This window comes from Bidens hawaiensis, unplaced genomic scaffold, assembly GCF_021521415.1.
Source record: "Bidens hawaiensis isolate Kalapana, Puna unplaced genomic scaffold, B.hawaiensis_p1.1 tig00014775_1, whole genome shotgun sequence".
NCBI lineage: Eukaryota > Viridiplantae > Streptophyta > Magnoliopsida > Asterales > Asteraceae > Bidens > Bidens hawaiensis.
This window is the reverse complement of record NW_027492302.1, coordinates 7,957-77,362: the sequence shown is the minus strand read 5'-3', so window position 1 is coordinate 77,362 and position 69,406 is coordinate 7,957. Positions and strand designations below refer to the sequence as shown.

At 36.2% G+C, this 69,406-nt stretch overlaps 3 protein-coding genes and 2 pseudogenes across 4 annotated transcripts; 2 read left to right on the top strand and 3 right to left on the bottom strand.

Annotated features, from left to right (window-relative positions):
• The first annotated feature begins 21,920 nt into the window (after positions 1–21,920).
• LOC143547665 (uncharacterized) lies at positions 21,921–23,259 on the top strand. The gene has a single exon (XM_077039037.1). The coding sequence runs from the start codon at positions 21,930–21,932 to the stop codon at positions 22,896–22,898; it is 969 nt and encodes a 322-aa protein (XP_076895152.1). The 5' UTR covers positions 21,921–21,929; the 3' UTR covers positions 22,899–23,259.
• Positions 23,260–28,962: 5,703 nt separating this feature from the next.
• On the bottom strand, positions 28,963–32,542 carry LOC143547666 (lysine histidine transporter 2-like). The gene is made up of 7 exons (XM_077039038.1): positions 32,389–32,542; positions 31,231–31,617; positions 30,330–30,723; positions 30,089–30,194; positions 29,916–30,007; positions 29,723–29,791; positions 28,963–29,421 (listed from the first exon to the last, which is right to left on the bottom strand). Exons 1-7 carry the CDS (start codon positions 32,535–32,537, stop codon positions 29,323–29,325), a joined length of 1,296 nt encoding a protein of 431 aa, XP_076895153.1. The 5' UTR covers positions 32,538–32,542; the 3' UTR covers positions 28,963–29,322.
• A 5,807-nt stretch (positions 32,543–38,349) lies between these two features.
• LOC143547690 (glyceraldehyde-3-phosphate dehydrogenase, cytosolic-like) lies at positions 38,350–41,352 on the bottom strand. Its single transcript, XM_077039051.1, has 11 exons — positions 41,192–41,352; positions 41,087–41,110; positions 40,901–41,001; positions 40,675–40,787; positions 40,491–40,590; positions 40,253–40,399; positions 40,100–40,160; positions 39,236–39,333; positions 39,020–39,162; positions 38,861–38,944; positions 38,350–38,714 (listed from the first exon to the last, which is right to left on the bottom strand). Exons 1-11 carry the CDS (start codon positions 41,193–41,195, stop codon positions 38,579–38,581), a joined length of 1,011 nt encoding a protein of 336 aa, XP_076895166.1. The 5' UTR covers positions 41,196–41,352; the 3' UTR covers positions 38,350–38,578.
• A 1,725-nt stretch (positions 41,353–43,077) lies between these two features.
• On the bottom strand, positions 43,078–46,392 carry LOC143547683 (glyceraldehyde-3-phosphate dehydrogenase, cytosolic-like; annotated as a pseudogene). The gene is made up of 10 exons (XR_013137816.1): positions 46,341–46,392; positions 46,161–46,261; positions 45,676–45,791; positions 45,492–45,591; positions 45,265–45,411; positions 44,600–44,660; positions 44,404–44,498; positions 44,211–44,356; positions 44,032–44,115; positions 43,078–43,351 (listed from the first exon to the last, which is right to left on the bottom strand). The product of XR_013137816.1 is annotated as a glyceraldehyde-3-phosphate dehydrogenase, cytosolic-like (transcript).
• A 22,768-nt stretch (positions 46,393–69,160) lies between these two features.
• The window catches only part of LOC143547664 (GRAS family protein RAD1 pseudogene), a 2,045-nt pseudogene continuing 1,799 nt past the window's right edge, over positions 69,161–69,406 (top strand).

The following is a 69,406-nucleotide window of genomic DNA, read 5'->3' as shown; positions in this document are numbered from 1 at the left end:
ATTTTTGTTAGGGGCAATACATTAAATAATATAAAATTTTTAGATAACATGAATAAATGTTCAAAAAACTCTCGTGAACAATATATACAAACGAACTTGAATGAACGTTCATGAGCACCATTATCGAACGTACGAAGTATTTATAGCCGGTGGAGGTGGAGAAAGATTGGTCGAGTTGTCACCATCAGTATAACCTTCTATTCTTGTGGGGGAGCACGTACGAGGTTTGTGATTAGAGGTGACAGCTGATTATGGGAGGAGTTGTTGGCATGAGGTATGGTGTTGGCGTTTTGTTGTTGATCCATCATGCATCTGTGATTGATTGTCCTTTGTCCTTGGGGAATCTTGGACTGTGATTGATTATTGAACCTACTCCTATATACTGTTGTCTCCTTCGCAGATTGGTAGGTCTCTTGCCCGTGGGTGATATCCACCGGCTTCTTGTGAATTGATGTGGACGAATCCGTGGAGAGTTAAGGGCTTTCTTGCTGACGTTGAGGGTTGCAAGAGATATCCAAGAAAATCTCATGGTGCCTTTGAATCCATATGTGGGTTCAAGACCCTATCTCTTCACACATTTAGGTCATAGTGCCTACATACAGATGGTATAAAATTAAAAAAAAATAATAATTAATTTGATTTTTTTTTTGTGTTACCTGATGTACGTGTACCGGTGTATGTTAGTAGTACAAAATTTAAAACATATCAACCATGGATATAAAAAACCCTTAAATGAACATATTTAGGCATAGAGACATTAGTAATTTTCTTGTAAACACTCAAGTATAAGCATCATGGAAAACCTTAAACTAAATTTAATTCAAAGTTTTTATCTTCAAGTCAAATCCAAAACTTTGTTTCTGTTACATAATCATATTTACTTGGAACAAACCCTCCCAATATTGATCTCAAAGCTATTAGATTTGGTATTCATCCTTAACCAAAACTTGTGAAAATTGAAGTTTGTATCTTCCATTATTAAGACATCCTCCTAACCCCTCTCAAGTGGGGAGACGCCCATGACTTTATTTCTTTTAAAAACCAAAGCATAATACTTGATTGGTTAATAACAAATATCAAGTGTTTGTATCTACTTTCTTTCTATGAACAATTGAACATGTTTTATATTTTGTGGACACGATATTTCATCTCATGAGGCCCACTTTATAAAACTAGATATCCTCACACTTAGAATTCCACTTTCCGCAATTTTATTGAATATATTATGGTAACATTAATATTACATTATTTACGTTTATCAAAGTTTCGTGATAGCGTTTTGTTTACTATCGTTTGAGTAGGGCAACATAAACACACAAACTAACGGATCTCTCCACCCTCCCCTCCTCACTCTACCCGTGTGAATGCTCTAAGATTTACTAGAAAATCTTGTAATAAATTTTCATAGCATAAAAAGTGACATGACTTGGAATATATGTCATGGAATTGGTTTGATTTAATTTGATACGAATAAAGGGACAAACATAAGGTAAGGAGATAAATAATATTCCTTGGATTCAATTTAAAGGAAAGATTGTGGTAGCTTCAAAAGTAGAAAATGACTTCCATCAACAAAAGTTGGTGGAATAAATCAAAAAGTACTCAAAACGGCCGAACGACATTAATGGTAAGTATTCCTACAGGCACGATAATGGAAAAAGAAATAGCGGATAGGACACGGGAACCACTCACCATCCTAAACAGGATGAGTTTGAATTTAGAATCTTTTGGTTGCAGCGTAACTTGTTGCCGTTCCATGAAAATTATGCATACTAATCCATTAAGTGTGTCTTTAAATAAGATGAGGCTTGATTTAGAATCTTTTGGTTGCATCGCAACTTGTTGCTGTTTACTTGCCAATCTATTGTAATTGTTTGGGGTTAATGAAAATTTTTCATTTTGATAAAAGAAAAATATAAAACTAAAATTAAACATGTTATAAGTAAAGTTAAGTGTTGGACGTATTCGTCATTTTTAGCATAATGTCATAAAGGTTGCACACGAAACCATAACTTAACTTTGCCCAAGAATTTTTTTTAATTATTTTTCATGCGACACATTCTGAATTCTAACAAAATGGTTCTCTTGCCATACTTGATTGGGTTTTGTTGTGTCAACTCGAACAGTTGTTTGACTTGAAATGTTCACGCTTCTAACAGTGACGGATTCAGAAATTTTAGTCAGTGGGTGCAAAAAAAAGTTCAATCAAGAACTCGTATATTCAAACTAAAACAAGTCAAACAAAAATGGGTCGGGTCAAACCGAAACAGGTCGAGTAAAAAATTTACATTAAACAAACTACCTATAAAAATGTAAACAACAAATTTCATTAAAGATAAACAAAATACATATTATAATTGACCTCTACGTGATTTCATCTTTTAAAAATGGTCAATTACAACTTTATTTGTAACACTTAAAAGTGCTTCTTTTTCAACATTACAAATTAAACAACCATTCAAAAAATCTTCACCAATTCGATAACGTAATTTTTTCTTTATGATTTTCACTGCTGAAAAACATCTCTCAACCGTTGCGGTTGCAATAGGCAAAACTAATGTTAGCTTTAATAATCGATAAACCAAATGAAAAGAGATATGTTTCCTTGTTTCCATATCAAGATATGCAATATTTTTCATATTAGCAAATCTTTCATCTTTTCGCATACTATCAATGTACAAGCCAAGTTGAGATGTAAGAGCAATTTTTTCCCCATTATCAAAGTCATATGGATAAAATTCACACCATCTCATTAACTTTGATGCATCAAACTTAGAAAATTAATCATACGGATTGAAAGGCAACATGTTTTGAAGTAAATCCATGTTAATCTCATTAAAGCGATCACCAAATTCTTGAATTTGCATATCGACAACACAAGTGAAACAATCAAAATTATAATAATGTTGATTGGTGATTGTGTACCTTTGTCTTTTGGGTCTATAATCAGTGTCATTGACATAGTTTTTGTAACAACTCGGGTTTCTGATTTATTTATTTATGTCGAATACCCGACCCATTTTAGTTTCCGGGTAATTAATCAACAAAACATTCGTTTATCGAGTAATTATTACTTTTATGATTAATGGTTTATTTTATTTATTTAATATATATATATTAACTTTAAAAATATTCAAGCTTAACCCTCACACTAAACTTTAACCCTTTAATGCCTCCACCTCCATTCTCCAAGGGCTTGGTTGTTAATCCTGCATGTTATCTTTATTATAACCCTTTAACCCATGGCTATATCCATACCCTTTGACCAGTATAGACTATCCGGATACCCGTTTATGTTTCTTGAAGCGCAATGTTCGTCTCAATTTTGGAATCAAATCGTTAATCATATTATACCCTCCATTTACGGCTTAACCGACGTTGTAATTAAAGTAATAATCAAAAGAATCAATCTCGTATACAATATATTCAACCCGGCTATATTCAAATCGTATACATACCATTAACAGTTGTAATAATCCAATTAACTTCTACTGCACGATCCTCATAACTCGCGAATCAAACCCTCCAAGTTAATTTTTGTGTAACAGCCTGCGGGTGTCCGATCTGTTAAGTTTCTAGCCGGCATCGTGATGATCAAATAAACAGCAAATACATCACGTTTACAGGTAATTGAATCTTGAAAATAGTTCGCGCTAACATGCTACACGAAAGCCCTAAACAAATTTTAGCAATCGTTAAACAGATTAATCGATTTGGGTTTTTAGGGTTCTTATCATTTGGGGTTAATTGAGGCTATTATAGTTAAATTACTTTCTTATTCCTTAATCATCAGATTTCTTGGTTCAACTGGTTTGTTTGCTGTGCGTTAATCACCTGTAAGCCGGCTAGGCGCGGGTTTGATCCCTGTCTACCGCGTTTTGCCTTTTTAATTTTGTTTTTAATTTTTTTAGGGTTAAAAGCTTATATAATTATTTATAACTAAAACTAAATATAAAATAAATGATGTTTTCACCAAACCGACCTCACTAAGTCACATTTATTCTGCATAAACCTCGTTATAAGTTTTTCGTTTATATATATATATATATATCGTTCTTTAAACAAAAATATAATGAAAGTATTAAACATGTTAAACGCATTAATTATATGTTTTACCATTGGGTGGCATTAAAGATTATAAATATAGACTTTATTTATAATTAATTATTTAAACGCTTATTATATAGTATATCGTAACTCATATTTATTTAAATTAATTATTCATAACTTAGATTATATAATAAACAAATAATTCTTTTAATTTAAATAATGATTAATAATATTATTTTCATAATAACAATTATCGATGGATCAATCGTTCAATTCTTAACCATTCTAACCACGGACATAACTCAAATCAAATTGAGACTTAATTCATTAAAGTATGTTATATCATTTGTAATTAATTCATATAAATATTATTTAACTAGGAATCCTTGACGATGTATCCTGAAGGGTTACTTTTCTCATCATTCTCACATCATCATCCTTATATTTCGTTCATCCGATCAGGTGAGTACCACATTCCCCTATTTTACTCGTTTTTGCCACGTTTTGGGGACACTTGCGTTCCATTTATCAAATTATTTATCTTATTATTTCTCAAACGCAAACTGTGATCTTTGTGTTGTGTATCAATTGAATGGGTGTTTGTTACTTGCTATTTGCTTACTTGCTTACTTGAATCGCATTCGGAGAGGTCCAATATAATCTCATTATAGTATGATCATACGATCGTCGTAGTGGCCGGAGCCCGATAGCATTGGCAATGGTTTCACCGACACTCATTACTTGCTTAACACTTTCATTTTTTATACTCACAGATAACAGTTTTGCTTATTTTTACTCAATTATTTATATCATTATATATTATCATTTTGTTCGTGTCAAAGCTGGTGAATCTACTCACTCAACATGTGTTGTTGACAAATATATATATTTTGTACGCATTTGCAGGTTATAGATTGGATTGCTTATTGAACTGAAGCTCACGTAGAGATAACCTTAGGATGTTAAACATAAACAAGAATAGTAGGTTTTGTATTGTAATTTTCTCTATTTTTGTTGTACTTAAATGTTCGTTGACAATTAATAAATTAATTAGATATTGTCGCTTTACAATTGCATGATAGTACCTTGTGAGCTATGGCAATCAGCTCACGCCCCGACATTTCCGCCGTAGGTTGGGGTGTGACAGTTTTCTGCCATGTTCAAAATTTTAATTCCATGTTTTCCACAAAATGAATGTACTTTCTCTAAAAGTTGATCAAATTCATTTTCTCTATATTCTTCCAACTGTCTGTTAGTCGTTTCCACCAATGAAACAACTTCCAATATATCTTGTTCTCTTCTTAACTTCTTTGTAGAGCTCGTGATAATATATCTGTGAGCCTTAAAATGTGTAACATCAATTGCAAATAAAGAACAAATTCAAATGAGTTTAAATAGGCTAACATCTTGATTGCTTGATTTTGAGAAGAAGAATTACTACATTCATCTCTAACATATATAAGCACTCTAAATTTTGGCTTAATACTTAAAAAGTGAAGTTTGGGGCACTAAAATGTCACACCCCCATTCTGTAAGGCCCCGTTGCCGGTAGCCCTACTTTCGTGTTGGATTTACTCATAAACGCAGTTCTAAATATCAGAGTTAATTAAAACATTCGCAACCATTACATTCCAAAACCATAATTCTTGTCTTATCAAACATTCATAGTCATTTAAAAACAAAACATAGTCTTTTAAAATAAAACATCATAGCAAAATCTTCAGATGCCAGCTTCGTCCAACTCTGCCATGTGTCCTCCTCAAGCTACCTGCCTCATTCAACTCACATGCGTGCATACTAAAAGTCAGCTAAGCTGAGTGAGTTCTAGTTAATCACATAATCATACAATACCTTCTTACATTTCATACTTAACCTCTTAACTTTCTTTCATACATACATAAGTGCATATACTTTCATTCTTACCTTCATACTTTCTTTACATACATAATCATACTTTTTAAAGAGCCTTTCGTCCTACAACCTCACGGATATTATAAGGGTCTGGTCCATAACATCACAGATATTATAAGGGTCTGGTCCCTAACATCACAGATATTATAAGGGTCTGGTCCCTCTTCGTTACCATACAACCATACCTTTCCTTCGTTTGTTAGCTTTATCGCATTCATACATATAAGCATATACTTTATACTTACCTTATACATAACACTACAACCCGACAGTACGTGCAATATCCGAAGATCGTTCACGTACTATCAAGCAATCCTTCATACATTTCACATCATCCACATAAGGCATACACTTATCACTTAGGATAAGTGTATTAACAAACATATCGAGTATGCACACAGCCCCGAAAACATAACACAGAAGTGGGGCTAGAAACTCACTTGAATCCTGTTACGCTCTCCGTTAATCGTTATTCCTTTCTTGAGCTGTGCACGGCTAACTGTATAATATTTACATGTATCAATTAACTACTACTACTCATGTTGTATTTCTATCTTTATATAACCCACAACTAACGGGGTCCAGGGGCAGCGCCCCTGGCAGCGGGGTCTAGGGGCGGCAGCCCCTAGCAGGGTCCAAGGGGCAGAGCCCCTGGCTAGGGTCGAGCTGTCTTAACACATTTTCCATTAGGTTTTTAATTTATTTTCTAAGCGAACTTAACTTTATGCGAAGTTAACTTGGCGAAGTTAAACCTTAAGCGAACTTAGCTTTGGGCGAAGTTATATAGCAGCGTACTTATATAACCAGCGAACTTATGTATCCAGCAAAGTTAACTAGGAAGCGGACATATAGGGCGAACTTAGCTGATGGCGAACTTTAAGCCAGGCGAAGTTAGGCTTGGCAAACTTGGCCTTAGGCGAAGTTAACCTTGACAGCGAACTTGGCCTTAGGCGAAGTTATCCAGCTGCGGCCTACTGTTCGTCCCCAAACCCCATAATCATCATCGTTTCATCACGAAATCCTTGAATGCGAGTTTAACCAAACCCGTAAACATTCTTATGTTCATTTTCGGATAAAACTTAACACGTAACAGCACAAAGCATGAATCTTTAAGGCTTAAACGTTTACTACTAGATCTAGGGTTCATTTTACACGAGCCGCACATGTTTGCAGGTCGAACGAGTTCGTTTTAGCATCAAGTTCGCAACTTTACGTTTCATTTGTATCCGATCTATACCCGTTCTAAGTTTCAAGGTTAAACGTTACTAAAAATGTAAACTTTAAAGTAAAACGGCTTACCTTTCGGTCTCGGTTAGCTTGCTTATGGACTCTAGATCTTTGTGTATGGCTCGTATAGCAAAGATCTACCACAAACGGATGTTCGCTCGATCTCGTTTTCCCTCTTTCCCTCTCGGCCGTAAGGTTTATGGTGGTGTAGGGTGTGTGTGTGTTTTGAGTGTGTAGAGAATAAGATGGAAATGAATGAGGGTTTAGGGTTTTAGGTTGGTTTAGGGGATATTTATATCCCTTAAAGCCCATGGACCTAAGGCCCATTCCCATTTAACCCACCTTAATTAATCTAAGTCCATGATCCGTTCTTTACTCGATATTACTTAATTAATAACGCGAAATCACTAAACGTAACTTTCTTTATTTATCATTATAATATTTAGGATGTTACACATTCTAGGCCTAGGGGTATGATCCATAGTTGGTACCATGTTTGTAAATAAATCAAAGTTGCGAGTTAATGCGGAACACTTTATAAAAACATAAGGATTATATTTATAAATATTTACAATACAAAAGACGAGATGATAGTCTCGATTAGTTTTACTTGTTTATAAGTTTACAAAACCACCATATTTTAATATTTACACAAAATTATCAGAGCCATCGGATTCTTGAGCTTCTTCTTCTTTCAAGCTCTATTCCTGGTTACCTACAAAATGTTATAAAAATACATCAGCAACGAATGCTGGTGAATATGCTGACGCTAAAAATATTTTCTTTACTTAATTACCCCTCGAGACCACGTAAGCCTAGGCCCATCTTGGCTTAGGAATAATCAAGTTAAACAATCATTATAAACTCGAGTCTATACACCAGGTCACCTCAGCAGAACACCGCAGCGTTCTGACGTACTTAGGTACCATAAATATACACAAGGTCATTCTCACTCGAACATACTTTGGTTCGGCCCATCGTGGCTGGAGGTCGTAACCAGGCGTGGTGCGATGTGCCCACCGCATACCACACATGTAAGGATCCAGACAAACGTATACCACAGCCTGAGGGCTAGGTTTATACTCTTATTTACAATGTTTTTAGAGACACGAAGTCTCATGTAAAGTTTTACACATGACACGTTTGTTTGTTTGAAAACAAGTTCATAAAAGTGGGGCGCATTCACCTTTCAAATGGGATCGGCTTCCAACGTCCGTTGAGTCTTTCTCGCTATCTCGCACCTATAGTACGAGTATAACTTTCATTATTGGATACACGATCCGGCTTAAGACCTTTAGTCTTATTTATCTCGATGAACCTTTAGTTCAATATTTCTTTTTACTTAAAAACCTTTAGTTTATTTATAAAAACCCAACGTTTCTTCTTCATTAAGAAACGTATTTCTTTCTTTATTATTTAATTATACTCATTACACTTAAATAATATATTTTATAACAAAGAATATTTATATATATATATACTCATATATATATATTTATTTTATTTCTCTTTCTTTATTTTTTTTATTTTCATTTCTTTGTTTATCGAGAATAACTTCGACTTGAGTATTAAGCCTTTATAATATTTTATTATTATTTTGGTCGGGCATTATGCCTACTTTGCTTGGGTTAGAAATACCCTTCTAACTCGAGCAGCACTTCGACTCTATCTCTCTTATCCACAAACGCTTGATTAATCCTTTGACACGCTTATCGAGACACCAGCACGTAGTTCAAGATAGCTATCGGGACGTCGGGCAACACCTCCTCTTTACTCGGAACGTCGTCAGAAAGTGGCATGTTTATCGAGGTGTAGGGCACAGAAAACGAGGTAACAAAGCACCTAATGTAACATCACGAAAATTTCGGGCCAAAAATGTCAAGTTTTCAAAGTATAGGGACCAATTCTGCCATTTTCCAAACTCCAGGGACTAAAAGTGAAAAATCTGTTTTCTTGACCTATCGTGCTACGCGACAGGTCAAGATATACCCCCCATCGCGTACCGCGATAGGGTGTTTGACAGATAATGACACGTGTGCCACGTAGCACACTTTTTCAACACCTGCCGCCACGTGGCAACATGTCCGCCACGTGTCTCGGCGCCTGCCACGTGTTGCCACGTGGCAGGTCTACACCCTGACTCAGCAGGCCTATATCGCGGTACGCGATAAGCCTGCCAAGTGACCCATCGCGTATCACGATCGGGTCCAAAAATGGCTATAAATAGGAGGGTTGCGGATTCATTCCATCTCATCCCAAAAACACACACATTACTCTCTCACTACTCTCTCTCTAAACCTCGTAAAGCGTGCCCTCGATCTATCTCGAAATCGGTACCCCCCGTTACCTCGTTTTCCGTGCCCTACACCTCAATAAACGTGCCACTTTCCGACGACGTCCCGAGTAAAGAGAAGGCGCTGTCCGACATCCCGAAACGAAACGAAAGTGTTGATTGAAATGAGTGTTGAAAAGCAAGCGGCGTCGAAGTGCTGCCCAAGTGTCTAGGGTATTTCTAAGTCGAGCAAGGTAGGCATAATGCCCGACCAAAATAATAATAAAATATTACAGCGGCTTAATACCCAAGTCGATGTTATTCTCGATAAACAAAGAAATGAATAACAAAGAAAATAAAGAAAGAGAAATAATATATATATATGTGTATAAATATTCTTTGTTATAAAATATATTATTTAAGTATACTAAAGAAAAGAATACGTTTCTTAAAGAAGAAGAAACGTCGGGTTTTTATGAATAAACTAAAGGTTTATAAATTACTATTAAAACTAAGGGTTTTAAAGTAAAATGAGATAATGAACTAAAGGTTCATCGAGATAATTAAGACTAGAGGTCTTAAAGCCGGATCGTGTATCCGACTAATGAATGTTATACTCGTACTATAGGTGCGAGATAGCAAGAAGAGATCTACGGACGGTGTTGGAAGCCGATCCTATTGAAATGGTGAATACGCCCCACTTTTACAAACTTGTTTTCAAACAAACAAACGTGTTATGTGTAAAACTTTACATGAGGCTACGTGTCTCTAAAAACATTATAAATAAGAGTATAAGCCAGCCCTCAGGCTATGGTATACGTTTGTCTGGATCCTTACATATGTGGAATGCGGTGGGCACATCGCACCACGCTTGGTCACGACCTCCAGCCACGATGGGCCGGACCTAAGTTACGTCCGAGTGGGGAATGGCCAAGTGTATATTTATGGTACCTAAGTTATGTCATAAACGTTGCGGTGTTTCGCTGAGGTGACCTACTGCAGAGACTCAAGTTTATGATGATTGTTTTAACTTGATTATTCCTAAGCCAAGACGGGCTGAGACTTACGTGGTCTCGAGGGGTAATTAAGTAAAGAAAATATTTTAGCGTCAAGATATTCACCAACATTCGTTGCTGACGTATTTTAATAACATTTTGCAGGTAACCAAGGTTAGAGCTTGCAAGACGAAGAAGCTCAAGAATCCGATGGCTCGGATAATTTTGTGTAATTAAAAAATGGTGGTTTTGTAAACTATAAACAAGTAAATACTAAACGAGACTTTTATTTCGTCTTTTGTAATGTAAATATTTTATATTATCGATCCTTTGTTTTTCATAAAGTCTTCCGCGAAAACGTGTAACTCTAATTTATTTACAAACATTGTACCAACTATGGATCATACCCCTAGGCCTAGAATGGGGGTGTGACACGTAAATCGAGGTGGATCGATGGCACGTAATTCGAGGTCTAGAGAGAGAGAGAGAGTAGTGAGAGAGTAAGTGTGTGAAATGAGGTGTGTTTGGCTTGAACCCGTAGCTGCTATTTATAGGGCTGACTTTGGACCCCATCGCGGTACGCGATGGGTCACTTGGCAAGCCCATCGCGTACCGCGATGTAGGCTTGCTGAGTCAGTGCCTAGACCTGCCACGTGGCAACACATGGCAGGCGCCGAGCCACGTGGCGGACGTGTTGCCACGTGGCGGCAGGCGTTGCCACAGTGTGACACGTGTGCCGTGCCAGATACCCCATCACGGTACGCGATGGGGTGCTCCTCTGATCCATCGCGTAGCGCGATGGGTCATAAATTTCAGAATTTACAATTTAGTCCCTGGGTTTGGATTTTGACAAATTTGGTCCTTTGACTTTTAGAACTTAACATTTTTTGCCCGAAATTTACGTGATGTTACAAAAAAAACTATGAATGGGTCACTAAATTTTTTTTGGATGGGTCACTTGGGTCTTTAGACCTAATATATTACAAATTTATAAAGGATACTATGGACTTGAGTGGGTGCAGACGCTCCCCCTAGCTGAGCACTGTATCCGCCCCTGACCTCTAAGTTTGTTAAATGAAATTGTTAATCATAAGATTTTGAAGAACTATATAAAACATGTGACATATTTTTTTTTGTAAGGGTGTCCTTATACGATAAGAGTGTTCTTATACGAAGGGTGGGCGACCGGGCCACCCAACTCGCCATGCTTATTAGTTATTACTATGAGAGTAGCCCTGCCACGGGCCCTGGTTCATTGTGTATTGAAAGCAAGCAAAGACAAGGTAGTGGAGCTCATATGGTAACTTGATTTATGACGGTTGTTGCCCACTTACTCACCTCTATATTATATTGGATCATTTTTATTTAGGGTGTGTTTGGGATTGCCTATTTAAGTGAAAATGACTTTTTGTTAAAAGGACTTATAAACTTAAGAATTTTTTAAAAGAAGTTTTCAAAAAAATGTTTGGATTTGCTTATGTGGTGGGGAAAACCAAAATGACCAAAATAGACACTCTTTATTAAAAGGAGTGGAATGAGTTTTGAGGGTTAAAGGGTGTAATAGGTAATTCAAATCTATTAAGTTAATAAGTTAGAGATTCCTAACTTTTCAAAACCCATTTATTTTGCCTTCACAATAAGTTAAAATCTAAAAGGCCTTATGGTTTGCCAAACACATTATACACCTTATTAACTTTTCAAAAAAATTATAATTAAGTTATAAGTTTATGAAAATAAGAAATCCCAAACACCCCCCTAATATATGAAGAGTTCTAATTTTATTTAAAAAATAAAATAAAAAAAATTATGGATAAAGAAGATACCAAAAAGGGCAAGCAAGTGAGTTGGGGCTAACATACCACCTCTACAATTTTTGAGTACTTTTGGGTTGAAATGGTTAAATTGGATGTGTAAATGGGTCGTAGACAAGGGCGAAGGTTACTAAGGGTCATGAGATCCCCAACCGCCCCCTATTTATCCAAATTATATGCACACTAAGTATGTCTCTAATCGTATTTTCGTCCAAAATTCATCATTGATGGTAGAAGTATTTTAAGTGGTTGCCCCTCCCCCCACCTATTGTGTTATCCATAAATCAGTGAATGCCATACGGGCCATTAATTATGGCCATATAGGTTTTACGATAGGGTGAACTGTGAAGTGTGGTAACACAAGTTTGTTTTAATAGTCATATGGGTGAGTGAAAAAATGTTATACGGGTCATACGAGATTCAAATCATGCGACTCGTTAGACTTTAACCAATAAAAATAATAGTGATGTGACCACCAGTAAGGGCATATGAGTCGTATGGCCTTTTCCTTTTTCTTGTAATACGGGTTGTGATGTTGCTATAGAACCCGCATGACATGACTTGAGCTATGTATGCTATTATACAATTTTTAAGGTGGTGTATCGCTGGACAGATATATATATGACGTGGAATTTCTGGAAAAGTCTTTGTAAAGCCGTTGTGGGAGAATCTAAGACGAAAGCGTATTAAGATATTACTTAGATTATGTATGACTTGCTACTTTAGGCCAAGAAAATTATTGGTTCAACCAACACGTCATGTACTCGGTTGTAGATTCATCAAAATTTGAGGGTAAATTGGTAACCATAAATCTTATATGCTTATTATATGTAGTCTTTTTCACTTTCTTCGACCACCGAAGCAAACCAACCTTTGAAAGTTGGTACCAGTTCTTTGCTTTTTATACCTATTAATTTATATGTTTTTACATTCATTATATTATTTTAAAAATATTTGAAATAAATAATCTTGTACATTGTTATATAAAAAACCACAAACGAACTGATTCCATATATTACTGATCATATTTTTGTGAAAAATCAATTGCATAAATACACAGTATGATGGTTTTATTTACTACAAATTGTATTATATAGAATTGAAACTTTTAAGAAAGTAGTAAATACCACGTGGACCAATGTTTGGTAATTATTATTTACGCATTTGCTAAACATTAATCTCATTATATATACAAATATTTTTTTTTCATTTATACTACTAAACGGCCACAAATGCTCTTTATAACAAAAAAAAATTGAGTCGTTAAAGTGCATCTGATATTGTGTAACGAAGAGATAACAACTAACAAATTAGGTATGATAATTTGAATGGATACGCTATTTTGATGTGATTGATTAATATATGATTGGGAGAAAATGGATTGTGAAAAGAAAGGATAAGGATGCGGAACATAATAAATCAAGAGAGTTAAGTCTTCATAATGGTTAGGAATTAAATGTTTAACAGATCATCAGTACATATGCTTTCTTGGTCGAATATGGAGGATAAGCAAATGGTATGAGCTGGTATCAATATCAAGTTTTATGAAAATACCAGGATTGGAAAATTTGGGGATTAGTGCCAATCGGTATGGTAAGAAGCTCATCCCTAGTCGGTTGATTTGAGAATTTTCAGACCATACTTAATGATTTGGTTTACCGTTTATACCAGAACTGGCAAAAGAAAGCCGAACAACACGATAGGAGTTTGGGTTATACAACTTTTTAAAATTTTGTTAGTCTATTTGAAGTTGACTATACAAATGATTAGGATTTGCATAGCAAGACATGAAGTTGGTATTTTAAGTTTAAAATGTTCAAACATATTTATATCTTTATTTTGATCATATTTTATGCCTTTTTTTTCATGTAAATAGACCATAAAGCCTAAACCACGAGTGACTTGATTGGTTATATTTTGGTTCATAATGGTCAAACCGTTACTAACGAGTTAACTTAAACTGGAAACCATTGTTAAAGAGAAGATTGAGAAAATATTTTATGGGATCAGCAAGATTGATGGTCAATGACATCATATCCCTTTAATTTAGAAGAGCAAATATCGAGTTTCCATTCTTCCATTTGACAGCCATCAATAGTTGTTTTTCCATATTTAGTTCATTGTAACTTTATATAGATAATGGTTGTCATCCTCATTGTAATCATCCACGACATATAATAAAATACCTCAAACCAATTTCCTTTTTGTATCATGGTATCAGAGCAGGCTTACCTTTTAATTTTCTTCTCAATCGATCCAACCCGATAAATCTAAACCGAGCTGCCATGTCCGGAGATGGTAACTCAGATTCTGATTTATCATCACAACTTGCAAATTTATTAAAACATCACCTTAATTCCCAACCTCAAAACCCAAAGCTATCCGATAATCTCCAAATCAATCTCAAACTCAACAATCAAAACTACGCGCTATGGACCCGAATAATCCGAGTCGCCATAGGCGGAAAATCCAAGACCCTGTTGTCACACCTTACCTCGGATCCTCCGGATCAAAACAGTGAAGAATATGAGCAATGGGAACAAGAAGATCTAATTGTTTTTTCATGGCTCATTCAAAATATCGAACCTGCACTCGCAGGCAACCTAACCGAGTATCCCACTACGAAAACATTGTGGGATGCTCTGGCAGTCACTTACAGCAGCGGGATAGATAAATTACAGACATTCAACCTTCATGTCAAGGCTAACGACATCAAACAAAATGACAGTTCTCTTGAGGTTTTTTGGATCACGCTACAGGGAATATGGGGAGAGATCGATAGGATTGATCCAAATCCCATGAAATGACATCAAGACATACTCAAAAATCAGGTCAGAACAAAAACTTTTTCAATTTCTAAATGCCCTAGACCGGAGATATGAACCCATTAAAAGGGAAATACTCCGGTTGGAACCTCTCCCTTCTGCAGAGGCAGCATACGCCGCTGTTCGTAAAGAAGCCACTCACCAAAGTATTCTGGGAGCAACTATCAATGACACACAGGGCATAGCGGCGGGTTTAATTGCCACCGAAACAGAAGGATCAGGGTTCGTAACGAAGGGGCACCGTCAGTTTGAAGGAAAAAAAATTGGGTCGTCAGGCAAAGAGGATAAAACACATCTGAAATGTGATCATTGCGGTATGACAAAACATACCAAAGAGCAGTGTTTCCGGCTCGTCGGTTACCCCGATTGGTGGGCCGATGGCCACAAGAAGGGCACCAAGAATCTCGGACCGGAAAGAGGCAAAGCCTCCTCTTCTGCGAGCAACAAAGAAAATGCCGAAACCAGTGTTGATCGGAAAAATCCCACCGGATTTAGCGGAATAGCGGCGGCGGCACATAATGAAAATGAAGATGATGGATGTTTTTCAATGAGCACAGGTACAGGGGGTGAGAGAGATGATGTCTCGAAACCCCCATATTGTTTTTCACATATTTACAAACCAACCCTGAAGAATCTGAAATATTAAAAAACACAACTTTTGTTTATTTTATAAAAGAAAGTTTTCAAAATTGCAAAAGGGGTTCTATTATTAGTGGTTTGGCAAATATGGCTCAAAATTATAATATGAGATGGGAACAGTCATGGATATTTGATTGTGGAGCCACAGATACCATGACTTATGATTTATCAGATTTTGCCACATCAACTAAACCGACAAAATCACATATACGCACGACAAATGGAGAGAAAATGAATGTAAAAAATGGGGGGACTATTAAAATTTCACCGACACTTAAGCTCTCTAATTGTCTTTATGTTCCCGCCTTATCGCATAAACTTCTATCGATAAGTCATGTAACAAAGGATATCAGGACGGGAGCGATAATTGGGCGTGGCACTGAAAGACAAGGGTTGTACTATGTGGACGAGGTGACTCAAAGTGGTACTGTAATACTTTCTCATGGAACAACAGAACAAGAAGCATGGCTATGGCGTAGGAGATTGGGGCATCCATCCACTTATTATTTGCATCTTTTATTTCCTAAGTTATTTTCTTCCAATTGTAAGTCACATTGTGAAACTTGCGTGTTAGCCAAGAGTCACCGAAAAACATTCAAACCAAATAACACAAGGGTCGACTTACCTTTTTCATTGATTAACTCGGATGTGTGGGGTCACGCTCCAATCATTGGCGGACAAAACTTTCGTTTTTTTGTTATATTTGTGGATGATTGCACACGTATGACCTGGGTGTATTTATTAAAAAATAAATCTGAAGTTTTTGATAAATTTATCATCTTTTACACCATGATCCAAACCCAATTTCAGAAAAACGTTCAGGTTTTTAGATTTGACAATGGAGGCGAATTTGTTAATTATGATATGAAACTCTTTTTCCAAACTAAAGGAATAATTCATCAAACTACCTGCCCTCATACTCCAGAACAAAATGGTGTCGCGGAACGAAAAAACCGCATCCTGTTAGAGATAACTCGGGCTCTCCTAATAGAATCACAAGTTCCAAAGACTTTTTGGCTAGAAGCTCTTGTTACGGCCGCATATCTTATTAACTGACTTCCCACTCAAATTCTAAAATCAAAAACCCCTTTGCAAGTTCTTACAGAATATACCAAACCTCCATCTGTTCTTACTCTTGAACCACGAATTTTTGGGTGCACTGTTTTCGTTCACATACCAAAATCAAGTAGAACTAAAATCGACCCGTGTGCTGAGAAATGTGTCTTTGTTGGGTACGGAATAACTCAAAAAGGATACCGATGCTATAATCCAAAAACCAAACACATGTTCACTACTATGAACTGTGATTTTCTTGAAACTGAGTACTATTATGCCTCCAAAAAACAGTGGTGGTCAGGGGGAGAGCGAATGTCTTGACACACTGAGTTGGTTGAGATACGTTACATACGAAGAAGGAAGGAACAGCGGTACCCAAAATGAGTCTCCTTTCTCCATGCAACCTGAAGACCCTAGCGTCAGTGTCACCCAAGAAACCGCTCCCAACCTGATGCCTGAGGTAAGTAATGTTCATTCTTGTCCTATACCCGATCCCATTGAAACTGCTAATAACACGCCAGGGCAAGGTGAGAGTATGCAGGAACAAGAAAGCTTTCCCACACAAGAAGACACATCGGAAAGATATGTATTGCTACCAAGAGCAAATCGGGGAGTTCCACCTAAAAGATATTCCCTAGAAAAGGAGTCTAGGGGATCTAGATATCCAATGGCTAACATAGCCAGAGGGAATCTATCTACGGAAGCCAAGGCTTTTGCCTTATCTATGTATTCTATGGATATTCCTGCTAATGTAGAACAAGCCTTAAAATCAAAACATTGGAAAGATGCAATGGAAGAAGAAATGAAAGCTCTTACAAAAAACAACACATGGGAGAAATGTGTCTTGCCACAAAGGAAGAAAGTTGTCGGGTGTCAGTGGGTTTTTACAATTAAATACAAACCCGATGGAACTATTGAAAGATACAAAGCTAGATTAGTAGCTAAAGGTTATACACAGACATACGAAATTGATTACTCTGAAACGTTTTCTCCAGTTGCAAAAATTAATACAATCAGAGTTCTTTTTTCCGTAGCGGCAAATAAAGGATGGCCCTTACTTCAGTTTGATGTGAAGAATGCTTTCTTACACGGAGAACTAAAGGAGGAAGTTTATATGGAAGCTCCACATGGATTCACAGACAATTTTGGAGAAAGAGAAGTGTGTCGTCTAAAGAAATCCCTCGATGGATTGAAACAGTCCCCTAGAGCATGGTTTGGGAGGTTTACTTTAGCCATGAAAAACTATGGGTTCAAACAAAGTAACTCAAATCATACATTGTTTCTCAAACGTAGAGGTAATCTCATAACCTGCCTAATAATTTATGTTGATGATATGATTATTACAGGAGATGACAAAGAAGAAATAACCAAACTAAAGAAGAACTTGTTTACAGAATTTGAAATGAAAGACCTGGGGAGACTCAAATATTTCCTTGGGATTGAAGTTCTAAGATCAAAACATGGGATCTTCATGCACCAGAAGAAATATGTTCTCGATTTACTAGCAGAAGCCGGCATGATTGATTGCAAACTAGCAGACACTCCTATGATTTTAAATCAAAAACTTTATATGGAGGAAAAAGCAGATATGGCTGACAAAGGAAGATACCAACGAATGGTAGGAAAGCTGATATATCTCTCACATACCCGACCCGATATATCATATGTTGTGGGAGTTGTAAGTCAGTTTATGCATCAACCCCAAACTGCTCATATGGAAGCGGTGTTAAGAATTATAAGATATCTTAATGGGACGACTGGACATGGAGTCTTGTTCAAACCAAATGGGAATCTAGAAACTCAATTGTACACCGATGCAGATTGGGCTGGAGATAAAGGCAACCGAAGATCCACATCAGGTTACTTTACCTTGGTAGGTGGAAATCTCGTTACATGGAGAAGCAAGAAACAAAAGGTGGTGGCCCTTTCAAGCGCAGAAGCTGAATTTCGTGGGATTGCAAGGGGGTTAACTGAAGTGCTATGGGTACGAAGGCTCCTAACTGAGATAGGATATCCACCACAAGAAAGTAGCAAAATTATGAGTGATAATAAAGCCGCCATTCAAATTTCAGAAAATCCTGTACAACATGATCGGACGAAACATATAGAAGTTGATCGAAACTTCATCAAAGAAAAGTTGGAAACAAAGGTCATCATACTTCCGTTTGTCCGGTCAGAAGACCAACTTGCTGATATTTTAACAAAAGCTGTTAATGAAAAAACCTTACACGAGTGTCTAAACAAGTTGAATTTTGAAAATCCCACTATTCAACTTGAGGGGGAGTGTTAAAGAGAAGATTGAGAAAATATTTTATGGGATCAGCAAGATTGATGGTCAATGACATCATATCCCTTTAATTTAGAAGAGCAAATATCGAGTTTACATTCTTCCATTTGACAGCCATCAATAGTTGTTTTTCCATATTTAGTTCATTGTAACTTTATATAAATAATGGTTGTCATCCTCATTGTAATCATTCACGACATATAATAAAATACCTCAAAGCAATTTCCTTTTTGTATCAACCATACCATGAAGACTCCTAAATTGATTAACTTGGTTATTGCCACGTTAGTTAACATATAAATTTCCTATAAGCGATTATCATGAGTGACATAACCTATAAAATTGAGTCAAGACGTGACTTTGAATACATATCCTCCCTGGGTTTTTTGTGGTATAACGTTGAATATCAACGTCCTTCTCTTAGTTTATATCATTTACATGATATATTGTAATTATATTTGTATGTTTATCTTTAAAAGAGAATCTCTATTTGTATTGTACCATCTAGATACAGGGTCATACTTTAGTATTAGGGTTACCATAAGCACTTTTACAATTTTATGGTATGAGTCTTAACTCTAAACCACTCTAAGTCGCCACCTCATCCACAATTGAAGAGCCAGTGCCAATTTTGCTCGTCTGCAATTTGTCCGACCTTTTTCAAAATTTCCACCAATTAATTATGAACACTTATGCAATTTGTGGAACATCCTAAGAGCATCTACAACGGGGATAGTTGCCCGAGGTCCGAATACAGGTGGCAGGCGGCGGACGAAGATCTGGCAGACTTTGCCGTTGTGTCGCCCAAGTCTGGTTCTGCAAACGTGAGACAAACGAGTAGATGTGGGCCCTTTAGATCTACTAAATAAAAAACACTCTTGATTTCTTACAATCAATCGACGGAAACCTCACCATAATCTTTCAACCGCCATGGTTTCAGATCTAATCGATATGAAGTTTCAGAGCATTCATCTTCGATTGCTTGCGGTAATTAAACAGTCTGCACTACGTTTTGATTTATGGGGAGATCAATATTCGCCGGCGACTGTTTGCTTCCATCAATTTGAATCTCCGGCGAGAAGTGGCATATTGTGTTAGAAGAAGTGGTTCAGATCTAAAATATATATTAAAATAAAAAGAAAGTGGTGCACGTACAGGTGGGTTTTGGCCTTTGGGTATGATATATAGATATAAGATTAATATTAATTGATTAACTATAAAAATTAATATGTTGTAAAAAGTATTTTAAATTGATTAAATATGAGGTAGTAGGTGATGATGTGTTAGTTTGTAGAGGTTTGTTGTTGTGTAATAAAATGAAGATTTTGAGAAAAAGTTTGGAATATGATGTGGCGATTATGTGGCGGTTTTGATGAGTTTGTTGTTGTGGATGCTCTAAGTAACATGCTCTTCGCCAGTATTAACTCTTTAAGCTACACACGTGGATGTTGGGTGCTTGATCACATTGATGACGTCAACCCTCCCATTCAAACCGATCCGGCTTATGAACTCTACCAAAATTGACTTGATTAGTGTATAATGGAATAAAATCACCTATTACACAAAGAATATATTTCATTCCTTTTAAACGTGACAAATCAATTCATCCGCACCCCATACCTTTTATCATTCAATTTCCTCTTTCAATATACTTTCTCGACACCACCACCTGACCACCACCATGCCTGAATGCCACCACCACGCCGAACGCCGCCATCACCGCCACCACGACCTAACCAACATCAACACCTAGCCACTATCGCCACCCCTGCTACCACCTAACCACCAACATCACCACAAATGCCACAACCACCAGTACCACCAACACCAACACCATTGCCACCCCCGTGACAACCACCGCCATCGTCACCACAACCACCATCGTCACCTTTTTTATTTTGGTAAATTTTCTTTATTTTGAGGTAGTGGTCTTGTCATTTGTATTTCATTGTTTCATCTTTTCTTAGCTATCAAACAACACAAAGTAATTATTAATTACGTTCACATCATTTAACCTAACATCAACGATTAAATAGTAATGGTCCATTTCATTTATCGTCAATTCCATTCTCATGTCCATATTACCTCATACCAAACATACCTTAAGTAATAGAACATTGCAGTTCACAGGCCATGTTTGCTACATCTCCCAGCTAAGACTGGAAGCGAACCAACGTCCAACGGACGTTCGGTCATCCGTTCGATGTATCGTTTCTGTTCGACTGTTTAATAAACGAATGGGACATGAACAAAAAAATTTCACCCGGTAAGCCTAACGGACGGACACGAACAAAGGTCGCGTTCGTTCAATTGTATTCATGAATGTTCGGTAATCCATCCGAAATATAAACAAATGGTAAAAACTTGGCATTTCATTTTTTATAAAACGTGATTAAAGAAATAAAAAACAATTTATGGAGCCAGAAAAAAAGGTTAAAGGAGAGCCGTAGATTAGCATGATCAAAATCGGCGAAGAACCCTAGATTTGAAATTTAAAATATGATGCCTTGCCCGTTTGTTTATTGCACCACGTGTCTCTTTTCTAGAACTTGTTTTAACCCTCCAAGTTGCTTTATCAGGTAAACCCAAACCACGAGGTAACAATACCCTACGTGTCCTTCATACACTTCTCCTCTTGTCATTGGCTCGCTTCAACTCACTGGTCCTTCGTTAGAAGACGGGATATATCACGTGGGACCCGCACGCCACGTTTTCCTCTCCTCCAATCACCTCTCTCCCCTGTTACACCGTTTGTCGTCACACGTGGCCCATCTTCCTCTTCTTTATATACCAACCCTATCCTCCAATATTCGTTACAAACAAATTTTTATCATATACAGAAAACACTCGGTGGTGATGGTGGTGGTTGGTTACGACATGAGTGGGAGAGCTGGTGGTTATTGTATAGCAAGGTACGATGGTGGTGGTGGTGGTTGTGGGATGTACGGCCAGTACGGCATGTCTAAGGTTGAAACTATAATGCTTAAGTTTCGCCCGATCGCCCCGAAACCCGTTGCGGCCGGTTCGGGTGGTTCCGCAACGGGTAGCGAGGAGTACGTTAAATGCGGAAGGAGTAAAAGAAAGTACGTTAGGGTTAACAACAACAAACAGAAAAAAAATAATAATATTAAGAAGGTGAAAGCGTCATCGTCACCGGATGTGACTACACAGCAGTCACAGCCGGTGGTGACGCTTCCTTTACTACCGGAGACACCAGATCGGAAGGAAAACAAACCGGTTACTTGTTTTCCTTCCGATCTGGTGTCTCATGTTGAGACAACTGTGTCAACTCTAAAAACGCCAGTGTGGTTGAGTTTTAACAAGCTCAACCACCTGAACCAGAAGCAAATTAGAGTTGACACGGTTGGGACGAAACATGTTCGGCAGCCACAAGTGGTGTCGAACGTGACGGTGGAATGCGTGACGGACACGTGGGTGGATTCGGAAGGGTTAGGGAGTACGGACGAGGAGAGAGTGAAGAGCATGGAGAAGGACACGTGTCCAGGGTTCATTTCGGACGGTGAAGATAGGGTGGTGTGGACGAACAAGGCGTATAGACAGATGGCGGGAGTGAGAGGACACGTGGTCGATGGAGATGATATGACTGTGGTGTTAGTTCGGAAGGATAAACTGACGCCGTTACCGGTAACGTATCCAGGTTTCACGTGTAAAGTTAAGGTTACCTCTGCTGCTAACAGTCAAGAACAACAAACTCCGTCACCGTTATCTCCGACGTTAACTTTGCCGTGTGACGTTTGGAGGATGGAACGTGGTGCCTGCGCATGGCGGTTGGACGTTAAAGCGGCGTTAAGTTTGGGTCGGTAAAACTACATCATCACCTTTAATTGTAAATATTTTTATTTTATTTTGGTGATGATATTATCAAGTATGATGATGATGATGATGATGATGATCTAGTTTTCGTGTATAGTTTTGAGCTAATGACTTGTGAATTATGGGTTTGAATGAATGAAACAAATTAAAGAACAAGATCTCAATATTCTTAATTAATATTGGAATAAATATGAGAAAAATTAACATTCTTATAGTCTAGTAGATAGTCATGAGTACATGAAAGATAATTTTATTGTTATAGTGATCTTCAATTGATTATGGGTTAATTTGCTAATTTATCTTTTATATGAAAGACATAAAATCATATAATGATAACAAGGTTTTGGTATACTTTTTTTCAATAAAATTAGTAAGCAACAATTTCAAATCTTACTCTGGGTGCTATGATTTTTTTTATCATTATTTCAACCAAATAATCATGTTATAATTTGATGATTTTTTTCGCTTTATACTAGTTCTAGTATTTCATGCTGAAATTTGAAAATTTAAAAGTCTAATAACTAAATTAAAACTGATTTAAGTTTTATGTTTTTTTGGATGATTGTCTTATGCTTATTATATAATAAGAAAAGAATATTGAAACTATGGTATTTTTTAGTGATTTTTTGGTTACTATTAAACATGTTCGGTTTTTAAATTATATAGAGGGTGATGTGATGTGATGATTTATTTATGGATAAATAAAGAAGTGTTTCCGTAAAACCGATGATATCTTTTAATGGCGAAAAATGTTGGGATATATGTGTTTTATCGTTTTAGGACAGGTGTACGAATGGAGACGTGTTAGTGTTGGCATTGTAACATCACATTCAATTCCTCTCAACTCACTCACTATCTTTCTCATCCTATTTATTATTTTTTTTATTAAAAACATCTCCATCTTACTTTTATCATTTTATAATACATAAATATATTTACATCTTGATAATAACAAAGAACAAATAAAAGTATCAAATTAATTTGGGCATTTGTATAACGGTACGTATTTAGAGCCTTCTCAACCTACTTCATAAAATATTTAATAAAATATGTGAGGGAAATCTGTAAATTATATGATATAATATAATGAGGGAAATTTGTAAATTATAGGGGTGTCAATCTTGACCTATGGGTTGAATGAGTTGTATCAAAATGTATAAGATGAGTCAGAATGGGTCAAACTAAAAAAGGAAGTTGATTGAAACGGGTGAAAACGGGGTGACATTTCTCGGGGATTTTTTTATGGAACGATAAAAACGGAGGAAACATTTTGGTATTTTTACTTTTTAAGTTTTTGATTTATATTTCGAGTTATAATTTTTTAATTATTTTTGAATTTTTTGGTGAGGGGTTTTGAAATGGGTTTTGAAATCTCAACCCATTTTAACCCATTTGAAAACCCATCACCAAAAAATGCAAAAAAAATAATTAAAAAATTATAACTCGAAATATAAATCAAAAACTTAAAAAGTAAAAATACCAAAATGTTTCCTCCGTTTGTCTCGTTCCACAAAAAAAAATAAAAGAAACCCAAGAAATGTCAACCATTTTTGACCCGTTTCAATCATTTTCTATTTTTAGTTTGACCAATTCTGACTCATTTTATACATTTTGATACAACCCGTCCAACTCATGGGTTAAGACTGCCACCCCTAGTATAATATAGCTATAAGTGGTTGTGAGTAAAATATAGAGAAATGTTATATACGATAAAGTTAAATTTGAGGTTTTATTTTTCATACATAATATTTTAATATTTTTTGAAAATGTTTGTGAGTGAAAGTGAGAGAAATATAAATAATAAAAGTATACAATTGTGTTATTTAATTGAAAAGGAAAAAGAAAATACAGTGACTTTTAGTGTAATTATGTGATATATGGATATATGATAAGAAAATCAATGTGAATGCTCTAATGTGTTGAAAAAAGCTTTGCATTTAATATTCAAGCTCTATTGTTGCTAAACACTGGCATGGTTGCTAATAGTGGTGAACCCATAAATTTTTTAAGGAGGGTTAAAACGAGAAAGAACCTTACCAGGAGCTAGATTTTTGAGGTTTCATGGTTTGTCGATAAGTAGTAGGTCGGGTCTGTTTTATATGAGGTAATGGGATGAATGATTAAATAAATAAAATAGATTATTATCATTTTGTTGTCTGGTTTGGTTAACATATAATATTAAATGAATCACTACTTTGTGTTGTATGTTAGACAGGAAAGACGAGCGTGGCGGCAACGGTGGTCATGTGATGTGATGGTGTCGAGAAAGCATAGTGAAAAGGGGATGTAATGAAAAAAAACCCGCGGATGCTAATGAATAGTTTTAATATGTTTAGAAGAAATAAGAATCAATGATTTATAGATGATTTTGTTCGATCAATCAAACACCATCCATTTTTTTATTATGTCATAATGAATAACTATTTTTTGTCTGACTTTCATGCAGGGCCGGCCCAAGGTGTGGCAGAGTAGTCGACGGCCACAGGCTCAACACTCCGCTAGGCTCGATTTTTTTTTAAATTGTATGTACTTTTATGAAAAAAAATGTATAATTAATGTTTCAACACAATTACATAAACACTAGCTTGGTCTAGTGGCAAATAGGTGTGACATTAACCAAGAGGTTGTGAGTTCTAGTATTATTTGAGACAATTTTAAGTTTATTTATATACAAAAGTTTTTTACATAACTCAAATCATAACCAAATAAACCCATTTAAAATTAAATTGTTTAAACTCAACAAAATGTTTAAACTCAACAAAATGTTTAAACCCAACAAAATATTCCTTTTACTTATGGCCCAGAAAAATTTTCGCCTTTAACCCAAATTTTTTTCATATTTTCAGAGCCGGCCTTGCGTTCATGTATTCCAAACGCTATATTAATTTTTTCGTTTGGGCCGGATCGACTCACATAACAAAGCCAAAAAACCAAATTCTCATACCATCTTTTATTTAGGAGAAATCATTTCATCACATTCATATTTACTTAATTATACATAACATAAGTTTCAAAAAGATGGTGCCTCAAGTGACCTAATTGGTCTACTTGGTGGCACATGGTTGAGTGTTTTTGCTACAGAGAGATTTTTATCTGTTTTACTTTTTTTAAATTAAAACAATTTTCATGGTTAAAACATTTTGTTTTGATTTAGTGTAAACATAGTTGTTTACGACCAAAGTCGTGTTTTTTGGTCGAAGCAATGTGCATGTTTGTTCCCCGTGTTTTTTTGTTTTGTTTTGTGTTGTTTTTTTTATAAATATGTCATTTTTTATATTTGTGTGTTAAAGAATTTATTTGTTGGTTTACTTTCGAAGCCGTAAGTTGATACAGAAAGAATTCACATCAGTTCACCACCGCAACGCGTGAATTTTTAATATTTAGTTTCGACACCGTCGATTCTAGGAAAGTTTACCATGATTCGCTTTGCAACACATTGTTTTTTTTATTACATGTTAATTTGTCGTATTTGATTGTTGAAAAATTATTTTTTTTGTTAATTATCGGTGTCGTAGGCCGATACCGAAAGAATTCACACTGGTTCGCTACCACAACGTTTTTTTTAACTTCATTTTTTTTGCATTTGTTCGCTAACGAATATAGTTTTTTGAGTTTTGTTACGAAGATGTAACCCAATTCCAGTCAAATTCATGTCGACTTGTAGCCGCACCTGTTTGTTTGCCAACTGACTAGATGAGTTTTAAACATGTTTTGTTATCATAAGCTATACGATACTAATACCATTAGTCCGATGCAACACACTGGGTACACAACCTAGTTTACAAATTAAACTCAAATCAATTAATAGGCGTAAAAAATAACTGGTCAAGAGTCTCGGCACAATCAGTTTTTTTGTTACAAAATGAATTTCAAAAACCAAATCTGTTAATATTTATTTTGAGCCTAAACCCACCCATGAACACCCTTACAACCAACCGGAGGCTGTAGACATCTAGACAAAATCATCAATGAGTTTTTAGCTCAAAAAGTTAATTTGATGGTGGGGCGGTAATAAAAAATGCCACATTAATTTTCATTCTTCTTATTAGGCTAATTTTTTATTTGTAAAAATTGAATGGGTTAGATGGTGTTTAGGCATGATTGTTTAAATTGTTATTGGTTACTTGATTTAATGGTAAATAAGTCTACTTTAGAATGTTTATTTGTACAATTGTACGAATCAAGGTGAAAGATGTTACAATTGTCATAGTATATTTAGACGATCTTATAATAAAGGAAAGACTAGTTGAAGAAATAAAGCAACCAAATTAAAATCTTTGTGTGAGGTTTCACTTGAAGGATCTTGGTAATCTAGGACACTTTCTTAATCTTGAGATTATGAACCTAACGGGTTGATCCAACATCAAAGTAAGTATTGTATTGTAGGAAGTACGTTACATTTATCTCACGTTAACGGGGCTTGACATCGCATATGCTATAGGTGTTTTAAGTCATTTATGCAAAAACCAAGAAAATCACACCTTGATGTTATACGAAGGGCGCTGAGGTATATAAAGACTACTACAAGTTACGGTGTTAGGTATGAGAGGAAGTCAAACTATCAAGCTAACGGGGTAATGTGATGCTGACTACACTCAAGATAATAATACCCTGTCAATCGCTATTGAATACGTGTTCTTAGTTGGATCCAAAGCTGTCTCATGGTGTAGCAAACGCCAACCTACCATGTCTTTATCAACCACGAAAGCTGAGTTTCGAGCTGCTACTAGTACTATGGCAGCACAAGAGTGTACATGGTTAAGTCAATTGTTGAAAGAGATGGATCAAGATGTTTGGTGATAATACTTCATCTATTCGGTTGGTCGAGAACACAACCATTCATGCTTGAACTAAGCATATATGCTAACAAAGGGGTTGTCGGGTACGAAGTTGACCAAGTTTTGTGCATGTATGGGAATGGTGAAAGCAAGTGTTGAGAGGGAGTGTAAAACGTAAACGACACTTCACTATAGGTTGGTTCGGTTAAAATTTCATGGAGTCGCACTATCTTTTAGATTTGTTTTGTTTAAATTTGAATTAGTTTGTCTTTCAAATTAGTAGTTTGTATTGGAGTAGGATTCATTTCATTGCATGGGGGCTACATCCACTTGTATAAGTTTAACAATAATTATCAAACAATTCTGGAATCACAGTCACTTAGCATGCATACCAGAAGTTGGGATACTCAACAAATCGAATTTTGAATATTCTAATTGAATTATTCGAATTTTAAAATTTTGAAGCTGGATTCGAATTCGAATTAGACTCCACAAATTCGAAATTCGATTGCCATATCAAATTCGAATGATCGAAAACCGAATTCGAACCTTCAAATTCAAATTCAAATTGAATTTCGAGTTCCTCGATTATACTAACAAAAGAAAAAAAATCTCTCCAAATGAAAGCAACTTCATTAACATAAAAAGTAATCTACTACACAATAATAATATAATTATAATAATTGATGTGAATGGACACTTTATTTTTAACACAGTAATATAAAAGAAAATAGAGTAATTTTGCTCTAAAAAGTAGGTGTACAATAAAAAACCAGTTTGGGACCCATTTTAGGTAAACCGAACCGGTTTGGGTTTAAAACCAGTTTCACCTAAATCGGTTCTCAAACCGTCAGTTTTAAGAAATGTTCCTCTTAAGATATACCAAACGGATTTGAGAAAAACCGGTTTATAAACCGGACCGAACCGACGTGACCATGCCCGCCTACCTTGTTTCTAAACCGGTTTATAAACCGAACCGGTTTGAGTCAAACCAGTTTTGACCATCTGTTGACCAAACCGGTTGGGTTGGGTTTCAAACTAGTTTTGTACACCTCTACTAAAAAGTGTGTTTACAAAATATCGAATCACAGCCCAAAGAGTTATCGGAAACAAATAGACTTCAAGCCCAAGTCCGGATCTGTAATGCTAAGTGTGATATGTTTTGTATGACTTTGTATTTGTTGTAACTCAAGTCCAATAGGCGATTAAAAGGGTTAGATGGTATTAGACTATTAGATATGGATGCCACTCATCACCGCCGCTGCTCTATTTACCACCGCTCTTCTTCTCTTTGGGCCTTCACCCACTCCGCTTAGCCTTTGGTAGGGCGGATGTTACACCCAATTGTGTCTAGCCCTTCATGGTAGTTGTGGTCGGGAGTTGGACTATAATTGGGGAAATGTCCCGAGATGGTTTAAATTCCCTTCTATTTTATAAGTATTCATTTTAAATTTATAAATGTTTGTTGGGTTACTGTCCCCTTTACCGAAAAATAAAAAAATAAAATAAAAAGATTAACAAATTTAGTGGCGTATTAAAAGATAACTTTGCTAGAAATAAATATCCAATCAAGAAATCGAAAAGTAAATCTTAGATACAAATACCAACAAATGAACATAAATACGATATCCACAAGATCACGAGTAGAATTTGTAGTGCTTCGCTTGCAATATGATCTGTCGAAGTGCACCAATAGGAGCTAAACACATCAGCAACACTCCAAGAACTATGCATATCTGCATCAACAAATCAAAAACCAATTAATTAATATACAACTTCGATCAAATGTGAGTCTTTAAAACGAATAATAGTGAGTCTAAACATCCTCCTACATAGATGTAAGAAGCTGAAACCAATTACTAGGGGCGGAGCTATGTACTCAACACCGATATGACACTAATTAATATAGTATATGATATTTGTTTCTCTGCGTCATATCTATATCCGATACTTAAGTGACACCATTTTAACATTTTTGAATATTCGAAACTATACCTAGACAAACAATTATGAATAAAGAGTGTAATTACAACATACCCAATTTACAAACCATGAGAAACCAAACTTCTTGGGCTTCTTGATGGCTAGCCACATGATACAAGGAAGCTGTCAATAATATAAAAATTTAGCATATATATTATACCACCACATAAAAACATATTATGATCACTAACAACCTACATTATATATTTTTTAAATCATGAAACAATCCAAATATCAAGTGACTTACAAAGTATGTGGTTGGAGCAAATGCAAACCCTCCAAAGAAGCCCAAAAGCCCTCCAAAAAAGGGGAATGTTACACCAAGGAACATAGTCAATGCTGCCCAATATGAACACTAATCAGTCAGTAAACTTAACTAGCTTAGTTATATTAAAACTTGCAAAATATGATTAATCTTACCAACATAACAAGTTCTTGTCACAAATCGCAGGCATCTACTAGGCTTAAATTTCATCTTAAGTACCATAAAGGTCTCCACCATATCAAAAACCGGCATAGCAAAGACCTAGAACATTAATATCATGATATTATATTATCATCATTAGTAATGTTATATTAGGAGTAAATGATAATCAACTTATATTCAAATAGTCGAATAATGGCCGCTAAACTAGCAACAAGGATTAGAGGGCACGCGTACCTGATAGCTTCCGATAACATGAATAACAACAAGCAAATTTGCAATAGCGACAAGAACAGGAGGACGTTGGAGTGAGATAAGAATGTTATCATCAACGCTATTACCAAAAATCCAGTACCCTATTATTGCAACAGGAAAATAACACAATGCTACCACAATATAGGCAAAGATAACCCCTTTCCACATGGGCTTCTTAGAAGGGTTTTCAGGTGTTGAAGGGATTGTTGCTTGAATCTCCAAGACGACATTATGTCCCGCAAATGCAAAGGCTACATCGCCTAATGCACTCAAGAACCCATATGTCTGTTCTGACGTTTTTGGAGACTTTGGTGCGTAACTAACATCGGGTTGGATTCCTTTGTGTAACGAAGCCGTCCAAGCAATAGTAGAATAACTGCAAACAGAGTTATGTTAATCAATCAAATTATAATATAAGGCATAATCATCAAAATATGTAATTTAACTTAGGAAACTTACAATATCCATCAAAAGAATTAAAAGTGTAAAATAATTACCACAAAATAGTATAAAATCATTGGGTCCACAAGACAGTCAATAAGATAAATACAAGTGTATCAGACTATCAGTATAACATGCCTACTAGATCTTAGCCACCACAGAAAACGAGGTGGCTAAATCTTAGGCTCTTAGCTAGTGGATATAACTTGGCCCATTTAGCTGTCGACAACGATACAACTGGCTCTTTTAGTCGTCAGCTAAGATTTAGTCCCTTTTTCCCGTGCTGGTTAATTTCAACCTTTTTGGCCAACTATGCTTATTTGTCTTTTTGGTTGATTTTGGAAACTATATATATATTTTTTCTTTTTACATATCAAATTGCCAATTTTAATGATTTTCCCATAATATAATAGATCCTAAAGTCAAGAACTAACTTAATTACCTGAGTGACATGATGGCAGCAATGACCGAGACGCCGGTGATCGAGTTGAAGTTGGGGAGATTTGACAAGAAGAACTGGATGGCTGCAAACATCATAATGTAATAGGTGGATTTGATGGGCGGGTCGCCATGAGGGGATAAGGTGTCGACGGCTTTCTTGAGGGACTTTCCGCCAGTGACCATGTAGACAATGTTAACACCAACTTCAACCATGAGTTGTTGGGGCACCACCACCCAAAGACCAAGCCTCTCGCCAAAGGCTTCTTGGCCTAGCTCGTGGTAGCGGTCAAACCGCTTGCCGGGCACACATTCATGCATCTCCACCATTTGCCATAAGGTGTAGAGAGTAATCACCCATGATAAAACCATTATTGTAATCCCAGGACCCCTGCACATTTTTAAATTATACCATTTTTAGTTTTCATGGTGTGTGAAATCATTGTAGAAAAACTTTAATTTCTTTTTAAAAAATGTGAATTTTTCTTTTTATGTAAATATGATAGAAAATTAATTTTTGTTAGTTTTGGTGGAAAATTGGAAATTTTAAGTTTACTAATAAATAAAATTTATGCCAACCTTCCATTAACTAGTTGGATTTGGCTATGTGACAGCATAAAAACCGAATCAAACAAAAGTCAAAATTAGTTTGGTTGAAACTAGATCGGTTTAGAAGCCAGTTTCTAAAGAATAACCATTACGGATTGGATCCGTTACCGATTTCAACCCCAAACCAATTTCAACACCGGATTCCAAGTTTTTACACCTAAAACGATCGGACTGGATCAGATCTGAACCGATTTCACCCAAACCGGAAAATTTAAACATAAAACTCTACAGAAACGTAAGTATCCAGTAACAGTGATATAAGCGTTTCGATATGATTTGGCTAACAATGTCTGTCTGTATTAAGGGATCAATTAATTTCAACTAATAACGTTTTCTTTAAATTTTTATGCTATTAATGAATATCAATCCAAACAAATGTTTGTGTTATATCACTCCAAACAAATGTTTATGCTATTAATTTTTAAAACACAAACGATGATGTGTGTTTGTGTTATACTGTCATTGTGTGTATACGCAAGATAATACACATGCATGTGTTGTATGATTAGGAATTTAAAACACAGAAACAACATACATATAATTAATAACGTACCATCCGAGTTCTGACATGGCGTATGGAAGGCCAAGAACACCAGCACCGACCATGGCGGTGACATTGTGGAAGGCGGAGTACCACCACTTGCCGTTCCTCGATGACGTCACCGGCAGCCAATCATTCAACGCCTTCTCCTCTGCAGTCATAGTTGTAGTTGTTGTATTTTCCATCCCCATAGTTGATCAGTTGCAGAGCCACAAATTAATAGGAGGATCTGTTATTGTTATTATTTTGCTGATGTTATCACTTATCAGGGTTTTGTGTGTGTTGATCCAAAGATGCGTATGCATATATATAAGCTAAGTTTGAATTGGCGTGACAATCTCACTGAATCATGATAAAACATACCATATTTACTAACATTATACTTATGGCTAATAAAAATTTAAATTCAATTAAGTAAATTACCAATTTTTTTTTATTTTTTTACGTCTTTACCGACTTTATCTCCAATTTTTTGGGCTAAGTTTTTACCTCCAATTTTGTTTTCTTTAACGTTTTCATTAACCTTTTCGGTAAATTCTTAAATAGGATTCAGTATCAGAATCTCCAAATTTGCATATAGACTTTAATGGCACATTGATTATTAGGCAGATTCACACGTAAACATTAAACATCAAGATTATTAGAGAGATTCACACGTAAACATTAAGATTCCAAAAAAAGGCAAAGAATTATTGTTATTCGAATGTAAATGATCACAATAGGGAAGTAAAATTAAACATTTCGAACATTTTAATATGTGGAATGAACAAAATGGGAAGAAAATTGAAGATTTCGGTTGTCTTTTCTGTCCAATTTTGTTTCTGTTTAAGTTGTAGGTAGCTTAAGTTTTTAATGATCAAAATTGCGAACTTTAATCACACAATTTACAAAGTTTTGTCAAATGTAAGCATTCATATTTTTCAAGCAAATAAAAATTCAAGGTTATTAAGATGTTATAAATTATGACTGTGAAATAAAACCAAAGATATTAAGCGTGTTTACTTGTGAATAAACAAACTGGGAAGAAAAACTAAAATTTTTGAAGGCGTTTATTAATAATGAGTTTTTTATTTTTATTTTTTTATTTGATAACATCAGGTGGAGAGGTGTTCACATGTGAATATTAATGAGAAAGTAAAATTTGATCGAGAGGTGACAACATGTGAATATAATAAGAAATTAAAATTTGATAAGAGAGGTGTTCACTTTGTGAATATTAATAAGATAGTAAAAATTGAAATTTCATAAACAAAATAAAATGTTTGCATATCTGAGTGACTGAGTGAAGACAATTCTACACTTCATCAATTAGCCATATTTTCCGTTCATCTTTTGCGTTCAACTTCCCTCTAGTTTGTCATCAACTTTTTACAATAATATTTAAAAAAGATTCACTTTCAGTTGCACCAACTTTGTGGACTTCAGTTTTACTAGTTTTTTTTCATAATAATATAACAATAATAATAATCATAATAAGATGATTGAAAATTTCCATTTAATGCTTATTTTTTATGACCAACTTTAATGAGAATAAACATAAGATCTTATGTCATTAAATCAAGAAACCATCGACAGATGATTCAAAGGTGAGCAATCATAATTAGAAGGTAAAACTAAAGATTTCGAACATTTTCAGTATAAAGTATAAACTTTAGAATTTCGAAGGGGTGCTTTTAGGAAACAGATTAAATTGTTTGTACATGTAGACTAATCGGTGTTACAAGTCAAAGGTAAGAAAATATAAAGCCCTAACATAATTATAACTTAATTAAATAGGGTAAGTAGGACATGTACAGCCATGAATATAGTTAATGGTTGTGTGTGGATATCATTTGATTGTAATCTAATACGTAACAGTTAATAATATGTGATAATTAACTTATCAGTTGTATATTTAAAATGATTCATCTCATATCACTTGTCATAGTTCCATTATTATATGGTGTTCTTAATATTTACCCATTATAATACATAAGTCATAACCTACTATGTTATCGAAATCATTAGTTCGGTCTAACTTATTGGCAATTATACAGACGCCAAACTTAGTTGCATGACTTATTGAGTACTCCGTATAAACCAATGCAAATAGTAGAGGTGCTAGGGTGCTCAAGGAATCAAATTTTAACTATTCAAATCGAATTACTTGAATTTTGAAATTTTACAGCTAGATATGAACTCGCTGCCAATTCGAAGTTCGATTCAAGTTCGAAATTCAGACAAATCATCCATATAATTCTAGTTTTTCACTACAAACTTGAATATTTTAACAAAATAGTGACTCCAAGAAAGAGAGATGAGTTATGACAGATGTTTGCGACTGTTAGCTTGTTGCAATCGTGGAATCGATGGTTTCTAACTTGTTGTGACTATCGATTATTTGACTAGTGGCGAATTGGGGTAGAAGTTTTGAACCAAAGAACAATGGAGCGATGGGGCAATATTGCATAGAGGTGCACAAATAACCCGAACCCGGAACCGGATCTGAAAAAATACCCGAAACCAGGTTTTTTATACCAAGGTTTTTAATACCCGAACCTGACCCTACCCGGAACCGGATCCGATTTATACCCGGTAATACCCGAAACCGGGTTTTTTTATACCAAGGTTTTTAATACCCGAACCCGACCCTACCCGGAACCGGATCCGATTTATACCCGGTAATACCCGAAACCAGGTTTTTTATACCAAGGTTTTTAATACCCGAACCCGACCCTACCCGGAACCGGATCCGATTTATACCCGGTAATACCCGAAACCGGATATAGATATGGTATGCATTTAAGTACCAAAACCCATACCCGGAACCGGGTTTTTCCAATACCCAAAACCGGGTCCTTAAAATACCAGATCTATACCCGAAAATATCTTTAAAAGGTACAATCCCTTAGAAATTCCAATTTATCCCCGAGAAACCCGAAAATATGATTTTTTCAATATCCGAAAATAGGGTATTCAAATACCTGATTCAATACCCGACCCAAACCCAATGCATATGGTATGATTTTTAGAGACAATACTCGGACCCAAACCCGACCCAAGTATTGCTAATACCCGATCATACCCAAACCCGGTTCCATACCCGAAACCAGGTATTTGAAAAACCCGATTTGTGCACCTCTCCTATTGCATATTGAGTGATTTTGGGTCATTGGTTAATGGGCCAATATAAATTAACTTAGGATTTTTTTTTTGTTGAACTTTAAGGCCTTTCATATTCTTATTTCTTATAGAATAAATATATAAAGTGCATTATTTGAATTTTAATTGAATTGAATCAAAAATCGTAAATATTTTAAGTAATCTAATCGACTTCAACTTTTTGAAAACCGAATTCGAACCTTGATATTCAAATTTGAATCGAATTTTGAGTTTTCCGAACCCGGTTTTTAATACCACCACTAGTGTTGCACAAAACCAGTTTTGGGCTGGAAGGGTCGGGTCGAAGCTAGTCAAAAACCAGTCAACTCAAACCTGTTTGGTTTAAAAATCGGTTAATATGTGGAAAGGAACTGGACCGATATGATTACAACTGATTTAAAATATCAGTTAACAAGTGGAAAGGAACCAGACCTATACAATTACATCCGATTTTAAGTGAGGAATACTCAAAACTGATTAGAAACCACCTGACCGATTTCTGGGTGGGATCAGTTTCAGTGTAAAACCCGGTTTTTAGGATCCCAACCCAATCTGTATCCATCTTGTGTTTATAAGTTGCATCTTTATTTATTAAGTTTAAAGGAAGACCAATATTGAATGATTTACTAAAAGGTAAGGTTAACAACTCGAAAGCAAATCACCTTATGTTATGTAAAGGTACATATGCTATGTTCGGTCTTTTAACACGAGTATCCACGATACGAGATTCTTGAGATGCTTTTGACAAAAAAAGTGCTGATGTAGATTAGTGAGGATATGATGTGGAGGAGAGATGGTAAAGTAATATCAAATTAGCATCAAATATTTACCTCTTCTAACTAAAGGAGAAATAGCAAAAAATAACATCAAATTATCTCTTCAGGAGAAGATTTGACTAAGTTTTAGATTCTTCACAATCGGTTTATTTTAGATCCATTTTTTTTATAAAACTCATTTTTCATTATATAGAAACATAGATATTACATCAACATAGCAGGTAGGCGGACAACAAGCTGCGCCGGCACCCCTTTCTGAATTGCAAACCATAACCTACTAAAGACATACCTCTGCCCCTTTGGAGTTGACACATTGCTATGCACAACCCGTTGGACCCTGGTTAGGAAACGGATAGCTTCCGGTGCCAAGGAGCCAAAGGTATCAAAAGCCAGAGGGGCAAAAACATGTTGGTCCTCTTCGCAGGCTTTAGCATGTTTCTCCACCTTCTTCGTTTCAGCCATTTTCATTGCTTGCCCAGCTACAAACCCATTATCCCTCAAACCAGCTAAAGGAGATACCCCCCTGTGAGGTCAACACAAGCGTGTTTTCCCCCGGCCCAGCCAAAGACGAGCATATCTGCCGGTTGTAGAGTGGATCTCCCTTCCGTAGTAAGGAAGTTTACGGGGTCTTCCTTTTTAGCTGATATCCCAGCTCGCCTTAAGATGTCCCAAAGAACGTCTCGCACCCAATCATGTCGGTATTTGAACCCAGGCATCTCCTTGCAATTTTTTTAAAACTTAATTAATTTTTGATCTTACTTTCCCAATTTTTTTTTTTAAAAAACGAACATATGGATTTGTGGGATCGTTTTTATTAGACATAAAGTCTTTATTTATTGTCTTGTTTTGACTAAGTTTTTGTTTATAAATCATTTAGTTTCGATAGAGACTAATCGAGTCTTTGTTTGAGAAATCAAATATTTGTAGAAGTGCTTAGGGAGAGATTATAATAAATACTTTTGAAGTAATTTAACAATCATAAAATAAACCATACATTTTCTTCTTATCCAGCTAAGTAAATCTCTTAAGTTGAATTTTTTAAGTGACCAACCCGACCAATTTGTTCCCTACGACCTCATGCCTTAATGGTACTCTTATGGCTCCAGGGCTCCAGGTTTTGCAAAATTCTTAAAGACGAACATGATGGATAATATAAACTGATATATTTATTTATAACTGTTCTTCCTTGGGAAAGAACTTCTTGGTAATTATATAATACTCTCCTTTACCAAGAAGATTACTCACTAACATAGATGATTGATATTACAAGTAGAAAGGAAAAAAAAACTAGATAAGATTCTTGGTAAATAATGTACCAAAAATGCATTTGTAAATATGAGTGAGGAGACAAGAGAAAGAATTGAGATATTTTGTGAAGCCAAATGCCATCTGGTATCCAGAAACACGATCTATTGGAAAGTGTCTTAAGGCTATGCGTAGTGAAAGAGCTACAAATTGAAGCGAATTGTGACACGTGACGTCCAGTCAGTAAGGGATGAGAATTTGTTTTTGGGGTGTAATGGTGTTGTAGGCTAATATATATATACATATATATACCAATATACCACACACAAACATATATAATAATAATAATATAAATATATATACATACATACAATACACACACAGCACATATACATACATATACATCTCCAGGCGATAAGAACAATCCGCCCCCGCCCAAATCGCCCACGGGGGCGGTGTTGTAGCCCCTGTCGCCCCTTTCTCGCCCCAATCCGTAGCCCACTACATATGACCTACTAGTTAGTACCATATCATGCTTTTGAAAAAAAAAATGGTATTAACACAATAAAAACAAACCGTCAAAGCTTAAAACGAAACTAGTTTAGCCAACCCAACCAATCGGCCTGTTCGGTGAGTTTTTCTGAAAACCGTTCAGCATAAAATTTTCATGGCCGAGCGGAACCATGTATATCTTAAGAAGTTGCAAGGTACCAACTTTGGGTTATCGCTAAGCTAATAAATTGATAGAAACAAAAAACAAAAAACAAAAAAAGGTATGGGTTTTTAAACCAAACCATCATCAAAAGCCAGATGTCTTAAAATGCACCATAAAATTTCATAAAACAGGAGTTCACCCACTCCAAAAACAACATAACACCACAAAAAAAAAGTATCTACCTACATTTTAATTGATCCATACCCATCAATGAATAGACATGTAGGACCAAAACACCTTATTCATCTTACCCAACCAACACTTTATTACTCAAAATCTACTTTGTAATGGAACCCACACAACACAACCTGGATGGATAAGAACACTACTTCACAGATGCCATGTGAACGATCAAATCAACGACACGAGAACTGTAACCCCACTCGTTATCGTACCATGCAACCAGCTTCACAAAATTATTATTCAATGCGATCCCAGCCTTCGCGTCGAATATGCTAGACCTGTAACATAACATCACAACTCCACCACTTTAATTTCATTCTTTATGCGTACATTTATTATACGTGGACCACTTGGCAACAAGTAGCCAATTGTTAAAGGAATATCGCAAAAAGATCGAAACAAACATGAAACATTATTCTATTACCTGCTGTCTCCCACAAAGTCAGTGGAGACCAGATCCTCATCAGTGTAGCCCAAGATGCCCTTCAATTTTCCTTCAGATTCCTCCCTGCAAACCAACCCGGCTCGTTAAAAAAAACAAATTAAATAAATTTTTGCATAAGATACAGGATAATATTATTACTTGATTGCAGCTTTGATTTCATCATAGGTGGCAGCCTTTTCCAGCCTCACAGTCAGATCAACAACCGAGACGTCAACAGTTGGGACACGGAATGACATTCCGGTTAGCTTCCCGTTCAATTGAGGGAGCACTTTTCCTACAGCCTGTTACATATTGCACAAAACATTATAATTAGTTATTAACTTATAAGAATTTTAAACTAGAAATCCTGAGTACCTTAGCAGCACCAGTACTGCTGGGAATGATGTTGAATGAAGCAGCTCGTCCACCTCTCCAGTCCTTGGCTGATGGTCCATCAACCGTCTTTTGTGTAGCTGAACCATAATTCAATAAACCATATATTGTCAAAAACAGAAAAAAGAACTACAGTATACACAAGAAGAGATGTGAATAAAACCGAAAAGCGGATCTGCAACTGAAATAGCCGAATCCAAACAAAAGTTGACGGTTTGGTTTAATGTTTAAAAAAATGAATTTTTGTTCGGTTTCAGCATTTCGGGTTTATATGTAATTAGAACTGAACCGAATCAAATTTATAAATTTCATTTTTAATTTTGAATGTTAAGTAATTTAGAAGAATTTAATATATAGCGTACCCCACATATTTTTAGCCCATATGTATAAACTTTAATAATAAATTAACATTTGTTAACAATAAGATTTAGACTCGGATTCATTACTCTGGGCTGATTTTTCTATCGGCCCAAAGTTCTCAAGCGGGAATGGTAAAATTGAAAAAAACCGTAACCGACAAAACGAAACAAACGGTTTTCAAAAACTTTGGTTACGTTTGAGCCCAAACCGATCAACTTGACCAACGCACAAGTATTGGTGCCGAATCAGCGAGTTCCACAGGTTGGGTAATAAGTCAAAATTGGTATGGGTATGGGGCACAACTCAAAAGAAGTTAGGCTGACCCACAACACTTATTTGACTTCTTCTTTTTTTCAAATTATTAATGCCAAAGCTTAAATATAAACCAACTATGTGTGATTAAGCGAGTTAGGTGCCTTACTGCCTTTTAAATTAAATTTAAATGGCTTTTAAACAAAGAAACCAACTAAGACATTGAAAGAATACCAGTGATGGAGTGGACAGTGGTCATAAGACCTTCAACAATACCGAACCTGTCATTAATAACCTGCACATACACGGTTTGATTTAACTTCAAACGGCTTTCAAACAAATTTTAAGTAAAAAACTTGTAAATAAATTATGTTAACGAACACAAACCTTGGCGAGCGGGGCGAGGCAGTTGGTGGTACAGCTGGCGTTTGAAACGATGTGAAGGTCCGATTTGTATTCCTTCTCATTCACACCCACAACAAACATCGGGGCATCCTTACTCGGAGCCGAGATAATAACCTTCTTAGCACCACCCTAAACAATTACAAAATATTGTTACATTTCATTATAAATTTGCATAATAAACACTAGATCAAATTGCTCGATTAAAAATGATATCGGATACCTTCAAATGAGCCGCAGCTTTATCCTTGTCAGTAAAAACACCAGTCGACTCCACAACGTACTCGGCTCCGGTTTGGGCCCATGGGATCTCTTCCGGGTTCCTTAAATGATTTCAAAACAAAATTATCAATAATTACCTAACAAAACTAATATAATATAAAGAACACATAAAATATTATATGCACCTGGAACCGAAAACCGTCACGGGTTTCTCACCGAAAAGAAGGGTTTTGTCGTCCTTAACCTTAAGCTCATGGTGCCAGGCACCATGAACACTGTCATACTTAAACATATACGTCTGCACAAATTAATATTACAATCAAAATTACATTCAAACTCAGTAACACCATAATTTAACCTACCCACAGTCTAATGAAGCAAATTATAAGTAATCATAAGTTAAAATTTTACCATGTACTCGACGGAGATAAAGGGATCATTAACAGCAACAAGCTCAACATCATCTCTCTGCAAAGCTACTCGAGCCACCAATCGGCCAATTCTTCCAAACCCTACACGTTTAACTCAAATTAAACCACACCAAATCACTACAGCATAACAACAATGGAGAATAAAGCGTATTATAACATCTAGTACCGTTGATTCCGATCTTGATCTTGCCTACACAACATAAAAAACGCAATCAAAACTCATTCCAAAGTAAAACAAATAATATGAAATAATTAAGTGAAATTAGCGTACCCATGACGGTTGTAGAAGATGGTGGAAATGGAATGGATGTTGACGAAGAGAGAAGAATAATAATAATGGGGGAGTGGAGTGGTTTGTGATGGGTTTAATAGAGTGGGAACCGGTTACCGGGAAAACCGGTGGGTGAAAAGAGTCAATATCAGAAGAGCATGGGGACAACATGAGGTAATCCATGATTTCATTTATTGACCGATAATGTGTGGTGGTCTGTGTGCATTGGATTGGATTTCGTATACTGAAACAGCCGCAGGATGTTTCTGGAAGGGGATAAAAGAGTAACGTAGTAAGGCTGAGGGGTGTGGGGGGCGCGAGAGGGGGCGCGAGTGAGGGCGCCAGCCAATAATATTGTGACGTGTGGCAGAGAGAGAAACTTGATAAGATGGGTGTTGGTTGTGGTGCTCGCGCCCCGGGACATGGTGTGGAGGGCGCGAGAGGGGGCGCGAGCGGTTTTTTTTTATTTTTTTATAAATGTATTAAAAAAAACGTATTATTAAAAAAACTCATAAATTATTTAAAAAAACACACATTAATTAAAAAAACACATTAATATCTAAAAAAAAAAATTAAAGTACTAAAAAAAACATTATTCTTATTCTTCGGCTTGGTCTTCTTCGATCAACCTCTTCCGGATACGTTCCTTTTGTTTTTCCATCAGCATTTGGTCGACCGGATTTAGGTTACTGAAGTCTCTTGTAAGGAAGTCCAAATCTCTCATTCTTTTTTTTCCTTTTTGTCATTAGAGACCACCTCCATGGTTTTGTTGAATTTATTGAGGGATTCAACAAGATCGTTGAGGTTGTGGTTAGTATTTTATGTGATTTTGGGTGTGGTATGTGATATTGGGTTGATATTGGTTTATATAGAGAGAAAATTTTTTTTTTTTAATAACCTTAAAGAGTCAACGGCTCTATTTATTAAAGCCCCAACGGCTATGCACGAATTCCCAAGCCACTTTACGCCCTTTTTCAGCCGTGATCCCCCTTGCGCCTGTCTTGGTCTGCGTGCTCGCGCCCCTCTCGCGCCCCTCTCGCGCCTCGGTGGTGTGGTGCTCGCGCCCCGGGGCGCGAGCGGAAGGGCTTTCGCGCCCCTTCTCGCGCTCCGCACCCCTCAGCCTAAGTTACCAAAATATAAGTATCCTATTAGGGGCATCCTTTACACGTCTCGTATACGGCCTCGTTTAAGTTTATACGAGCGGGGTATAGCTTTATACGAGATGTATAAGGGGTGTTTAATGTCTCTAGAAAGCCCTAAATATAAAGTGTAAAGACGAATTGTGTTAAGAATTAATTCATTTTTTTTTGTTTTCGATATATGTGAATTTCTTGTCCAAAATATTTTTAAGTTTCTAAAAAAGAGTGTAGCGAGTCATGCACATTAACATATTGACGTTAAAAAACTGTAACTTTGTTTTCAGTATGATCCAATTTTCCATTCAAAAGGGGGATTACAACGCAACTTGTTACCCTCTTACTTGACGACTATATCGTAATTGAATCTTTTTATGAAATTATAAAGTGTGTATTTTATTTTCCGGTCCTTTTTTAATAACTATCAATAAAGCCCGGCCACCCGATACATTCACTGGCAAAGGGCCACTCACGTTCGCCTATCGCAAAATGCAAAGGTGACCCCACCCTCTGAAATCTCATTATAGTAAACCCGACATGGTCACGAGTCGTTAATCACGAAATTAGAATATAGCATATTAGGATATAAGATAAGATTACTTTATAATTATTCAAATTGTATATGAATTAGGTTTTCTTTTGTAATTAACTTTATCTTATAATCCGTTAATCAATAATATACATTACACGATACCGAACGAGTTTTCATTGTTTACAAGCATATACCTTTGGAGTTTAAAGCAAACACTAGCAACCCGTTTATTTCCATGTGAATAACCCTAAACACATATAGGATCAAGACACCTTATTCAACACTTTATTACATAGCCAACTCAAAATCTAGCTAGTTCTTGATGGAAGCTGGATAAGAAGACATCCTCACAAAGTTTACTTCACAGATGCCATGTGAGCAATCAAATCGACGACACGACAACTGTAACCCCACTCGTTATCATACCACGCAACAAGCTTCACAAAATTCTTATTCAATGCAATCCCGGCCTTGGCATCGAATATGCTAGACCTGTGGACCAAATAGTAAAAACAATCTTGAGCAAAAAAATTAATACAAGAAAACTAAGTACACTACATGTATTACCAAAATAGTCGTTATTTTTTTTAAAAAAATTATCATCTTAACCTTTAAAAATCTTTTCTTTAAAAAAAAATCTATCAATATTAGACGTGCGGGATTTTTCGTAACTTAGCGCAAATGTTGTCACGTATATTGTTGTGATTGGTTTTCTATATAACTAAAGTATTTACAACGGTTAAATCCCTAGTTTAAAATGAAAATTCCAAGCCTGTAGATTATTATGGAGACAATATCAACACCATCCCAAAAGTGCACACAACATGCATTTCACGATATTTGGGTTGCATGAGACCTATACGACTTTTGCAACCACAAACTTGTCACATTATACGGATCCTATAAAGCAAATTTATATCATATGGTCCGTATAACTTTTGACACAGCAAACCACTCTCACATCAACCATTTTCTAGTAAAGTATTGAGCTTATATATCACCTTATGCATGATTGTATGAACATTTTCGCCATGTCATAGGAGCCGTATAGGGTGATACAACTCTTATGAATTGGTGAAAAAGTTCTACAACCCGTATTTTTTGTCAGAGGTGTATGAGTGTATGATAGTATGTCAATGGTGTGCGTATAGCGTCCTAGATAATTCCTTTACCTGCTATCTCCAATAAAGTCTGTGGAAACAAGGTCCTCGTCAATGTAACCCAAGATCCCCTTCAATTTCCCTTCCGATTCCTCCCTGAAACTCAGCCGTAACCATCACAATCATAGATAAAACAAAATCTTAATATTTTCCATAATATATAGCATATGTATATATATATATATGCTTACTTGATAGCAGCTTTGATTTCATCATAAGTAGCAGCCTTTTCCAGCCTCACTGTCATATCAACCACCGAGGAATCGATGGTTGGGACACGAAACGCCATTCCAGTCAACTTCCCGTTCAATTCGGGGAGCACTTTTCCAACAGACTGCTTCATAAAAATATAATAATCTGCCAAAAATTAACATAATTTGAAACTTTTGCACCGGTTGTCGTAGGAATGATATTGAATGAAGCAGCTCTTCCGAATCTCCAGTCCTTGATTGATGGTCCGTCAATGGTCTTCTGTGTTGCTGAATCATAAATCATCAACAATGGTTAAACTATCAGAAAATGACTACAAGTATTGGCCATGGTGACGAAATGAACGGATCCTTGTAGGTTAAAAACGTACCAGTGATGGAGTGTAGAGTGGTCATAAGACCCTCAACGATACCGAACCTGTTGTTTATAACCTGCATACACATGGTTCAACTGTTAGCCGAGTTCATTATCTATTATACTTATTATTACTCCCTCCGTCCTATTAAAAGTGTTCATATTTATTTGTTCCATTACAAATGTCCACTTTCAAAATTTATTAGCCAATTTTCAAATTTACCCTTAAACACACACACATAGCATTAATAAACAATACTAATGGATCTAATTTCCAAGGGCATTATTGTCATTGGTAAGTAAAAAAAAAGTAATTATTCAATCTATATAATCTATATTGAAATTTGTGTTTTTCAACAATGACACTATAAGAGGGACGGATGGAGTGTATTTTTGTTATTGTGTATCTTTAAGTTGATTGTTAGTCATTATTGATTTATTTTTGTATAGGGTCCCAATATATTGCATGTATCGAAAGAAGTAAAATCTTGACCATGTTTCACAAGAGGGAGGTCGACGCTGTCAATGAGTTCTCTTGAAGAGATCTCCATTAGTATTTCGATATGAAACGGCTAATGGGAGATCTCTAAGAGACTCCATTGACAATGACAGCCGGTTTCTCAAGCGGTCGTCATTGGCAATTGCGGCATTGCCCTTGTGAAACAAGGTTAATTAATCTACCTTGGCGAGAGGGGCAAGGCAATTGGTGGTACAACTAGCGTTTGAAACGACGTGAAGGTCTGAAGTGTATTTCTTCTCGTTCACACCCATAACAAACATGGGAGCATCCTTACTAGGGCCCGAAATGACCACCTTCTTAGCACCACCCTATACAAATTAAGGGTAAAATAAAATTAATCGCGTATAAGAAAACGATTGAGAACGAGTGACATTAGATCGATCGATACCTTCAGATGAGCAGCGGCTTTGTCCTTGTTAGTAAAAACTCCGTTGGATTCAACAACGTACTAGGCTCCAGTTTCACCCCATGGGATATCTTCTGGGTTCCTTTAAAACAAATATTATTCAACAAGTTAATACCTTGCATGTGAACTGTACTAAAAGTAAAGGACAACTGAAGGGTGGGTGCACCTGAAACCGAAAACCGTCACGGGTTTCTCACCGAAAAGAAGGGTTTTCTCGTTCTTAGCTTTGAGCTCATGGTGCTTCCAAGCACCATGAACACTATCATACTTAAACATATATGTCTGCACAAATAATTTGTGTCTAAGTTACTTTCAAACTCAGTAATTCACACGTTAAGCTATAAGACGCGGGTACAAGTTTAGAAGTTGAGGTACCAAGGCTGCATTTCAATAAGTGTCGAGTATATCGTGACATTTGTTAATTTATACTTTTGTTTTCCTTTAAAATTATTAAATTATAATGTCTTATAAAAGAACGAATACGGTGTTGCGTATCTACATTTCATATAAATTTTATAAAAAACGGAACTATACAAAATATAAATTGTCATGACAACTATAGAACGTTATATTTGATACAACTCCGATGTTTTAAATAATTATATCGAAACATAAATAAAAACAAACGCTAAGCAACACAAAGTTACAAACCATGTATTCCACGGAGATAAAGGGATCATTAATGGCAACAAGTTCAACATCATCTCTCTGCAAAACCACTCGAGCCACTAATCGACCGATTCTTCCAAACCCTACATGCTAACTCAAATTAAACCACACCAAATCACTCCAAAAACAACAATGGAAAATAAACCGTATCACATTTAGTACCGTTGATTCCGATCTTGATCTTGCCTAAACACCAAATAAAAAAAACAAAGCAAAAAAACAATTTTATTGGTAAAATGAAGAATATATGTTAGATCATATCTGAAATGATTTGATGAACATTAGCGTACCCATGGTGTTTGTGGAAGATAATTAAAAAAAGTGCGCAATGGATGTCAACAAAGAGAACACGATGGCTAAGTGGAGAGGTTTGCATTGGGTTTTATAGGTGAGAAACCGAATACGAGGTATGGCAAATATGCCACCAGAAGATACTACATAGGACAGTATATATGAGCTAATCAATGATTTCATTTGTTAGACCGTAAAAGCCGCCAGATTCTATTTATTATATTTTTTATTATGCACACCCTTAACAGCTCTCAAATCGATCACGTAATTTAATATTATTAATATTAGCTCATGTATAGCGGTAACACTTTATATTGGGTTTTGTGTGACACGTGACGTCTTAGTTAAAAATGGAGAGTTGCAAAAAAATGATGTAGTAATAAAAAACCTCAAAACTCTCATGTAATTATTACCATTTTCTTCATTCTCTCTCACAAACCACCCTTGTCTACACAACGGTGCAACCCAAAACATTGCTCAAACCCGAGGCGTGTAGGGGGCATTTTGGAGGCCAAAACGCTCCACTACACATGGTCTTTATAGTGTCGTGTTATCTCCTTCTTTTTTCTTCTTGTGGACCCAATGATTCCATGACCGACTTTGTTATAAGGATGTCAATATGAATATAGAGGTAATGATTCAACTTGCTTGTATGATTTGAGATTATTGTTAAGTTGATATATGAGACATGTAAAGAGAAAGAAATGAACAGGGGAGGCCCTACACTTGTGGCCGTACATTTGTGGTGTTGGGGTCGGTCGCACTATGTAAAAAAAAAGTTAAAAGTATATAAATATTAAAATCCCTTATGAAAATTTGACAATGACCCCCTTCGACCCCCTTCGACCCCTGTGAGAAAATTTCTTAGGTCCGTCGTTGCAAATGAAAACAATAAAATTTGATAAAGTGATTCAACTATGAACTCGAGTTCTGAGTTAATATCGATTTGACTTAATTTTACTCATTAAAGAAATGTACACACAACTTTAATATATGATAGTTCAAATATATTTCGTTGCAATTAGTCTATTATTAAACATGAAAATAACTATAACATTTTAACTAGGCTACTTGATGGTCAATATTTGGAGTCAAGCCCACAGGTTCTACTAACCAAACCATGTTCAAGAAGTCATCATATTTTCTAGAACTTGTTTAAAATTCATATTTATAGTAAAATAAAAAGCATATATATTAAAATCTTGTCAAATGTAAGGCCCAACTTAGTGGGGGACGAACTTGAATTTGTTGGGCGATGTTAGCCTCCCTGCCGATATATGGGGTGTAACATCACGTAAATTTCAGGTAAAAAATGTTAATTTATAAAGTCAAGGGACTAATTCTGTCAATTTTCAAACTTCAGAGACTAAAATGAAAAATCTGATTTCTTGACCCATCGCGCTACGCGACAGGTCAAGAAAGACAACCATCGCGTACCGCGATGGGTTGTCTGACAGGTTTTGACACGTGTGCCACGTGGCACACGGTGGCAACGCCTGCCGCCACGTGGCAACACGTCCGCCATGTGTCGCCACGTGGCTCGGCGCCTGCCACGTGTCTAGTGGTGACTGGCCAAGCCTAGTCGCGGTACGCGACAGGCTAAAGCCAAGTCCCATCGCGTACCGCGAAGGGATCAAATTTTGGCTATAAATAGGGGGGTCACGACATTGATCCTCTCACACCTCAAAATCACATACATACTCTCTCACTACTCTCTCTCTAAACCTCGAAGTTCGTGCCCACGATCCACCCCGTTAAACGTGCCCAGTTACCTCGTTTTCCGTGCCCATTACCTCGATATATGTACCACCTACCGACGACGTTCCAAGTAAGGAGGAAGTGCTGCTCCGACATCCCGACGAGTGTCTCGAAGTGCGTGCCGAAGAGTGTTGGTGTCTCGATAAACGTGTGTTGATAAGAAGAGATAGAGTCGAAGTGCTGCCAAAGGGTCAAGGGTATTTCTAAGCCGAGCAAGGTAGGCATAATGCCCGACCAAAATAAATATTAAAATATTACAACGGCTTAATACCCCAAGTCGAAGTTATTCTCTATAAACAAAGAAATATATAACAAGAAAATAAAGAAAAGAAAGATAAAATATATATATATATATATATATATATATAATTATTCTTTGTTATGAAATAAATTATTTAAGTATAATGAGTATACTTAAATAATAAAGAATACGTTTCTTAAAGAAGAAGAAACGTCGGGTTTTATAAATAAATTAAAGGTTTATAAATATTACTTTTCAACTAAAGGTTTTAAAGTAAAATGAAATAATGAACTAAAGGTTCATCGAGATAAATAAGACTAGAGGTCTTAAAGCCGGATCGTGTATCCGACTAACAAAGGTTATACTCGTACTATAGGTGCGAGATAGCAAGAGAAGAACTTACGGACGGTGTTGGAAACCGATCCCTATCAAAAAGTGAATAAGCCCCACTTCTACAAACTTGTTTTCAAACAAACAAAGGTGTTATGTGTAAAACTTTACATGAGGCTACGTGTCTCTAAAAACATTATAAATTAGAGTATAAGCCAGCCCTCAGGCTATGGTATACGTTTGTCTGGATCCTTACATATGTGGAACGCGGTGGGCACATCGCACCACGCTTGGTCACGACCTCCAGCCACGATGGGCCGGACCTAAGTTATGTCCGAGTGAGACTGACCATGTGTATATTTATGGTACCTAAGTTATGTCGAAACGCTGCGGTGTTTTGCTGAGGTGACCTAGTGCAGAGACTTGAGTTTATAATGATGTTTGTTTTAAACTTGATTATTCCTAAGCCAAGATGGGCCGAGATTTACGTAGTCTCGAGGCGTAATTAAGTAAAGAAAATATTTTAGCGTCAGCATATTCATCAGCATTCGTTGCTGACGTATTTTATAACATTTTGCAGGTAATCAGGAATAGAGCTTGAGGACGAAGAAAGCTCAAGTATCCGATGGCTCGGATAATTTTGTGTAAATATTAAAATATGTTGATTTTGTAAACTTATAAACAAGTGAATACTAAACGAGACTTTTGTCTCGTTTTTTGTAATGTAAATATTTTATAATATCGATCCTTATGTTTTTATAACGACTTCCGCTTTAACCGCTACTCTTATTTAATTACAAATATGGTACCAACTATGGTTCACACTCCTAGGCCTAGAATGGGGGTGTGACAGGTTGGTATCAGAGCCATCGATTTTAGCGAATTGGGTATCATAAAACAATACCCAAGCTTCAATTCAAGCATAAGGAAATATTTACTTGTTTATTTGAATAGGGATAAGATTGGTTGGTAACACTTTCTTTCCCTCTCCACAATCTAAACTACCCATCAAATATGTCTTATGAGAAGTTAATGGAATATTATGACAAGGAAGTAAGAAGAGCGAAGAAGTACTACAAGTTCCCAAGAGACATCATGAGCAAAGACTACTTTGAATCATTCTTCAACGAAGAACATAATCAACATCCTAATCCAAGTCCAATCTATCACCTAGATAACACTCCACATCAAACATACCAAACCCCAAGGCATTCAAGCTATCATCCGACAAGCCTACCGATGTATCAACCATCCGAAATACCGACATACCATCCTTCTGAAATTCCCACCTATTATCCATCCGGAAGTTCAGCACACTTACCACCGATCCTCATCATTCGTATGCTTTCCTCTCCAACTTACCAATCAAGGAAGAACCGAAATCTTCTTCATCCTCCGACTGGATGCAATGCCACTCCGATCAACGAAGGTGGCATACCGGTAATTCAACAATGGATTCTGCTAATTTCCGTGTCAACAAGGAAGGACCATCTCACAAACCCAAGATAAGAGTGACGATGCCATACGAGAAGATACACATACCGGCAATGACTGAAGAGGAACCAGAAGAAGAATCAGAAGAGGAACCAGGAGAGAAACCGGAAGAAGAAACCGACCCCGAGGAAGAATACCCGGACAATCCGAATGAGGTAACCACACCGGAATAAGAACAACATTCAACCCCAAGCTATGGTTCTGTCGACCCATACATGAAATTTCTGCATGAACTCAAGGGAAAGGCGTCGTCAAGTTTCCCGTCATATCAAGGCAAGATTCCATCCATTGAAGAACAGGCCAAGGAGATTCGTGAACAGAATGAAGCAGCCGATGCATTCTTCATTTTTCCCTCTGAAGAGACTGCAACTCCATACCCTGATCCCAAGAACCACTATGACATTGTGATGATAGGTTACCGCGACCCACCTCCAAGATATGGGTATCCGACTGACATGCCTCAGTCCCAGGAGGAGCATTTGGACCGAGCCTTACACGAAACTGATGACCTTAGGAAAAAGATTGCTATGGATGAGAAGAAAAAGAAGAAGATAGGAGGCAAGCTTTTTCGCAAATGCAACAAGCTCACCAAATTTGTGAAGAAGTTTATAAAGGATTGAGAAAATGAAGATGACGTGTTTAAGAGATGAAGTTATGTGTGTAATATAGTTTGTATGATATGTGTGATGTATGTATCGTATGTAATAAGGATAGGATCTATAAGTTTGTTGTAACAATAATATACATATCAATTATGATATGTATATGAATGTGAAATAAATAAACTTGTATATTAAGAAAAGAAATGTGTTAAAATTTCAGATAAAGAGAATAAAAGATAAAAATATGTCTCGACAAAGTGATAATCGAGAGGCCTCCCGAAAGGAAGCCGAAAGACATGCAGCAAAAGGGAAAGGTCCCGAGAAAGAGGAACCAATTCCCGACAAATATATGAATCAAATACAACAAATGATCAGAAAAGTTGTTCGAGAAGAATCTGAAAATAGATCACGATCTAGACAAACAAAACATACTCATTCTGAAAATCCTTCTCGAAAATCTGTTTCTAAACCTCGTACTCGACCTTCACGAGAGGAAGAGAGCGAACATGAATCAAACGCTAATGTAGGGGTTCGTAAAGAACTTAAGAAACTCAAGATAGGAGGATGTTCGTTCAAAGACTTTAAGTATTATGGACCGAAGGAATTTCACGGTGATAAGGGAGCCATCAACACCGTAAGGTGGATTGAAGCGATGGAGACGATTGTTATCACGAGCAAGTGTACGGAGGAGGAAAAGATCCAATACTCCGCCCTGATGTTTAAAGGCGAAGCACTCGAATGGTGGAATACGCTTATGATTAGTAGAGGAAGGGAAGTGATGTATAGTTTGTCATGGAATGAGTTCAAGGAGTTATTGATGTCCAAGTTATGTCCAATGCATGAGACAGACTAGATCCAAACTAAGTTCTTGGCTCACAAGGTTGTTGGAACAAACCTTCGTGAGTATAACATGAAATTCCACGAGTATTGTCGTTTAGTTCCCCAGCTGGTTACCCCCGAATCCAGCAAAGTTACACGTTATATTTGGGGACTACCTCGGGAAATTCGTGATATGGTAAGATCGCACTTACCACAAACCGCTGACTCCGCCATGGAGTTGGCTGGGTACTTAATGGGCGAAATGATCCGCAATAAAGAAGAAGATAGAAAGGTGGTAACGACTCATGACTCAAGGAAAGGTGGAGATACCCGCTTCAAGGGTAAAGATCAACGAAGTTCTAGCTCCAATCTTGGCATCCCTCAATGTAAAACTTGTAAGAAATATCATAGAGGTAGATGCAACTTTGCTTCTCGAGTCTGTGAATCATGTAACCGACCCGGCCACGCTACGGCCGATTGTTGGAAGAAGAAGATGACCTGCTGTAATTGTAAGGAGATGGGACATCTCAGTTTTGAGTGTCCCAAGAATAAGCCCACGACTGGTGGTGCGGGTGGTAGCGGTCAGAAGAACGAGCCCAAGAAGGGCAATGCAAGAGTCTTCGTTCTTGATACAAAGAAAGCGGTCGACACACCGGAAACCATCACCGGTACGTTCCTTGTTAACAACTCTTATGCTAGAGTCTTGTTTGATTCGGGTGCCAACTTAAGTTTTATAGATTATAAGTTTTGTAGTCTATTGAACGAATCTTTAATCAAACTTAACAAAACTCTAAGCGTCGAGACCGCTAGTGGCAAAACTGTTAAAATTACCGAAGCTTTAGAAAACGGAAAAAATCCTATTAGGCGGTTATGTTTTGCCTATTCTATTATTACCTATGACTCTTGTTGGTTTTGATGTTGTATTGGGTATGGACTGGTTATCCGACAACCATGCTCGTATCCTTTGCAATAGCAAGACCGTTGAACTACAAGCCCTGGATAGACGAACTATTCGAATTGAAGAGGATAAAGACGCTGGCCGAGTTACCCTAATCTCCATGATAAGGGCTAACAAGTGTTTAAACCAAGGATGCTTAGCATTCATGGCCTACGTCACCGAGGAATTTAAACCCAAAGAAATTAAAGATGTTCCTGTTGTTTCTGAATATGCCGATGTATTTCCCGATGAACTCTCCGGCATTCCTCCCGATCGTGAAGTAGAGTTTAGAGTCGATCTCATTCCTGGTACTGCCCCGATCGCCAAGGCTCCGTATCGCCTCGCGCCAACCGAGATGAAGGAATTGAAGAAACAATTAGACGAGCCTCTCGAAAAAGGTTTTATACGACCGAGTTCATCACCATGGGGAGCGCCAATACTTTTCGTCAATAAGAAGGATGGATCCATGCGCATGTGCATCAACTACCGAGCTCTCAACAAAGTAACAATCAAGAATCGTTATCCACTCCCTAGAATCGACTACCTTTTCGATCAACTTCAAGGTGCTAGCTATTTTTCAAAAATCGATCTTCGTTTTGGCTATCACCAACTTAAAGTTCAATCCGAAGACATTCCGAAAACCGCTTTTCGAACAAGGTATGGCCATTATGAGTTCACTGTTATGCCATTCGGACTTACTAATGCGCCAGCCGCGTTCATGGATATGATGAACCGAATCTGTAAGCCTTACTTGGATAAATTTGTTCTCGACGACATGCTCATTTATTCTAAGTCTAAGGACGATCATGAAAATCATCTTCGAACCCTACTTGAAATTCTTAGGACCGAGAAATTGTACGCAAAGTTCTCGAAATGAGAGTTCTGGTTGCACGAGGTGCAATTTCTTGGTCACATCATAAACGTTAACGGTATTCAAGTGGACCCCGCTAAGATTGAAGCTATCTCTAAGTGGGAGGTCCCAAATTCTCCAACTGAGATTCGAAGTTTCTTGGGATTGGCCGGCTACTACCGTAGGTTCATCGAAAACTTTTCACGAATCGCTGTTCCCCTAACTTCTTTAACTCGTAAAAATATTAAGTATGAATGGGGAACAAAGCAACAAGAGGCGCTCGATATGCTTAAACAAAAGCTTACCCAAGCTCCTATACTGGCTCTGCCAGATTGTACCGAAGATTTCGTTGTCTTTAGTGATGCATCTCATTCCGGTTTGGGATGTGTATTAATGCAACGAAAGAAATTAATCGCCTACGCCTCTCGTCAACTCAAGGTGCACAGAAGAACTATGCAACTCACGATCTAGAGTTAGGCGCCATAATATTTGCACTTAAGATATGGAGGCACTATCTCTATGGAGTAAAATTTATCGTGTACACTGATCATAAAAGTTTGAAACATATCTTTGAGCAAAAAAGAGCTTAATATGCGCCAACGACGCTGGATGGAAACTCTTAACGACTACGACTGTGAAATCATTTATCACGAAGGTAAAGCCAACGTTGTGGCCGACGCCTTAAGTCGTAAAGAGCACGAAAAGCCAAAAAGAGTCAGAGCGTTAAGGCTAGAACTTCAAATCGATCTTATCGACCAAATCAAATCTGCTCAAACTCAAGCGATCAATGAAAACAAGATCTCCGATGAAAAACGTAACGGCACCATTGACTCGCTCGTCAAAAGTGACGATGGTATCCTTAGAATGAGAAACCGGATTTGGGTACCAATCATTGGGGACTTACGTGAGAAGATTCTAAACGAAGCTCATAAATCCAAGTATATAATGCACCCCGGTAGTGACAAAATGTATCAAAACCTTAAGTCAAACTACTGGTGGAATGGGATGAAAAAGGACATCGCTTCGCATGTTGCGAAATGTCTAACTTGTTTGAAAGTCAAGGCTGAACACCAAAAGCCTTCGGGATTGCTTCAGCAACCCGAACTTCCTGTATGGAAGTGGGAGTTAATAACAATGGACTTCATAACCAAACTCCCGAAAACGACTCGACAACATAATGCTATATGGGTGATTGTGGATCGCTTAACAAAATCCGCACACTTCATTCCTATCAATGAGTCGTACTCAATGGATAGATTAGCACGTATCTATGTGAACAACATCGTTGCTTTGCATGGAGTACCGCTATCTATAATCTCCGATCGAGACAGTCGCTTCACGTCTCATTTTTGGAAAAGCTTCCAACAAGCACTCGGTACAAAGTTAAACCTTAGAACCGCCTATCATCCACAAACTGATGGGCAAAGCGAAAGAACAATTCAAACGTTGGAAGATATGCTCCGCGCTTGTGTGATAGACTTAGGTGGAAGTTGGGATGACCACTTACCCCTAATGGAATTTTCGTATAACAATAGTTATCACTCGAGCATTCAAGCCGCACCATTCGAGGCATTATATGGTCGAAAATGTAGAACGCCTGTGTGCTAGTCTGAAACCGGAGATAATCAATTGTCTGGACCCGAAATAGTCCAAGAAACCACCGACAAAGTTCTACAAATCCGCAAACGACTTAAAACGACACGTGATCGCTAAAAGAGTTACGCCGATGTCCGTCGTAAGCCGTTAGAGTTTAGTGTCGGTGAAAAAGTTATTTTGAAAGTCTCGCCGTGGAAAGGCGTAGTCCGTTTCGGCAAGAAAGGCAAACTAAGTCCTCGATTCGTTGAACCATTCGAGGTACTTGAACGAATTGGTACCGTCGCACACCGTTTGCGACTACCCGAGGAAATGCAAGGGATACACGATGTATTCCATGTTTCGAATTTGCGTAAGTGTCTAGCCGACGAATCTCTTTCGATGCCCCTAAAAGATGTAGAAATTAACGAGAACTTAAAATTCATTGAAAGACCAATTCAAATTGAAGATTCGAAAACTATGAAACTTAAAAGACGAACCTTGAAAATCGTGAAAGTAAGATGGGACTCACGAAGAGGGCCTGAGTATACTTGGGAACTCGAGTCCTAGATGAGAAAGAAATACCCCCACTTGTTCTCGTAAGCAATCTCGAGGACGAGATTTATTTCAAGGTGGGGAGGATGTAACATCACGTAAATTTCGGGGCAAAAATGTCAATTTTCAAAGTCAATGGACTAATTCTGCCAATTTCCAAACTTCAGGTACTAAAATGAAAAATCTGATTTCATGACCCAGCGCGCTCGCGACAGGTCAAGAAAGACAACCATCGCGTACCGCGATGGGTTGTCTGACAGGTATTGACACGTGTGCCACGTGGCACACGGTGGCAACGCCTGCCGCCATGTGTCACCACGTGGCAACACGTCCGCCACGTGTCGCTACGTGGCTCGGCGCCTGCCACGTGTTGACACGTGGCATGTCTAGTGGTGACTGGCCAAGCCTAGTCGCGGTACGCGACAGGCTAAAGCCAAGTCCCATCGCGTACCGCGATGGGATCAAATTTTGGCTATAAATAGAGGAGTCACGGCATTGATCCTCTCACACTTCAAAATCACATACATACTCTCTCACTACCCTCTCTATAAACCTCGAAGTTCGTGCCCACGATCCACCCCGTTAAACGTGCCCCGTTACCTCGTTTTCCGTGCCCATTACCTCGATATATGTACCACCTACCGACGACGTTCCAAGTAAGGAGGAAGTGCTGCTCCGACACCCCGACGAGTTTCTCGAAGTGCGTGCCGAAGAGTGTTGGTGTCTCGATAAACGTGTGTTGATAAGAAGAGATAGAGTCGAAGTGCTGCCCGAGTGTCGAGGGTATTTCTAAGCCGAGCAAGGTAGGCATAATGCCCGACCAAAATAAATATTAAAATATTACAACGGCTTAATACCCCAAATCGAAGTTATTCTCGATAAACAAAGAAATATATAACAAAGAAAATAAAGAAAAGTAAGATAAAATATATATATATATATATATATATAATTATTCTTTGTTATGAAATATATTATTTAAGTATAATGAGTATACTTAAATAATAAAGAATACGTTTCTTAAAGAAGAAGAAACGTCGGGTTTTATAAATAAACTAAAGGTTTATAAATATTACTTTTCAACTAAAGGTTTTAAAGTAAAATGAAATAATGAACTAAAGGTTCATCGAGATAAATAAGACTATAGGTCTTAAAGCCGGATCGTGTATCCGACTAACAAAGGTTATACTCGTACTATAGGTGCGAGATAGCAAGAGAAGAACTTACGGACGGTGTTGGAAACCGATCCCTATCAAAAGGTGAATACGCCCCACTTCTATAAACTTGTTTTCAAACAAACAAAGGTGTTATGTGTAAAACTTTACATGAGGCTACGTGTCTCTAAAAACATTATAAATTAGAGTATAAGCCAGCCCTCAGGCTATGGTATACGTTTGTCTGGATCCTTACATATGTGGAACGTGGTGGGCACATCGCACCACGCTTGGTCACGACCTCCAGCCACGATGGGCCGGACCTAAGTTATGTCCGAGTGAGACTGACCATGTGTATATTTATGGTACCTAAGTTATGTCGAAACGTTGCGGTGTTTTGCTGAGGTGACCTAGTGCAGAGACTTGAGTTTATAATGATGTTTGTTTTAAACTTGATTATTCCTAAGCCAAGATGGGCCAAGATTTACGTAGTCTCGAGGCGTAATTAAGTAAAGAAAATATTTTAGCGTCAGCATATTCACTAGCATTCGTTGCTGACGTATTTTATAACATTTTGCAGGTAATCAGGAATAGAGCTTGAGGACGAAGAAAGCTCAAGTATCCGATGGCTAGGATAATTTTGTGTAAATATTAAAATATGTTGATTTTGTAAACTTATAAACAAGTAAATACTAAACGAGACTTTTGTCTCGTCTTTTGTAATGTAAATATTTTATAATATCGATCCTTATGTTTTTATAAAGACTTCCGCTTTAACCGCTACTCTTATTTAATTACAAATATGGTACCAACTATGGTTCACACTCCTAGGCCTAGAATGGGGGTGTGACATGGGGCGACCGGGGGGGGGGATAGATTTCTTGCATGTGTATATTGTGTATGTATGTTAAAATTAATAATTAAAAGGGGGCTACAAAGGGCTACAATACCAATACACCCCTAAAATGAAAATCGCTTATCTGCTAACGTGACGCCACGTGACGAAATTCTTCCCGTTTTGTAACCCTCCACTATACATAGCCTTAGATATCTACCTTGGCTTCGAATTTAACAATTTAGACTCTATGTCTTTATTGTATTTCAGTTATTTCATTTTTTTGTCTAAACTTTGTGTGTTTATTTATAGTTTTAACTTTATTAAGTATTAGATCAATTTTAATTTAAAAATATGATAAAACCTAAATTTAAAACTCGATATAAAATGGCCCCTCATATAACGTTTTATTTATTTAATCTTGTATAAAATTTACTGAGAATTTATCTCTGTTTACATTTTGCACTTTCACTCTAGATGATGAGCATTGTTTAAATGTCTGTTGAATATTGTTTGAAACTAGTATCTCGACCATGTAATTGTCTTGTGTGACATTGTTACATGAAATACGAAATAAACTAAGAAAGTAATCTAATTTTAAGACAAATCAAGTTGAAAACACGTACAAAGGATTAGTAAGGTTTTTATGTACGTATATAGATCAATCAAGTTGAAAAATAATTCATAACGATAAACACGACACCAAAATTTTACGTGATTCATTTCTAGTCTAGGAGCTACATACACGAACTACAACCAAGTTATTTCATTATATTCTGATTCAAGTATTTTAATTGCATAACATTGGTAAAGTAGTAAACATAAGAAAAGATATATGCTAGGGTTAATTAGTATGAAAATAAGAAACATAAACATGGGTCCGTGAAGTCCAAAGACTCTAGATAACCCAAAATTAAAATTCCATGTCAAGTAAAAAACAGAAGGCGTGGATGGGCAATATGACGGTGAGCCTTCGACCTGAATGTAATGAGTTGGGCCTAAAGAGCCTTTGAGTTGCGTCCATCCTCTGTGATCTTTGTAAGATGCACTGGACTACTAGAGTCTGGACAACTACACTATCTTCACAAAAAAATATTCATAATTTTAAAAAAGATTTTATAAGGTTTTAAATAGATATATCTATCTATATATATAATATATATAAACGAAAACATAAAAATCCTACGTGTCACGATGTGGTCGCTCCCCCTTTTTTTGGAGTCACCAGATTTGCATGGTTTTTAAATGGAGGCTTCTCATGCATTTGACCCGAATTCATGGGTATGGGTCTTACCAAACCCAGATATTCCTTAAACGGGTTATAACATCTCATTAAATTAAAAATTATTCTCACCAAATTATTGATGTAAAAATCATATAAAATAGGATATACTAAAAATTAATACCTTATTTATTTTAAAAAAGATATATAAAGATATATATATATATTATTTAAATTAAAAAACTAATTTGATAGTACAAAAAATAAACGGGTCTTGGGTCTCATCAAACCATAAATATATTATTAACTTTCATAAATATTATTTATAATTAAAAAACCAATTTTATAGTAAAAGAAATAAACGGGTCTTGTGTCTCATCAAAATCATATAGCTTTTAAACCAACTTATAACATATCAATTATTTGTCTAACAATTGATCATCAAACCATAAGTATATTTTTAACTTTCATACAATAAAAAAATATAAATGCAAAAATAAAAAAATATTATAATAAATAATATAAAACAACCCCCGTAACACGGGGGATTTAAACTAGTTAATCAAATAAAAACATCATATAAATTTCTTAAAATATTAATACTTATATTAAATTCGATGTGCGTGTACCTAATGAGCAGTGGTAGATCCAACATCCAAGCCTACCGCTTAGAGTCGCTCGAAACACACTAAAAATATAATTTATATAAATATTACAAGCTACATCCAAGCTTACTTGTCATGTCATTTAAGAGACCGTGATTTTTAAAACAAATTGATTGGTGTTGTGGCAAGACGTTTTCATGTCACTTGGTTGGATAATTATGGAAATTGGTTGAGTATAAAAACCTTTGAAGCATATTACTTGTCAAGCTTGTTTTACGTATTACTTGTAAATCACAAAGATACGTTTGCTACCGATAAAATTATTATTTGAAATGAATTAGATAGGCATCACTTATCATGCGGGTGATGTTAATGACGTGCACAACAATTTATTAAAAATTTTGAGGATCAATCCAAAATCGTATATATTGAATTCCTTAACTAATCAGTAAAAAATTACTCAAACATACGAATACCACGGTAAAAATATTCCGAGTACCAATAGAGTATAGTAATGGCATATCCTACGGTTTTAAAAGGCATGGGATCCTCATAGTTCATACACTACATTGGATCTTCAAACACCACTTTTCACACATATACGGCTCGTATAGGCCCTGAGTCGTGTCAGATTGTATGAGCTATTGAAGACCTACACGGCTTGTAAAAGGCTATATGAGTCGTATAGGCTACAAAAGGTTGTCCCCTCTGTACACTTATCAATAATATGTGGCATGTACGACCATATAGCCCTATACAAACTGCATAGGACCATAGGAATAGTGTATGAACGTCACATCCCTTTTAAATACATCCCTTTTAAATAGCATTGGTCCTCTAACATGGAGATGGGTGACATATTGACATGCGATGATGCCCTTTTATAGTTTATCTATTTTCATCCTCTCGTTTAACCATAGTTTTGAGTCATTTCCATTTTAGTGAACTGATAAGATGGTTAGGATGTGAAATAGAAGGTTAAGGATTAAACTTTAATGGTTTAAACACCATAATACACAAATATTTAGTTGATCTAGAAACATAACCATACTTTTATGAGTATAATTTGAAAAAATAAAAGTAAAAATTAATGAAAATTGAGATATTTTTTCTAAGGGATAATATTTCCCTGATACATCTTACAAGAAAAATATTTTAAATATTACTACCTATCCTCCTAACAAAAAGATAATCATTTTTACGATGAACATTTAATGGATTTAGTGGTAAACATTTGATTCTCTTTAAGAGATGTCTCATGTTCTTAGTATTTTGCTACATTGATTTCTTGACATAACCTATTGAACATCACATTTCCAAACATGTTGCGATTTATCTTATCTCATTGGTTAGCAGAGTATTGGCATACTCATGTGACCTCATGTGAGCTTGCTTGTAACACGATTTCATGGTTATAAAATATATCAAGTATGATCAGTTTTATAAGTATATATCTCTCTCATATATACTCTTTAAGACTTTGTTTCTCAAAGTTTATTTAATTTTACTTTTGTCTTTTAGATATAGTTCGAAATTATCATCATGAGTGGGAAATTTGAAATAGAAGAAGTAACAAGTGTTAGCCCTGCTTGCGGTGTGCACATATGATGTATATATGTGTGAACCCTCGGGTGGGCAAAAGTGAAATTGCACTAATTTTGACGTTATTTTATTAATCTCGTGAAAATAACGTTAAAAGTGACGGACGGTTAATCATGCATCATGTAGTGGCGTTGATAGCTGAAAGATAAGGGTACATGCACCGATCAGCCGGTGTCCCGATGATTGAGTGCTATGTGCCTTATGTCCAAGGCTTGATGCAAAACTACTATCGAGCCGGGGGTCTCACCGGAAGCAGCCTCTCTATCCCTATGGGGTAGAGGTAAGGCTGCCTACATCTTACCCTCCTCAGACCCTACCATAGCTTTGCTATTGATGGGATATACTGAGTACGATGATGATGAAGAAGTAACAAGTGTCATGATGCACTGTCTTTCCTTTTTTTAACAGCTTCTTATATGCTTTTGCCATCTGCATTCAATTTTGGTGGGATATCCTTTCAAATACTAGCTGGCAGTTAAAAAAGCAACTACCCAGAGTCACACCCTTTGTAACATAATGTTAAATACCACCTTTCTAACTGTAATATCTTTCTACAATGAATTGAACTTCAATTCTATTTTAATATTGAAAATTATTAAAAAGACAATTTATATAGCAATTTAACACCAGTGTGTTCCTCCATAGGTTTTTCGGTTATTCAGATATTGATTTTTCTAAAGTGAATTCGAAAATTCCAATTCGGTTCGAATTAAGTTGATTCGTGTAAACAGAATTATAATATAAACAAAAAAAAATACATGAATATTTTATTCAAAATCCGGTTTTCTGAATCAACCCAATTTGATTAGAAATTCAGGTGTTCCAAGTCCGACCCGAATATTAAACACTTCTATTTTGCATATAACATACATAACCTTGGATAATTGACAATAACACTTCTTCATATTCAAACTAAATGTAAAAGAGAATGACCAAAAAGACCTTCACCCATATGGCATGCTATAGTTTGAAGTTTTGAACTTCAAATATCTTTGTGAATGATACAATTTGTGCCAAATGTTTATAAGAAACAAAAAGGGTAAAGCAGACCACATAGTAGTGGACCGAAAAGGGCATTAAAGTAAATCACATACAAAGAGTGGGCATTTATTCTTTCACAATGACTATATATAGTAGGTCCATTCTATGTTAATTTCATGCACAATCCCACAAATCTTTTTCATATTTAACACAAATTTTGGTTCTTGTTTTGTGTTGCAAAGAAGATGGTTTCAAAGGTAGAGGGAGTGATGATGAAGAGGCAACAATGGAACAAAAGTCAAACCCAGAAAAGTCAAAGTTATAGAAAACAAATAGTAATGAAATGCAACAAAAGCAATACACCCAAGTTCAAAAGAAGTACCTCTTGTTTTGAAGATGATGGTGTTTCATCAGCAATTTTGTTGTTAGCTTGCATCGCCTTTCGCCCTTCTTCGTGCCAATAATCATGTCAAGATGGCGTTCTTAGGCTATTATCTTGTTAGCTTAATTTGGTTGTGTGTGAGTGTCACTCATGTTTGTAACTATGATCCAGTAGTATCAAATGCACAAGTATTATGAATTTTAATGTGTTGGAATATATTAACAATGTTAATGTACAATGGTAGTCCAAATATTTAACGCGATCGAATAGACGAATACCATATAACAGTTTTCGAATAGAACACATGCAAAAATGTTAAGTTTGCACATCACTATGTTCATTTGATACAATAAATTGTTAACTTTGTTGCGGATGTGAAGTTGGGCTTAACAAGGCAATCATGTCAAACACATAAACCCGAATACCAAACAAGTTTTGCCGGTTGACACGGCCAAGACATCTGACATGGAACTTTATTTTATTTATTTTGCATATTGATACTAGAAAATTACAAATCCACAAATGCATATACATTATACAATAGTTTTGATTTAAACCATAAAACTTGATGTTACTTTCTGTTTATATCTTTTAAATTTTCGCATAAAATATCCAGTCATTTTTAGCAGGGGCGGATCTAGTCCAGGGGGTGCCCAGCCAGGGATCCCTCAACTTTCATGGCGAAGTGCAAGTTTAGTGCAATTTTTTCTTCTCCATTTTATGTATTCGGATACTCCTAGCAAATATTATGATATTCCTAGGTCCAACTTTTTTTTGGGGATACTCTTGAATTTTTTTCTAGATGCGCTACTGATTTTAAGTCATGATATAAAACACATTTTTTTAAATAAATAAAAAACTAAACTGGTCAACTTGTGAACTTGTCACGGTCGACCCAACCACAAACTGATTATCTAAATGCGTAACTGGCCTGAACACCTTAGACTAAACACAAGCCCACGAATTGCGTGTTATGTCCGTGTTGTGTGAGAAACTCCCATTGTCATAGTTTATGGTATTTGATCCTTCAAAATACAATGCACCAGCTTAACAACTCCATCTTTTGCTAAATAAGGAAGAAAGTAAAATGTAACATCGTGTGTTTACTCATACTCACATCATTCATGACCAGATTCTTGATCAATTTGATTGCATCGCTTGCTTAAGTCCGTACAGAACCTTCAAGGTGCGATGCGTTGGTAAACAAAGAAGGTTCGGTGCGTTGGTAAGCACATGATTCTACACTAGCAAATGTCTCTAAAGCAGCACAATGTCCCATACAACCTTTGTATAGTCCACTTGCCAGTATTTTGGTAACTTTCCCTATAAAAAATCGCTCATATTGACTCGGTTGTAACTTAATTAAGCCATTGCTGACACGCCCATTTTGTAGTGTTGAGATGGTACAAGACATGAGACTGGTTCAACCTTATGGCAGCCGACTGCCGACTGATGAGGATATATAGCAATTAAATCCTTATAACTAGTCAAGACAAGAGGATGACGAGTGCAAACATATTATTATTATTCAGTCGGCACCAACGTGACAACAACGTATTTAATTCATCTTTGTTTGCTTATAAAGAAACCTCAAAGAAGGCCGGTGGCAGCCAATAATATGCTGCCTAAAGATTCAACAAAACGCAAAAATAAGAAACATGTGGGTTGTTGTGCCGCATAGAGGGAAACATAAACAACCGCTGATTTCATATGTGATTATGATATTTAGTATGAATTATGTCCTATGCAGTTAATGCGGTAAAAAAGTATCGGTACGTTCAGGATCGATATTTAAGTTATCGGTTTTCGCGGTGGAATATCAGGAGTTTTAATGTCATGAGAATTTATGTATATATATATGTTTAATATTAAAAGTCAAAGCTCAAAAGTGTCGGTATTTGAAACATGATCTAATCGTAAGCCACGAAACCTTCCTTCGAGTCCACATCAACCAAGGCATCCAAAATATTGGTCAATGTCGCTGATAATATTTGTACCGATATTTTGCTTGGGGACCGGTAACCGATATATCGTCAATATTAGTTGCATAGATTATATTGAAACCTTTTCTACTTCAATGTCAGACTTAGAAACTCAAACTCGAAGCATGCAAGTAACTTGTAGCTCAAGGAAACAGAAAAACACATACTATCAAGATTCGGAAATTGATGATTCAAATGTATTAATAAGGTTCTTTTATAAAACAAAGAGAAAAGATGCATCAAGAATCAATTGTACTTGAAAGAGAGAAAAAGAGACGAGGTGTTATTAGATAGATCCGTAGATTTTGGTGTATCAATCTTTTGACCGATAACTTTCCAATATAGGAATACTTTCTTGTTTAGCGGGTATTAGGTTTAAACGTGTTTGGCTATTTATCTCAGTAATTTTTATGTTTTACTCAAGTACCGTTACCCATATTATACACGGATAAAAATAAAAAAATGTAATATTTATGTGGATGTTATATAATTGGAAAATTGGTTTTTATTGGTCCCAATTATTTTATTTTTACCGGCGCTAGTCCCAACTGTCATTTTGGCTAGCAACGCTCCCAACTTTCACATACATTGAATCCACCAGTTCGCGACTAACGGAGTACTGGTAAAATCTGACGTGTCGTCCTAGTTGTCAAAATCAGATGACATGGGCATCCTACGTGGACCGGCTGTGTATTATAACTAACGTTTTATACTTAAACATTATACAAACATAAATTCCCAAATTATACAACCCTAAATCCCCATATTCTCTTTAACTCAAGAACCCTAATTCACTTTTAAGAGATGTTTACCCAAGTAACACGGGCGAGGAGGTCAGTCTGCAGACCGATTTGATCGTCTTCAAACGGAGAAACGCCACAGTTATGTGAGAAAAATTGCTGAGCTGGCGACACAGTGGATCTGGACTTATCTTAGCTGGATCTACTGATTTAAAAAGCGAGTTGAGCCGGTCTGGTATGTTTGATCCTCGTCTGCAGGCCAAAATCTCAAATGTGGTTGATGTTGCTTATGGAGGTCGGGACGGTTTCAGACTGACCTCCTCGCCCGTGTTTCTTGGGTAAACATCTCTTAAAAGTGAATTAGGGTTCTTGAGTTAGAGAGAATTTGGGAATTTAGGGTTGCATAATTTGGGAATTTATGTTTGTATAATATTTAAGTATAAACGTTGGTTATAATACACAACCGGTCCACGTAGGATGTCCATGTCATCTGATTTTGACAACTAGGAAGACACGTCAGATTTTATCTAACGGAGTTAGTACTCCGTTAGTCGCGGACTGGTGGATTCAACGTATGTGAAAGTTGGGACCGTTGCCAGCCAAAATGATAGTTGGGACCAGTGTCAGCAAAAATAAAATAGTTGGGTCCAATAAAAACCAATTTTCCTATATAATTTAATAAATTGTAATGTTATATATATAAGAATGTATAATAGGGATGAGAATTTTGTTTCAAATACTCGTACTCGTATTCGTATCGTACTAATACCGATTTAGCCTATTTAGCACGGGTATCGATACTCATTTTTGTTGAATTTCGGTACATGTGCAATCGGGTAGAGGTAAAGGTAAGATATGAGTATATTTGGTATTTTGTACCTGTTTGGATTATTCATATTTAATATATAAAACAAATTTTCCAACCATATTAGTAAAACATTTTTTCATTATTAGATAATATAACATCCAATAGTCGAATAAACAAGCATATCACTTAAAGGCGACGCCCGGATTAGAGTTTTTCAATACTATCTGATCATTAAATTGACGACCAATTTGGTACCTGTACTAACTTGGTACCATCACGTACATGTACTTGTACCGGTACTCGGACTAATTCAGGTTGTTTGTTACCCGTACCGGTACCGGTTTCAATATCATCGGAGATTTGAAAATAAAAAGGCAAAGCGGTACAAAAACTGGTACCGTACCGAAACACCCATGCATGTATCTAGACCATATCAAAAAATTCAGTACGGGTATTCGTACACGCCTTTATTGATATTCGGTACGGGACAATCAGGTACAAGTACAAATACGGGTACTTTACCAAGCGCAAACCTAGTCGGTAAGCATCTTTAGTTTGAAACATGAGGTCTTGGTTTCAAGACATGTATCACACAATAATTTATTTTTCAAAATTTTACAAGGTTCTATAGCCATGGAAAATGGACCATGGGTTATAACAAGAAAATGTATCATGGGTCATGATATAATAGAAAATAGTTGGCATGACAACTACTTAGCATCCTATGTGAATGTCTTAGTTGAAAACCACGTGAACAATAGGTCTTCTTTTAATAGTATAATCATATTATGTAAAATATGGTAAACCCTTACGGTATACGTTATGGATAGAGGTGTAAGTGAATCAAGCAACTTACGGGTTACTTGAGATTGTCTCACTTAAAGCTCAAATTAAGTTTAGTTTAAACGAGTTCGAGCCTGAAAATAAGCTTATTTAATAAACAAGCCGGAGCTAGAGCTTTAGTTTTTGAGGTAAAGCTAGTATGCGTGTATTGAGCCTACACAAATTTTATATAAATTTGTATAAATTATTACTGTATATAAAAACAAAATATATTATTACTTTTTATATTATATAGAATTTTTAATCTAGTTTAAAAGGTCATGCATAATAGTATTATAACTTCAAGATCTATCAATGTAGTTTTTAAAAGACTTAGTTTTGCAATTTAAAAGGGGGTAGCGACACAACTTATTGCATATTTGCCTTCTGTTTTGATGAGCATGAACTTAAAAAACTACTTATGAACAAAGCTCAAACTTTAGAAATAAAGTTTGAAATGAGCCAAACTTAAGCTCGATCTATTGTACATTAAACAAGCCCAACTAAGCTCGTTTACACCCCAAGTTTGTGGACAAAAAAGAGAGATTACTATAAAGTAAAACAACATATCTCACCTATCATCACATATAAATCAAAACCGACGTGACAAGCATCCAAAAAAGCGAACAAAAGGTATCCTCATGGATATTCCATTGATTAACAAAAAAGTTACTTTTGTTAATATATTAATTGTTTGAATAAATAGCCATTACCATATTTCTGAACCATAGTTTTTAACGAAATAATAATATGCTATACGATTGGCTTTCCAGTAGCAGAACAAGATTGGATACATAAAACATTACAAAATGAAACCAATTACAAAACCTTTTCAAACAAAGACAAAAGAGTATGTGTAGCAGTTGCCACTGTTAAAACATTTCACTACCACCACCACCCCAACAAAAACCATCATAGCACCGCCACTTGGTATCATTCAAACACAAGTCGTTACTCGTTAGGTCCTTAAAATCCAGACATATGTTTTTTTCTTTACTTGTGCAATTTAACATCACCAACTGAAATGCTAAATGGTAAACCATAAATAGATCAAAATGTTTAATTGTTTGATCTATGAACTTCAGGGTAATCAAAATCACATATTAATCTTCATGAACAAATTAAGATACAGGCCAAACAAAAAACAGTCAAAACACTAAAAATATGCACCATTCTAATTTACATCGGTGGGACCCTATGCACTACAATGCCTTTTGTCAATGTGCATTTAGACATTGCAAACCTTTCGGCAATAACCTTAGAACTAGGTATCAGATGAACTTTATATAGATTTTATTTATTTGATTACTTCCTAGCTTTCATACCTTTGTTATATTATGGTTACCTAGGATTCATACTTTTGGCACATCATCAAACCAAAAATACCTTGGTGTTTTTTTCTCTCAAAGACAAAAATCACTTTTACCCAATAGTTCATAGCTCAGACTAATATGGCTATAGCATACAAGTAAAAGCATCATAAGCCAGGCTTAAGGTTAATTATGTGGTCTGTTTTATATATTTAATGTATTTGAATTAAAGACAAATTCTTTTATTAGACTTTTATCAAAAATAGCCTAATAGCATAAACATATATAGATGCATTTCCTGTAACATCAACTTATAAAATTTTCTTCATGACCGGTATTCACATCATGCAGGCGTGTTTTATCAACATAGGTTTTAACGTTGAAAGCTACTCTAATTGACTTTCTAGTAAGACAGACTTTCAAACTTAGTGTGTGTGTGTTGGGGGGGGGGGGGGATACGTCAGCAAATATGACTAATTCACGGAGCTCACAATGTTCATAATTCATCCCTAGCATTTTGGAGATATCATGCTGTTAGCAAATCAAAACTATATAAACTATACTGATACCAATAAATTGCATAAGAATGACATCATGAAGGCTGAAGTTTATTTCCTTATTTTTCACATAAGCAGCATGTCCTGTTCATTTAAAATTAGGGACAAATAGGATACAACTTGTAACATACCCAAAGTACACTAAAATGGCATTTATGTTCTAGATAATCGCTAATTATATTATAACAAAAACAAGTTTCTTTACCAAATCCTCAAAAAGAGTCCACAACTAGATTTAGATAGTCCTAATTCCTAGATCACAGCTGCTTATGATATGAATTGCTACAAGACTACTTGACAGAAAACTTAAACCCAACACTTTGTACAAACACTTCACACACAACAAGCAAGTATGTTACATATATGCATAGCTAAAAACATATAAAATTTGTGACTCGCCAAAAACATTGGAATATGCTAGCCGTATTTCCTAGAAAAATATCACTAGAAGTTAAACTTTTAACATAATCAATTCAAAAGGGATTTACCAATCAAAAAATGAACAAAAAGTTCATAGAATACTATGATAACAAGAACGATGATGTTAACTCTATAAAAGCCCGTTGCACCTGGCTTATGGCTTTTTCAAAGCTTTACTAAATCTTTTCTAAACATTAGCAGAAGCATCTAAAAAGAAAGCTCAAAATGAGTCCACGTGTCTTCACACATCCAATTTACAGTAACCAAAGATACAATCATCTTAAAGCAGGCGTCAATGGAGTCGATTCAAGATTCAAACTTTGCGGTACAAAGAGAAAACAAGATGATGATCAGACACA

What these genes read in the sequence shown, in the direction of transcription:
- LOC143547690 (XM_077039051.1), bottom strand. An exon ending in CACTGTCCACTCCATCACTG is followed by an intron (nt 39,334 to 40,099) that starts GTATTCTTTCAA and finishes ATTATGGTTCAG; the next exon opens with CTACACAAAAGACGGTTGAT. An exon ending in GACTTTGTGGGAGACAGCAG is followed by an intron (nt 38,715 to 38,860) that starts GTAATAGAATAA and finishes GTTATGTTACAG; the next exon opens with GTCTAGCATATTCGACGCGA.
- LOC143547666 (XM_077039038.1), bottom strand. Translation starts at nt 32,537, where the DNA reads ATGACTGCAGAGGAGAAGGCGTTGAATGATTGGCTGCCGGTGACGTCA. An exon ending in GCTGCCATCATGTCACTCAG is followed by an intron (nt 30,724 to 31,230) that starts GTAATTAAGTTA and finishes CTCTGTTTGCAG; the next exon opens with TTATTCTACTATTGCTTGGA. An exon ending in TTGCTCCAACCACATACTTT is followed by an intron (nt 29,792 to 29,915) that starts GTAAGTCACTTG and finishes TATTATTGACAG; the next exon opens with CTTCCTTGTATCATGTGGCT.
- LOC143547665 (XM_077039037.1), top strand. Translation starts at nt 21,930, where the DNA reads ATGGTGGTGGTTGGTTACGACATGAGTGGGAGAGCTGGTGGTTATTGT.